This window comes from Helicoverpa zea, chromosome 11 (assembly GCF_022581195.2).
Source record: "Helicoverpa zea isolate HzStark_Cry1AcR chromosome 11, ilHelZeax1.1, whole genome shotgun sequence".
In the NCBI taxonomy this organism is placed as follows: Eukaryota; Metazoa; Arthropoda; class Insecta; order Lepidoptera; family Noctuidae; genus Helicoverpa; species Helicoverpa zea.
Genome location: NC_061462.1, coordinates 6,956,953 through 7,029,041, shown reverse-complemented (window position 1 = coordinate 7,029,041; position 72,089 = coordinate 6,956,953). Strand labels below are relative to the sequence as shown.

Below are 72,089 nucleotides of genomic sequence, written 5' to 3'. Positions count from 1 at the left end.
ATTTAAGTATGATTTCGGGTTAATGGATCAGTTACAATAGGAACCAATCAATAACATTTTATGCGTTGCATCGATAACCAGTTAGTGCACAATGGACACTCAACAAGGGTCGAGTGGTCGCGAGGGGGAAATTTAATTTACTGTCAGGAATCGGGATTCCCATCCACGGAGTTTGTGCTGCTTTCAACTAAATTATTTCGCATATAGATGCAAAAATAATTAAGTTGAAAGCGGCAGATAATGTAAACCAAATCAAATACAATTAAATATCATTTTCAAGCCTTTCAGCAAGACATTTTACCTGTAACATCTAAAAAAACACAGTCACTTCCCTCATAATTTTTTAAAGGTTGCTTTTAAAGTGATTTCTATGAAATTAACTGTTTGTATTACCTCCTACGATTCTTAAGTGAATTACCGGGAATCGCTAATATGAAAACGACTGGGGGTGGCTTACTAAGTTGTCACTAAATTGGTAAAGGGGTTAAAGGTTAACCGTCGTTAAACCAATTTTCGGTCGTAGGTTAAGCTAAGAGTGCGAGCATTAATAATATTTAAGCAATGTATAGCTTAACTTACATGTGTTTGCCACATACAAATGATTATTAAATAGTGCGTAAATCAGAAAGATATAACGAGTTAAGATTTTTGTTATACCTATAGGGGAAGATCAACATACACAATTCAAGATGGTGGAAAGTAGGCAACTTCCCAAGGGACAACCCTAATTTCTACAGGATAAAAATTAAGGCTCCCTTGAGATAAGCCAAAATCAAATTTAGCGTGAACGAATCCGCAGCCGTAAACTAATTATGGTGTAAATTTTAATAAGTTGTTATCTGCTTTATAATGATGATTAGTTGCATTTTCAAAAAAGTTTATGAATCGTTTGGGAAGGATTATCAAGACTGGTCTAATGACCCTTGGATTCGCACTGGTATAGAAACTCTTTATTGGTCGGATCTGTGATAGATTTTCTTTAAATCGTGGTCTTTTGATTAGAGTGTAACAGAAAGATCATTATGTGTCAACAAATAATGGAGCTGTATAGGACCCACAGCTTTTTGTTTGCATTACCGATTCTACAGGTTTTTCACTATCGAAGAAAAATGAAAACTCGCATAAATCGTCCATACAGCATAGCTGAAGTTTTACATCGTTATACCTAGGTACTTATAGTACATATCCTAGCTATCGAGATAGATAAAATATATGCATCTGGCAAGCTGCGGGCGAGAAAAGCGAGCGCTCAAATTGTGTTCCTACATTTCTAAAAGCCCCATTGCGAATACGGTACAACAAAGTTTGTAGATATTTATCAAATCGTCTTTTCTGTTTTAAACCGAAACAGGTACAAACATATCTTACTTTTTGATTCTATTTCGATACGGGTGGCTAACAAATGCTACAAAATGTGGATTGAATATTTTATTTATTTTGTGTTTTTGCTGGTGATGTGTGTTTAAGTTATACCTATTTGCGATATGGGTCCGTTTTTTTATTTCGTTTTGCATGACGGCTTTAAATAAAATGTTTTTCTATTTCATAGTTTGTTTGTGCTCATAAATCAGTATGAAGGTAGGTACACACATTATAATGATCAGGTAATTAGCAGGTATCAGGCCGACTGAAATCTTTAATTGGATTTACTTAAAAAAATAATAATTACTTCTATCAGGTCAACTGTCGGCTTACTGTTTTGCGGGTACTGTGGTCTTTTCTCTAGTTTCTCAAGATTTGTGAAATAAAGATTTTTCAAGTATACATAATTATGTTAATGGCTGAACTAATGAGTTAGTTTAATGGACATGCATACATACTAAGAATCTTTCTTTTTAGGTCTGTGATAAACTGCACTAACAGTTTTGTGGTGTTATCACGGTGTATATTCATAGCTATAAAACTAACTTTAAGTTTTATTCCTCTTTGTTTTGGAATTTTGTTTCCAAAGTTTCCTGGAATCCTGCTTGTATACTTTTGTTCTAAGTTATATTTTGAAAGAAAGTTTTGATTTTTACGAGGTTGTAGACAAACCAAACAGTACCTATATTAATTCAATAGTTTTTTAAATTATTTTGATATCCACATTTAAATTTTTGATTAAGTTAGCGTAAAAAGTGGAACTGCAAATAGTTCTAGCAAATGCGGCGATATATGCCTATACTATATTATACAAGCTGTTGATTTGCATCTGTGCCATATTCAAGGACGTAATTATGCTAATGATTCTCGACCCAAATCAACAAAAAAATTGGTATGTAATTTTTTTTTGTATTTTTTTTTTCGGAATTCCTTCAATGCTATCTAGCCGTATTTAAACATGGCGAGTGTGTTACTGGCCCTAAAACCGTGCTGCGCCCTCACACAAACGCAAAAACAAAGCATACGCAACGATCATTCATAAATTTCATTCAAAAATTGGATTACTATTGAAATACTACGACATTACAATGATAAAAAAAGCAGTGCATATTAGCTATTTCCCGTCTACTGTAATTCCAAACGATTATTTACGTATTTTATGTCCTCCTCCTGAAATATGGCACAAATGCAAATCAACACCTTGAATACGGATAATATAATATTTATTTTATGTAAATATTACCATCATATAGCCTGTTTAGGTACGATGTTTGTTTGATTTGAAAGCATATAACGGATATATTTGTTCCACGTAAACGACACGCGAAAGCACTTATCTGTGCGGAGGTGTTGTGTTTTTATTCTTACACATTTTATTTTCACTATACTCACATATTTAGGCTTTAGAAAATATTGGCGATGGCATATTGGGAAGATGGTAATAGTCTTTTCAAGTTTCACTATAGTACATACATTACGGAATAAAAGGTACTTCTCTCCAGCTGTTAAAATCATATCTAAATGGTCGGCAACTTAATGTTCAAGTAAACGGCGTAAATTCACGAGGTTCAGTGATGGCAATGGGCGTACCACAAGGATCTATATTAGGTCCGTTAATCTTTTTAGTTTACATAAATGATTTGCCCTACTTATTTGATAATCAACCTAAAATGGTGTTGTTTGCCGATGACACTTCTCTTATTTTTAATATTGATCGACGTAGACGTACCTTAGACGACGTAAACAATTCCATTCTCCAGGTTCAAAATTAGTTCAACGCAAATAACTTGGCTCTTAATGAAAAAAAAAAAACAAAATGCATTCGATTTTCATTGCCAAATGTAAAAAGTAGTGAATGTGACATTATACTTAATAGTGAAAAACTAGAATTTATAAATCAAACAGTTTTCCTGGGAATCACTCTTGACAAAAAACTACAGTGCGGACCCCACATTACATCTCTTGCGGGTCGTCTTAGCTCGGCCTATGCTATTAGAAAGATGAGGCAGCTAGCGGACGTAGAAACAGCTAGACTGGTATATTTTAGTTGCTTCCACAGCATCATGTCGTACGGCATTCTGCTGTGGGGACGAGCTGCTGACATTGAATGCATATTTATCTTGCAAAAGCGAGCTGTCAGAGCTATGTACAACTTACGTGGTCGTGAATCTCTTAGGGAACTGTTTAAAAAAAATAATATCATGACCGTACCTTGCCAATTTATTTATGAAAATATCAAACAGTTAGGAAAAACCTACATTTGTTTGATAAAATATATGATAGACATAATTATAACACTAGAAATAAAAATAAGATAGCTATCGCGCAGTTTAGATTATCTAAAGTACATATATCTTTCATGGGATATTGTGTCAAATGTTATAATAAAATATCAGACAACGTTCTGGAACTGAATGACATGCGATTTAAAACTCATATAAAAGCCACACTTTGTAAGCAAGCATATTATAAATTAGAAGATTACATTCAAGATAAAAATGCTTGGAAACATGCTGGTCCTGCTCCATAGGACATACTGACAAAATCTAATTAATTAACAAATTAAAATTACACCAGCAAGTAAAATTGTATTCATCTTTTGATTATTTGTTTGTAACTTTGTACCAAAATATAAACCAATTTGTAAATGTGAACATCATGTAGCATTTTAATTGTCATTTTATCCTCATTTGCGATTCTACATGATCTTCGCATGCCGTTACTGTATGTATCAATACATACAAACTGTAATACCATATTATTTTTAAAAAGAGTAACCATGGAGTTTCTTGCCCGTTCTTCTCCATAGGAAGCTACTTTTGGAATGGGCAACTAGAATCAAACTTAGTTATAATTTTGACGTTCATAAGTGCTTGTAAAGGCCTAAATGAAATAAATGATTTGACTTTGACTTTGAAAGTACCTTGAAATTGGCTTATAGACGCTCTGCTTGATAGGCCAACATTGTGTGAATTTTGCCTATATGTATTGTGTAGGTAAACAATAAAAATACAGATTCTTTGATTAGTTCGCTAGATTATCGTGTTCAAACAAATAGTCTTCAGCTTTATAATATTAGTATAGAAGTCGAGCTATTGGCAATCTTAGCAGGGAGTTAAGGAAGAATAGGTCACACACCTTCGACATTATATCATATTATAGCATGTTGCCTTGACTTTTTTGTTTTAGGAGCTATAAATTACTTTTATATATTTGAATCAGGTTGTTTCGTGTTTTAAAAGCATTTCATTGTTCGAAGCGTGCAACGTAGTTACGTCGAGAAAATGGAATGGTGCATTTCGCTTCCTGTGCCTTGGGCTGCAAATGAAATGGTTACGGAAGAATTTTTATGTTCACATTGTTTTCTAGAACTAAATATGTTTGTTGTCTTGTAACTTAAAACATATTTTTATTCAAACAAAATATGTTTATAAATCTTAAGGATTTTTCTTGCGGTAAATTTGCCGATGTATTGAAGACCTTACATATCGTTTACCCTTCGGGTAACGGAAAGGAATACGCAATTTGGCTATACAAAAAAGATTTGATGTATCCTTGTTCTGGCTGTTACATCAATCACGCGCCACATTCTCGTCGTCGTCACTTGTGAAGCATAAATAAAGCATTGGAGGCTTCCGACATCCCCCGTATTGATGTATTCACAACACAAACTGGTTTCTACTTATTGTCAGAAACACCGTTTCTATAATGTAAAGGGATACATCAGATTCATCGTTTCCCCGTAACATTCGTATGGAATTATTACAGAAGACTTTTTATATGAGGGAATTCTTCACTTATTATTTTATTTATGTGCGGTTTTTCGTCTCATTTTTATTTATAAGTCACTTTTTCGACTTATACTTGTAATCTGTTTCGTATTTTCTTTTACGTGAGGTTTAATAGAGCCTAACATACAATATTTGTACAGAAATTGGATATTGTAGACACTTATGTTTTCGTTTTAGTCTATTTACTTCGATCCAGGAGAAGTGTTCCGATATACTTGGGAATTATTATTTGAGTAGGTTATCGTGTAACAATATTCTAGGCAATATGCGAGTACACAAGAAATGGTGCGGAACAGAATATTCGTTCTTATTGTGGGCGAAGCGATATGTGTACGGTTACAATTAGCAATATCTACGAAGTCTATACCTGCATCGGCTGCAGACTGCTGGTGAAGAGTTTTCAACTTAAAGTCGATAGCTATAAAGTTAACATTGGCTTAAAATGTCTTTGAGGTGTTATTGGACGAATATTCAAATACCGAGAATTTTAGTTCAATTACTTTGTGCCTCGGTAACTCAAATGCACCTCAACAACGAATTCGGGTACACTCAAGTTATCGGATTAATCGTGGTCCAATTTAGTTGGAAAAGGATCATATTGCTGGCTGTCAGAAAGTGTTCAGGGAGAATTTACATGAATGCCTAATATTATAATGAACTTGTTTCAATTACATGTTGTGGTCTGAATATTATATCTAAGCTGAAACATAATAATTACAAAAGATCATTGTTCATCGTATCTGTTACGTCTGGCTTCAGTATGTATGAGCTAAGTACTTTAACCATACGATAATGATTCTTGTTTGAATTCAACAGCATTTTAATTATTTAAGTTTAACGAGAAGTTTATCGCTGCATGTAAGTTATTTATAAGTATATAGCGCTTTATTTATTTAGCATATATGTGTTATTTTCCTTCCTTTGTTTATAATTATTTAACTTTTAACTGAGAGGTTGATGTTTTCAGGAGCAACATAAAGTCCAGCTGAAATGATTCTAGTAAACATGGCACTGCTGAAGGAACAATGAGTAAAATGAAACGAGAAAAATCCTGGAAAAACTTAATTTAAAGCAGCTACTTTTACCGCTTAAAGAATAGACTTTCGTTAGAACGTTTCTCAGAAAAAACTAAGTGTTCACGGAAAGTACCAGAAATATCTCGTTGTGATAATTAAGTAGACCAAATTATAGTAGAAAGTTAAAAATTATAACTCGAAAGTTTTGTTAATTCAAATTCAAAAATACCTCTAAAAATAACCCCTGTAACGACAAGAAAAAACAACTGCAAATCAGATTAATATTAACTTAAAAAAATATGTATAAAACAGCACCACACAATTTCCACTGAAGCACGAAATTAAAAATAAAGAACATTTGTAAGCGAACAAGATTTTAACTAGTTAAATAAAATCGATGAAAAGTTAATGAACGTCGCGGCATGAATATGTATGTCCTTTGGTAATGTCATAAAATGTGCGGTTATATTATTGGAGTTGCATGAGTAAAGCTTTGGCTCATCTCACGAGTAAATACGAACTTTAGGGGGGGTGCACAACAATGAAAATGTCACTTTATGAAATGGGCCCGCTGTTGATTAATGGACTTAGAGTGGGGTGTTCGGACCTTCTTACTTGTTTATTCATTCATTCTGGAACACCGTGCGGTGGCGTCGTAAATATAAATATCAACTGTAATGCTGTATGACTGTCTAATGTAAAGTAACGATTTGTTTTAGAAAAATGCAGGCTTTTTTTTTCGGACGTGGAATAGTTTGTACAATAAATAGTGTTTGATGTAATACGCTATTGATGATTCAATTTAGAGGTTTTCGTTATTCATGTATCCGCGTTTATTTTGTTTTGGTTAAAAAGTTTATGATTTAGCTTAGTCTATTCATATTTAGTAAATAAATATCTGTTGTTGGAATGAGTACTTAGAAGACATATAATTCACATGAAACTTCGATACAACTAGCTCACATCAATTACTTAGAGCAAATAGAACATAGAGATAAGATACACAAATCAAACGTCTCGAAAATATAGCTATCTATCAAGTTCCAGTCCGAAACTTGGTTGTTAGGGAATTAGCCAAATCTGTAACTACCCCAGTTTGTACAGATAGCAAAATACAACGGTTCCACTTCGTAGTTGACATCCTTATCTATAGTATAAATACTATATTGCGAGTAAAGTTTTGTTGACTGAAGGAACATGGGTATTTCCAACAGATTTGAATATATTATGAATAAGAAATCCCTGTTCTCTTTACTCATTGATTATTTAATCAAAGCGGGTTGGGACAGAACAGTAACTATAAATGTCGTATGACGTGATAACAATGCGATAGACGGTTTATGAAACAGCTACGGACTTGATAAATGACCCGAGCTGGTTCGAGGCGGACGCACCAATTTATGCATAGCCGTCATCGGCAGGATTACAATGCTTCATGGTAAAATGACGCCGTGACGCGCGCACTACATCGCCCTTTGTTTACAAAGACTTTACCCCTTCTAAAAAAACAGAGAATGATATATGCATATTGGCTGTTGTTACGTTTGTAAAAATAGTAGCGCGTAGTTTTCTAAACTCGCAGCAATTCCTCTCAATTTTTATATTTTTGGTTATGAAGTCGCGAAAGGGGAGAACCTTTTGTGTAAGGGGACCTCGGAGGTTCATAACTCTCAGTGAAAGCGTCGAATTAAAAAAAAAGATCTCAATGGGGCGGGAAAATGTTGTGTTTTGCCATAAGCGGGGATTTGTGGTAGTTACGTCAAAGGACCTTTGTACGTGCAGATATATGTACTTAGTGAAAGATACTGTGTAGGTATTATCCGAGCACGTCCCTGCTATGACCCATTCAAGTTAGGTATAGTAAAAAACTTTTTACAAAAAAATAAAACCGACTCCCAAAAACACTGAAAAGCAAAAAAAAAACTATTCTTAGGTGCATCGGCCTAGAAGTCGGTGTCTAATGGATGTAACTAAGTTTATAACGCCACCGACTTCTAGGCCGATGCACCTAAGAATAGTTTTTTTTTTGCTTTTCAGTGTTTTTGGGAGTCGGTTTTATTTTTTTGTAAAAAGTTTTTTATTTTTAGCTTTTCAGTGACAAGCATAGTTGTCACTATCCGCATGTCATATCCGCAGTGGAAAGTTCTCATCAATACGAACAATATAAGCCCAAGCACGAGGTAGTTTACATATTCAATTGTCGAGTTCCCTGGACCTTCGCTGGTCTCCATCATCAGGTCAGCTTCAAACCTTCACTGTTGCAAAGGTCTCGTCAATACGAACAAAATAAGCCCAAACACGAGGTAGTTTTTTACACATTCATTGTTCAAGTTCCCTCGACCTTCTCTGGTCTTCATCATCAGGTCAGCTCCAAGCCTTCACCATTGCATAGTGTTATCAGACATGCGCCTTAGTGTCAAGTTTTTACCCTACGTATGCCTACGATTTTCGAAAGTTGCCCTCGATTTCTCAGGGTTTCCATCATCAGATCCTGACCTGGTGACTATGGGACCACCTGGGAGGTAAACCCTATCAAACAAAAAAAAAATTTTGCAAATCGGTCGAAGCGTCTCTGAGTAATCGGTGAACATACATAAAAAATAAAAAAAAAAAAAAAAGATCCCGACGAATTGAGAACCTCCTCCTTTTTGGGAAGTCGGTTAAAAAATATAGACATGATTAAATAGCTATGACGATAAACAGGGTTAAAAATAGTGATTCTAATTAATCCGTTTTTAGATAATTAATTTTGTAATTTCCTTAAAATACAAAAATAAAATAGCAAGTGATTATGTATGAGAGTGTGGGTGTTTGTGACGTCTGGGTTAAGTATTTGACCCCAAAATTGAAACCAGTTGTATCTTCGTTGTTATTGGTCTGTGGGAAAACGGTAAAAATGCGTGTCCAATATTTTTGTCTAATTAAATTTATAATTATTTCTTTTTTGTAACATATTTACTTACCTCGATATACTGAGCAATATGAATCTATTTATAGGTAACCTATAGCATAAAAAAGAGCGAAAATATCCAAAGGTGTTCGCTTCAGAATTAAAAAGGTTCAGTAAATATTATGACGGGTTGCTTTGAAAGATATTGTATTTCGGTATGACGCTGCAGAGCATTGAAAGTGATGTTTAAATAGGCTGCTAATCCCACCAATATTGAAATATCTGTGACAATATTCAGCCTGAGAGCTGTGATCCGCTTTTATTAAAACACCGTTTTATATGAGCAACGGTAGGAAAAAATATTGTCTCCAGTTTTTATGACACTGTTAACAATATATCCGGCCTAGGTAGCGATTTCGAGAAAGTGTGATATTATTTTCTTTCACACAGAATTATAGAAAAATATGTCATATTATTATCTTTTTTGCACATTTTGCGTTATTAAATTGTACTAGCAGTATTAACCTTTAAGTACCGACGTCCTATTTTAGTTACACAAGTACCGACGTGGGGTCTGGCAGACCACCATCGCTTTAATTACAATTTTTTTTTGTTTCTTTGTATTCTGCTTAAAAAAATTGCTTATTCAATTAGTTATTGCATAAGTAAAACAAAACATAGATTTTTTTACATTTATTACTAATTATAGACTTTTACATAGCAGTTCTAATTTTTTTGAGAGAAAAATCTAACTTTTATTTGAATAATCATTATGTGTTAACTTTACAATATATTTTTTTTTTGACTACCCTTTTTTAAAAGATTAATAAGTAAGTAACAATAAAAATAAAAGTTTAACACATAATCAAACATATTTTTCAACATCTCCAGGCACCAAACTATCGTAGTTTACAAACACTCTTTGCATACAGGTTTGCTGCATTGTAGGCACACGTGTTTCATACAAATGTCACATTTGTGGGTAGTCTTGCACTTCATATTTGAAGGACAGAGTATCCTGGTTTGATTACCTTCTGTTTCATTTTCTTTCCTAACATTATCAGGTATATTTGGACCCAAAACACTTTTTATTCACAGGTTCAATTATCGTGGTAGACGCTTATTCAAATATCGGCGTTGACACCGTTTTTTTTGCATCTGCGGCTGCCCGTTTCATACCCGACGTTCCTGGTATATCCATTTTTAGAACTGACTAAAAATAAACTAGAAAAACGATATAATTTAGAAAAAGTCGGATCCAAAAAAAGTTACACAAGTACAGACGAGTGGTCTGACAGACCACTCGCGATTTAAAAAAAATCATAACTTACCGTAATTGCATGCGCCGACGCAGCTACTCACCAGGAATGCTTCCAAACGCCTGCCCGAAGGGTAGAGAGAAGCCAGAGGGGTTACGACTTCGCTAACATGTGTTACTAGACATTTCGAACTCGCAAAGTGTCTGTCAGACCACGGGTCGGTACTTAAAGGTTAAAATAAGTAACGATATATGTAGATATATTATTTCACTTCATTTCGTAGAATCTAGAATAAATAGCTCTCCGTCGATATGTGTAATATAACGTCAATGTAACTCAGCGTTTATTGAACATTGAAACGAATATAGAGGTAATATATGTATATGCATGTTTGCGTCTGTATGCAGGCCCGCCGTAAGCGGGCGTGCAGCGCGTGCACAGCACGCGGGCGGCACGTCCTAGGGGGCGGCAAATCTAGCGAGTTATCACGTAATATTTAAAAAATACAATATCTTTTTACTAATGATTTGATTTCAATATTTCCGAACACAGCAATAGCGCTAAGAATATTACTTACACTGCCGGTTTCAGTTAGGTACATCTGTTGAAAGGACATTTTCAAAATTAAAGATTCTTAAAAACGATTTAAGATCAACCAGTGGCGTAGCGTGGGGCAAATGCTATTTAGGGGGCGGCAAAATTAAACCAATAAAATTTCAGAAAAAGCCGCCCTAGCTTTGGTCGTCTCCTATCAATTTTGACTGTTTCACCCTTTGCATCTCCAAAAAAATTCGCGCTCGCTGCGCTCGCGGCTCCATGTCAGATGTCGCATTTTGTCTTTGTTTAATTGTTGAGGCATTCAATTCCGAAAAAACATTTTTCGCGCACGTCCGTTTTTTATGATAATATGTTTACTTCATGAAAACTCTAAGGAAAAAATCGCGCTCGCTTCGCTCGCGGCTTTTGCACTTCACTTCTGTGCATATCTTACTTTTTGACTTTGCTTTGTTAATTTACAGTGATTTTTATTTGTTTTGTGTCCTTAGACTAAAAAATTTTCGCGCTCGCTCCGCTCGCGCTTCCTTACATATATGGGCATCATCGGGTCCGGACCCCCTGGATCCGCTCCCCCCCCCCCTTATATATTTTTTGTCAAAACGTATGTAGTCGTAGGGCGGCATAATCAGTTTTGCACGCGGGCGAACAAACAGCTAGCGGCGGGCCTGTCTGTATGTAGGTATAATAATTCGTCAAAGCATGTATAATTAGTCTGATAGATTTGCAAATACAAACGCTATGATAAAATGTAATATTACTTATGTATTATTAAACTTGATTAATCTTTGAATTGGAAAAGTCTCTTTGTGCATACTTTAATTGATGTTTTTTTCTCAATGCATGATCGTGATATTGATCATTAACGTAAAAATATTTTGTTTGATTGATCAGTTACCTACCTATATAAAATGTAATTTTTCGTGATAGGTGTACGTACGTGTTTCTGAATTTTCTTTTTGATAAAAGCTATTGTTGTGAATCTTCCAGTATTCATTTCTGCTTTTTCTTTTAAAATATTTAACAAGTTCCATTATCATTTCTGCGAAATAGTTTTACTCAATTTAATTCTCGACTCAAAGATATAATTTAAAAAGAAACAAAGACCCATAAACAAAATATTTTTTTTTACGTAGGTTTTTACGTACATTTGTGGTTCACAGTCGTAAACTACCAGGTTTCTTTGTACAACGTATGACCGGTAACAAATTTAAACTTACCTAAGTCTGCATGGTCCCTTGAGGCATTATTCATTTGTGCAAAACTGGTAACTTATAGCAACTGTGCAAAGCTTATGGTGTGTGAAACAATGTGAAACGTTATCTGGCTCTATTGTGATAAGTCCTCTCCAAAATGTTATTGTAAGTTAAGGCAATGTTTTGGAAGTGTTATCTAGTGTATGAGAGCTTTATATCAGAACGATGGTAGATTATAGTTGTACCTACGTGGTGTATGTATTAGCAGTTATTGTATTTTTTTTTTAACAAAACATTTTTTCTCTATAATTAAGTGCAGTATTAGTAATTGTATCAAATCTTTATATGTAAGATTATCTAACAACGTGATAATTTATATATTGAGAACATGATGGTGATTTTCGCTATTTCATTAAGAATGTCAATTTCTTTCTTATAGAAGTTGATCGAGTAAGTAGTTTTAAATTTAAAATGCCGTAAACATTTAATGCATTTCTTAAAGCCGTAACCTTCTTAAGCGAACCGAGTTAAAAAAAAAAGGACAATCGGGGCTTTAAGCACATATTCCAAGGAATTTATACTAAGAATAATTTATCGCATTACATTTTTCTTCCATTCCTACGCAACAGCGTGAACACCGATATCTAATGCTAATTTATTGGAGGTAACCTAAGCCTTTTAGTGGGTCTCTGTAATTGCTGCAATCTGCGCCGTCCTACAATATTAGGCGAATGCATAATTTTTCCGTAAAGGCGAAATGATTCCTTTTATGTTCCTCTTAACAAGTATTAATGGTCTCCGCCGCACTACCTTCGTAAGATTCTGTCATTTGCGAGCAATTACCGTGGCCCTCATTTACTAAATTGTGTTAGATATGATTAATAACGTTTTTGTTAAGAATCCACTTAGTTTTTTTTTTTGTTATTGTAGTACTCAAGGTGTGGATGCCTTCTCGTTCTGACTGAAACGTTTACAAGTTTGGCTAACTGTGTTGCGATACTTCGTAATGCCAAATTAGGAGGGATTTGTTTAGTGTGGTAACTGCGCTAGTTATCTCTGCCCTCATTCAATGACCGTGACTTTTCAAACAATACATATTGACACTTTCACATTGGGTTCATCTCTATATTTTTTGCTTCAATTATTCCTATCACTTTAATAAATATAAGTCACCACCAATAAGACAAAGAACATCGCTATAATCCTACAGAAAGTGGCTTACACAGTAACAATAATAAACCCTCATAATATGTTCAAGACATCAGAAATAGTGGCCTTATTATGCCTTTCTAAATATAGAACATTCGTACTGACTCTAACAATATATTCCTCGGTCACCGAGCCTACATGACCTTTGATTATTACGTGTTTATATACGTATTTAATTATGTAGTAATGTTTATACGAATAAATAAAGACTCTTCTTTACTTAAATGCTGGTTTGCCTAGCGTGACGCACATTCATATCTATTGACCAAAGTATAATATCGCTTCGAAGTTCAGTAATAAATAAATTAGACCGGACTTTATTTAGTAAGTTTACATAGTGTTTAAAAAAGTCTGTAGTTGGTTAGAATTCTTCGTAAAAGTCTTTAGAGTAGCTAATAATATTTCCTCTCATTAAATTAGGAACATCCCTTCATTAAGATTCTTAAAATCTCTATAACTCAAAATTATGAAATTCTGATTCCTAATCTTGTGCATCACTATAAAATCAATTCGGGGCTTTTGTCAGTAAAGTGGGACTATAAAAGTTAACAAAAATACAACTATTGCCCGCGGCGTTCGGTCGTCGGTGTTGTGTGCAGAAAACAATAACTTTAACGTTCACCTGACCCTTAAAAAAACTAGACCAACCTATATTTGACTGTTGTCACATAAAAAAAGAAAAAAAAACTATTGCGTTCGGGATAGTGTAGTAATACAATAAAAACTCTCAGTGCTTGATTCTGTGTACTGTCAATTCGTTGTGTGGTTTCCCCATATTGAATTTCTCCGTAACATCTTAGTGTCTTGAATGGTTAGGCTTTTTCCACTTCCACTGAATTTCAAGATTAATGGAGAAAAGGAGGTCCCATGACTTCCACGTGTTCTATTCGGAGCAGGGAAACTAGTCCCATTTTGGGAACTTGTTTACTATTTCCATAATTAATATTCCATCTTTACAATTCTAGCAAAGTAAATATATATAATAACAACTAATTAAATGGGATGGATCATGTGCCTACATTCGTACTTCATACAGAATGACAGCTATCTGAGTACTCCGACCCAATTAGTGTCATAATTCCAGTAGGTACCTATCCCTGGCACGATATTAATCAAAACAGTTACCTACACCCAATATAACTTGAGTATCTACTACACAGTGTAAACAATCTGATTACATGGAACAATACTTATGCAAATCATAGTGAATTTAGAGGAATTTACAGTGAAAAGAAAAAGTGCTTCATAATTTTTTATTAATAAAATATCTGACTTCATAAAATGAAATATTACCTACACGATTCATTTTGTATAAATAGCACTGCAATTTACGTAATAAAATTAGATTTTGAATTCATGCTTATTTTTATTTTTGCTACCAACTACTATAACATAACTATGTAGGTAGCGATATAAAACAATTTTTTCACATTTTGCAGTTTTTATAGATCCAATATTACTTTTTTCAAGGAGAATAGAACAAAGAGTTTTTCGCTTATGTATGCAAAGTTCATGGCGAAAATGAATAAAACGTAATAAAAGAAGACCAATTAAAGTCAGCTTACCGTCGGCAAAAAAATCTTACATGAAAATTCAAACCGTCGTCCTTTTCTCAGAAGTCGGTAATTATTTAGTAATGAACCCAAATACAAGAATTCGTACAGGTAGGCATTCCGAGTTACTTAGTGGGGTCATTTATTGTAGTCTTACCGTTTAGTTGTAGCTTTATGTAACTACGAGTTATTAGGTGGAAAAGATGGGTCATAATAGTTATATAGTTATAGTGTCGTGTGAGTACTTACAGTAGGCCGACGATATACTTGCGTGCAGGGAGGCGGCAGTGTGGGAAACTCCAGGGTTGCCCGCCGCAATCTTAGATACTTTGCGGTTCCTTATGTGAAGGGTGTTATGCGTAAACTCATACACGAGTAAGTCAGTGCTATCAGAGTCAAACAAGATAATTAGATTAGGTTTTCTTAGATTACATATTATGTTCAGTCTACTATTGTGTATTGTATTACAGCCCGATAGGTATTTATTTCTTCTTCTTATGATCAATTTATTTCTAAGTTTGTGAGGTTTGTTATTTTCCTCATCTCCTTATTCTAAATACTCAGTATAAACTTGTGCATTTATTGACATAAGTTAAACTACTGAGAAGCCAAAATGGCAATATAAAATATACCTCGTCTTGGGTAATGACTATGGTACCGGTACTAATATCAAAGTAACTATTTGTATTGAGCGCTACACATCTTAGTACATGATACATTGTAGGTCAAGTGACCTATTTTCTTCACATATTTAATAGGGTAGGTACTTACCTACCTATATACATTACATCCACACTGATCGATTAGTGAGCCCGTCAGTTTCTGGATGACTGAACAAACTTTTACATCGAGGCCTATTTTTAAGGGTGTGTTTCAGCGTCGGTTGCTAAAGGTATTTCGCCAGCGTGTATAATATTCCTTCCGCGTTGTTAGAAGTCAACAAGTCAATTGCTGTAACCTAAGAATTCCCGTACAAGACAGTAGTTGGATTGTAGAGGTCGGCTAGTCGCTTCATGTGAAATATTGATATCCAGCCGCATCTCGTTACATTGAAAGCGGACTCCTAGCTAGCTGGGGAAAGGCTAGGTGGATGTCATTATTCACCTGAAGTATCTATCACATATCTTAGTCATACAGATCCTATTACATCTAGATATACATGTCAAGCTTGTTAGGTATGCTATTAATACAATTAGATGCATTCCTATTTTAATTAGTTACTAAATGTAAAGGAACGCCACGTGTGCACGTTGCGATCATTGACATATATTCTAGCGATAGACAAGAACATCCATACAAATAATTTACCCGCTTATGTCGTCTGTTCGTGTGTTGATATCTTGTTGACGTATTGTGACATGTAGTCATCCTCATTGATGTTAATTGCAGAAGTGACATAATGTTTTCGCTCGTATTTTGCCTACATCCTTCATTACTCAAAAAGTGTATATCTAAGTGAATTCAAAATCATGTAATGTATCAAAAAGTTTATTTACATCTAAGTGAATGCAAAATCATGTAATATATTAAAACCAGGAACTTATTTTTAGGATTTTTTAATATTAATTAGGGCTATCACAAATTTTCGCGAATTTAAACGTGCTGATATATCTTGTAGTGTTTTTACAGTAGCGCAATACATACGAGGTCATATTATTTTTTCTTGAAAGTATGAACATACCATGACAAAGTGAAGTCTGTTTTCATTGATATTTTACCTACTGCCAGTTTTATGGCACATCTGTTTCTGCACGATTTTCTTAATCCATAATTTTAAGATGGCGGGAAACAAATTAATGCATATTTGTAAAATTGAATTATAAATGAAAAGTATGATATACAAGCGTTGTAATAGCATGAACAGCGTGTAATTTTACTTACTTGACTCTCGAATAGTTTATATGTGTAAGTTTATACCTTGATATGTATTTTCTATTTTATAATTGTCGTTTCATAGACATCCATCCTACGCGGGTGTTAAAATCGCTTTGATTTGCAGTGCAAATGCAGTGCATTTCAGTGTGGCAAGCTTTTTGTTCGGAACGTTCTATCTAGTACGTAGTACATATATATCAATGGTTGCGATCTAGAATGTATCTAACTTGAAAATAGTTTTCGTAATATTTGCATACTCGACTAGTGGAATCGATTTTCGGAGTCAACTTTAAGTAGGTATAGAGGTGCAACGTAAAAGTCTTCGAAATACGAATTTTCTTCGCTGGGGGGTTTCGCCATACCGAACCTTGCGGTGAATGAAAAATAAAACTAGAGCTCACGCCATCTTCGCGAGCCAGCCGCGACCGCCGGCGAGTCTCCCCGAAAGCCGAGCTCACTCTCAACCAACATCTTATTAACGATAATGTTGACTTGCTCGCTTTGTGCAACTCGGTTTACGCAAACTTGGGCTCATGTTTCAGTGGTTTATCTTCATGATGTGATGTAACGTCGTTCAATTTTCCAACTGATTAATTGTTGTTTAAGTTTGCGTTGAACTTGGTTTACTCAATGCGACTTTATAAGGTAGGTCCATAAAAGTTTTGTGTGGCTTAGTAATGACTTGTTTGAAGAAATTCTTCTCGCAAACTGTTTATTTTTATATGTGTACCTACTTAATACTTTAAGTGTCCGGCATCTTGCTTTACTTGTGTTGCATTTAATGACATCTACTGGTATATTTATATACCTATATTTCCATATCCTTTCAACTGAATCGTGTTAAAATGTAAAAATAAATGAAATGCCGTGTTTATAATATTTATGTTTGGGTCGCTACAGAAATGCACAACAGAGAGGAAGTTATTATTTTAATGGTGGACTGGGAAGCTTTAAAAATGTTGTAGTTGCTTTCATCATTAATGTGATGGGCACGAAAACTATTTTTTTCTGATAGAAACCGAGGAAAATGTAATGCGTTGCTTCGTAAATTATATCGGATAAAAGAAGACATTTTTACCGCGTATTTTGTATTACACAATTGAAAAACTTGAGAAACGTTATTTAACCATTCATTTTTAATGAGGGAACCGACGCTGCAGAAATATAAATGCCTTTCGTTTACTACTGCTACTTACATAACAGACAACATATAATACCTACCTTAGCAGAAGTTTCACAATAATACGAGTATTGGGAATTATAATAAGACATCCCCCTGTGTACACACAACAGTGGGATAAAGGGGTATTAATATTGTTTGATGTTAAAAGTTAATTATTAGTTGATAAATGGCAATACAGGCTGAAGTCAGTCAAAGACCTTATTAATTTAGCATAGTATATACAGTCGCAAATAATTGGATTAATCAAAATGTCAGCGCTCATCATGTTGTCATCTGAGAAACTTGAGTTGTGAAATGGGAGCTTCAAATTGTGTAATGTTGGTGTGACTTGTAACGCTGGAATTACAAAGATATACCATTACAAACATTGCTAGAAAGGTTTTCTATGAAAGTGTTCGCCTGACCCTGATCCTACAAAACAGGACATTGTCGGGCCAGACGGGTCGATCATGCGGGGAAAATTGGCCGAATCGTTTGGCGACGCATAGAGACAGCAATAATACGAAACAAGGACCTATTTGGATATTTGTGAGTAATATATATATATTGAGACATAATCCAGGTATTTCTTAATAGTTAAGTTTTGGTTAGACTAGAAAACTATATTTTTTATTCTGTAACTATGGTAATATAACGTCTAACATAGAGGTAAAAAAAAATACACAAATTCAAGATTAATATTTTATTATTTCAGCACACTTTACCCGCGAGCACTCAACGAGCGTCCATATCTCGTTTCCTTCAGTTGACTTTTACAATTCCTCATCCGCGATAAGAAACTGTTACACAGTTCGTGCTTTTTCCTTCCAAGATCATCACGGAAATAAACATTTTTATTGGCATTACACGGCGTAACAGATATCAGAGCGGCGTCAAATATCGTCGACCGAGATACAATAAACGTACAGTCAACTTCAGGTCAGTGGTAACAGTTTTATAGGAAAATCGTACTTATTACTATTGAGTTAAGGTGCATGACAGTTACCACTGATGTGCGGTCTACTGTACCAATATTGCTCTGCGACAGAATCGAGCAGATAAATCCTTGTAAACAAAATTGTGACTGTCATCGATATCGTACTTTATGATTGGAACGCTGAAGGCAACATGAAATTCAAATCGTACAAAATTGACCGCATACCCTTTTCAAACATCGTATACTATCCTAATATGTAATGTATAATAATCCTAAAACACACCCTAAATCCTTTCAAGCCGTTGGACAATGACTTTGACGGCGTGCTATTATTATATTTTATTTTCCCTCACGACTCCTTATTATTTTTATACTTTTCTTTATTTCAGGATATCGGCAATAAAATCGAAATGTTTGTTGCTTGATTGAACCGCCGTGTGACGTGTTTTTTATTTCATGTCTAGTAGGTTGGAGACAGGTACCATGATTGCTACCTATATCAAACGAGAAAATCAAGCTGATCTTTCTGAAATTACTCAGTATTTCTATCCTGAAATAGTAAACTATGGTTTCTTTATAATTTTGCTTAGCTTCGGTTAGTTAAAATAAACTCGAGGTTTAATTGAGTGTCAAATTAAAGTTAATTCCATTAAGTTGGGTATCATTTGGCGGCGACAGTGCGATCGATCATTTCGACTAAGTATACCTAGTAGTGCATGTGACCGCTCAGTACTAGCATGTCGCCGCGGGCATATTAAGTCATCGATCCCGCTTAATGTTCCGAAGTGCCATTTACTGTTATCAAAATCCAATTAAGCGTTAAATGGCAACATTATCTCGTCATATAAAACTGTATCGTTTTAGGATTAAACTGTTAATACAATTATGGAGAAATGCCAACCTAGTTACAGAGTGTCGTACTGATTTACGATGGTTTATTTTGAACTACTTAAGTATTTTTGGAATGCATGCACAAGTAAGTACTTTTAGTTAATGAATAACATTTTGTGACACAAAAGGTACACGATATTACACACTGAGTAATGATACAATAATAGAGATAATTAAATCAAGCCTTCGTAAGATCAATGCACCTTGGCCTTTTGGTCCCGGTATCGAACTGCTGAATTTACTTTTTTGCCGTGAAATGAGTGAAAATTCCTTTTAGGTGGAACCAAAAGGAGAAAAGGAATGAAGTAAAAAATAATATTATGTAGATAGGTCGGCCGGTATCCGCAGTTTCACAACACCAATTTAACAACGATGGTCCGATAAGTAGGTACGATAAATTGATGGCTTATTTTATAATAATAAAGCGAGCAGTGTTGGCAAAATAAGCGCGGTTTATGGCTAATATAGCACGGAGTGTTCGTAGCGAGGAACTTTGTTGCATTTTGCATAAAATCGATATACCATCATAGGGTGGTCGTAACCATACGGCTCGGAATTGTACCTACGAGTGCTTACCGCTCACTGAAATAAGCTACTTACTATCTTGTATTGAAAACATTACGTACGTTCTTAACGCAGTACCTTTATATAGAGGCAGATAGAAAAGTTACTTCTCCAAAAACTCATATCTATACAATTCTACATATACTATAATAATTTTCTGTCAGTCAAGAGTCTGTCATCTGACTGAAATACAGTTCGTCGGCTGTACATAAACGGCAGTGAAAAGACGTGTAAAAACCGCGACGTGTGTTCACGCAAACGAAGCCAGTCCATCCGTACGTCAGCCGACCGAGTTTTGAATAGACTGTGCTACCACGAATTTTAAAACCGGTAAAGCTATATTCACGCTCGTCAGTTACCGCGACTCTTGGCAGTAAGTGCATTAAAGTGTCTGTGCCCAGCCACGGGGTGCCTAGTTGCCCAGGTACCGCTTCTGCGTCCATTATTTTATGCAAAATAAGCCCGAGTGCGAGAACTGTAATAATTCTGTAAACAATAGAGCTTTGTTGCTCGTCTACTTTATACCTTAACGTTCTGCAGTGTCGAGGTAATAACGTTCCACTGTACCGTGTATGCAGCGCAGATTTTAACTTCCAACTTTTAAGTACTTAGCAATCAATGAATTTATTACTTTGATGGATGTAGATAAGAAATATTCAAGAGTATTTTGATTTAACCCTTCGAAAATTATCATTCAGCAAGTTTAGATTAATACATTACAAATAGGGAGCTCCCTTGTTAGGTTTCTATGGCAATTCAAAAGTTTCAGTGATAAATTATACTCAAAGGATTTATGAAATTTCATTTATTTTATAACTTTACATAAACAGCTAACTGCAACGGTCACTATACAAAGTTTTCAACGTAGAAATAATCAATTTCCAAGATATGTTGGATCTTATATTTATACATAACTAGTTAGTATAATTTAATCCGAATCTACGTGTATAAATAAAATGGAATTCCATCTATATTTCGCTATAAAATTCCTGGAAATGGTACAAACAATAACCATGTTCTATAGAAAGATGTATCTAATATGAAACGCAAGCTTTGGAGTACGTTGAAATATTACATAGCTATTTTATTTATATTACAAAGCACGCCATATTGTCTTTATTGCAGAAGTGATGAGTTTATTTACAAAAAGAATTCGTACGGAATCGTACGTGGATTACATTGGTAAGAAACAAGAAACATAATTACAGTTTATATTCATTTCATATAGTATAACATAACTTATATTTACATTAAATATATTATAAAGCTTTTCAAGGAACAAATCATGTAGGTATTTATAGAAGCAACTTGTTTTAAGTTATCATTTTCTTTGATCATTGAAAATGCACTACAGAGACAGTGAACTTTAGAAACTCAATTGGCTTGTTCGAGCTAAACACAGATCGATGAACGCTACATTTTCGGAGCAGTTTATGGGGCTTCAAGGCAATCAAATGCAATCAATGTTATTGCAATATAATAATTGAAACCTAAGTTTTATTTCCCAACAAACATTCGGTTTAAAAGTGTATGAAGTTTAAGGGCAAGCACGCGAAACCCGATCGATACAAGTGTTATTGTTCTTTCACATTGAAATATTTTTGTGAGCATTAACACGATGCATAGATCTGATGATGGTAAGAATAGGCTTAGTATGTAAACGTGGCGAGATAATAAGACCTTTCTTATGAAAGTCCTACATTTACTTAAAAGTAGGATCTTTCAGAACCTTCTCCCAATACATGAGTGTATGTTATGCAATACAATATTGTATTATATTTAAATGGAAAATATACCGAGCCATTTCTATTGTCTTTTATTAGCCTCTGAATACGATAGCCTTTCAGACATGTTACTACCATAGAAATTTACCGCTAGGGTTTTCCATACATTTTTTTTACAATGTAAAGATTCATTTGTTTTTATATAAAATGAATTTACTCGGAATTTAATGTAGGTACGTATCTATACATTGCAAGACGATAAAAATGGAACTGTACAAAAACCGAACAGTTTCTCGATTTTGTATCTTAAACTTTGTAAGACAAATTGAGAGAAAAAGAAACACAAAGCAAAGAATTGATTCTCTCTGACTGAACATTGTAGGAAGACGAACAAACACTAGAATAAACTTGAAACAAGTTTAATTATTACACTTTTTGCAAAAAAACGTAGTCATAACATAATTCCGAGTTAACCGATGCTCGTGTAACCGGCGAGTGAGTAATTGTAACGAGTGTTAATGGCACGATACTATCTTAATGCGCACAAGTACGTAGAATGGAACGTAACGTGTACCGTACATACAATGTGAAAACTTATAAAGTATTTTTAGATCATTCGAAAATTACTCGTTGTACAGGGTTTGTGTGGGTAGTGACTTGTCTCATTTATGTGAAGACATTTTTTATTGGATAGCTATATGGCAATTTTAGTACAAATTAATCGAATTCATTGTAAATTAAAATTATTAAGTAATAGGTATTTTAACGAGATCTTTTAAAGCTAAAACAATATTTGGGATAAGATATGGCACATTTACCGTACAATTCTATCAGTCTTTCAATTATATCGAAAAATATTTACAATTTATATTAGATAGATACTACATCTCCATAAAAATATCCTTACAGTGAAAATAAATGCATTTAATGTAAAATTAATTGATACTTTCGATGTGAATAACAGGTGTTAAATAATGTATTTAGTTGCAATGTTTCTATTTGATAACTTTACGAATGACACAGCACCTATCCTATTATAATTGTTTATCACCGCTATTTATATAGTTTCTTTAGCACAAATATTTATTGGCACTACGACGTGACGTGGATGTTGATGGTAGCCGTATGTCAGCTGGCTATCAGTAAGCCTCCCATGATGACGAATAGGACGCTGCGGCTGATGGCAGACCGCGAGGACTGGGTCGACTCGTAATCTAAACGACGGATCAAACGAAACACAATTAAATCCAATAATTTGTACCAACTATAACAAAAAATCAAATAAGTAAGCACTCAAGTTTTTAATAGCATATGAAAGTTATTTTCAGTGAGAATACTAAACGAGTGCTCGATAGAGAAATATTTTACCAATTTGCATCTTTCTATAGAGGCAATTATCTCTCGTAGGCAACTTTATCGAGATGGAGCGGTACTGCAGGAACACTAAAAGGCTTTTAAACTACTAAATAATGTAAGTAGGTATTACACTTACCGACATCTTTCCACTCTTCTACCTCGTAGTCTCCTATGACTCGGTTCTCTGCGGAACTGTCCCGCCAACGGTTTTTATGTTTACCTGACACAAACAAGGTACATGTTATACAAACGTAAAAATGATTGCGTCGTAAAATTTTCTTACATGCTGCTAAGGGGCTATGAAAGTAGGCTTTCAAGTGTGAACGAAACATATGACGCCATAAAGAGTATAAAAGAAAAACCCAAATCTATAACAATAAGAAGGTATATTGGAAGTCAAAGCGCAAACAAAATCGCTTTTCCTACAATAATATTACTAACGACCCAATTGTACGGAAGCATTGGGCTGTGGGGTAAAACCGATAAATACAAAATTCGCCATCGACTTTTCCGTATGGCACCGTGAGTCTGCGATGAATGTATAACCCGGCGGGTCGTGGCTTGCACTCTACTTTTTGCTATTGGCGATCCTTACATTCTTTGGTGCCAAAACTGATATTTTAAAATTGTCTTATAAGACCAAAGACTGCCAACGAGCTGAAAAATAGACAAAAGAAAAACGAACTGGCTTAAGAGTTCCTCTTAAGAAGTAACGAAAAATTACCTTTTTTCCTTTGTGGAAATGTGGGAACGTTGTTGTCCGTAGTGCTAGTAGTTGAAGGTGCGGGGATTTCTGCAAAATTTTCTTGATTAGTTTGAAAAGAAACCACTGACATAAAAATGTTGTGGAAAAATATATTTTCAGATATCGAATGGTTATATAAATCGGTTCAGTAGTTTGACTACGAATAATCTGGTCTACCTACCGTCAAGTCGGATGAGTCCATCTGTCTCGCCGAGGGAGTTCTTGGCGACGCAGCGGTAAGATGAAAAATCTCTTGACGACACTCTTCGTATAGTCAATTTCATTTTCCGACTGTAACTGTCGTCGCTCAGTGAAGTGATGTATTTATTTCCTGCAGACGGATAAACGGAGTCATTAGTAATCCGATTAATTCGCTCATTCCGGAGAGCCGTCGGGCTAACTTATTAATTACACAGCGAATCAATTACTTCTTAGTCAGTCGATTCATATTTTAATCTCATTTCCATGTTAGTGTATTTTTGTCTGATTAATGTGAGCTGTAGGTTATTATTGGGACCTTCCAGAATAATTCAATATTGTTATTATTTGTCCAATATTGGCGTTTCATGAGAAATGGTCCCTAAAAATCGTTAAGTATCGGAAAACTGACAATAATATTGAATATCGACACATTTGTATTTGAATAAGCTTTTAATCCAAATACCATGATAGTGCCAGATTAATGTACTACATAAGTAATGAAGTATTTTAAGTTTTCAAGGACCCTAGACACTTAATTGACTGGTACATAGTCTGGCTTAGAACTAGAAATACATGAACTTGTAGTACTTTTTCAATGCCAAACAGCATTTGGAACATACGTCGTAGTATTAGAATGAAAAGGTTTTATTTTAAAACCTACATATTTAGACTCATTATTCGTATAAGTATATGTCGCAGGGATATGAATGCAGATATAGAAAACATTTTCGTATTACAGAAACGAGCTGTTCGTGCAATATATAAGTTAGGTAGCAAGCATTCCTTAAGGGAACTTTTTAAAGAAATAGGTATCCTTACTGTGGCATCGCAATTCATCCTTGCTAACATATTATACATTAGGCAGAATATTCATCACTACACCAAGAAAAGTGATGTCCACAGTATCAACACTAGGAACAAGCATAAACTGTGCGTACCCATTCACAGGCTTCACAAGGTACATGGAACATTTATGGGGCTTGGTATTCGATTTTATAATAAACTTCCTCAGTCGTTTTTAGAATTGCCTTTTGATAAATTTAAAGTGCAGATCAAATCTATCCTGTCGAAGAAAGCTTATTATACAGTTAATGACTACATAAACGATAAAAATAGTTGGTCCTCATGTTAAACACTGGACAGCTTCAAAGTTATCATTATGAGTTGATGTGATTTATATTATTTTATACGTGACATTTTTTTATTTTTGTATACTGACTAATTACCATCATCGTTCTGTTTTTACGATGAGTTGTTCCTTAATTTTGTAAATGGTCTACTAGCGACTGCGAATCTATTAGTATTAACTGTTTTCTTGTAGTGTAGCTGCAAGTCGTCATGCTCCCTTTGACGGTATTGCTTGCGGTAGCGTCGGTGGTCGGGTTGCCTCCCTCCCTCAAAAATGTGCGAGGGGGGCGATGGCTGATCCTCGCGTTATGCTCGTGAACGGGTGCTGCTTGTGGTACCAGGTCGTCTTGCTGACTACATATTTGTACACCCGTAATATACCTAATGTATATGATTTTGGTTTGAACGGTAGTCCTAGTTCACCGTTTTCATTGTTTATGTTGTTATTTTAATTTTTCATAAAAACTCTTTGACATGTCGGTGGGTGCACCCTAAACTATATCTATCTTCACTGAATGGAGGCTTTATATTTTTTTATATTTTTCACTCTTTTTTTAATAGATTTATTTCGTAACTGCTTGAGTAATAGGTATGGGTAAGGTGTGTACTAGCCAACATGATTAACTATTTGAATTGATTTTATATACAAATTTATGTACACAATGTTGTATAGTGATATTTAAATATTTGTATACGGTTCTTCAAACCATACAGACAGAATTGTGTTGCTGGGGAGTTTGTTCCACCACTTCTTCTTCCCAGCAAAAACACATAGGAAGTGGTGAAGGGCGGGCGTTTTGGGGGCTGTCTTTTGTATTGACGTTCGAAAAGTGCTGATTTTCAGCCTACTTTGAATAAATGACTTTTGATTTTTTTGATTTTTGATTTTTTATGATAAAAACGGGGATTTGATCAATTCTCTAAGGGATTTGATCAAATCACGGAGGATGTTAAAATAACAACACGATTTTATCTTTTCCCTAAACAAATCTAGTGAATAGAACAAATCCCTAAATTGGTTTAGTGAAATGACAAAAATAATTTTGCTTTGATATTTTAAAGGTTTATTTGGTAAGATAGACATAATTATGATAATCAGGTGTGTGTAATACAAAGAAATATTGATATAAAAAATCGCCATTACTCAGAACAATATTTTTTTTGAAAGAATGAACAAAAATTTCTTTAAAAAATTAAAAATATTTTAGTTGCGTATGATATGCCTATTTGTAATAATCACTTATTAAAACATGTAGCTGATTTGTGGCATCGTGAATTACATAAAGGAATTTCTTACAGGCGCAAGACAAGAACTGACATGTTTTTTGTCATTTCACTGAACCAGTTTAGGGATTTGTTCAATTCACTAGATTTGTTTAGGGAAAAGATAAAATCGTGTTGTTATTTTAACATCCTCCGTGATTTGATCAAATCCCTTAGAGAATTGATCAAATCCCCTTTTTTATCATATCCCTGCGACATATATATTATTTTACCTGATATGATCATGTCCCCACGGTCCGTGGTCCAGTAGTTGATGGAGGAGGGATACGCCTCAGTGTGACACTCCAGCGTCACGTCTTGCCCAATGTATGCAGCTTCCAACTGATTTGGGATCGACAGCATCGGTGGAACTATGATCAGGAGTAAAATTATTCAAAGCAGCGTTATTTTAGAAATAGAAAATTGACAGAATAAAATTATGAAGCTCATTTGAACCGTTATGATAGGTCACGAACCCACATTTTTAATTGAACTAATAAATTCTATTTCACCCTCGATCCCTTCAGCTTTTGGCATTTATAGAACGAGAAAACATAAAATTTTCTAATACCAATTCGCAGGAAAACATCCCTTTTCAATACCATTTAGGCGGAAACCTACTTAATAATACAAATGCGATTGAAAATGGAAGGACTCAATGAATTTTGGAGCAATTTTTGGGATATTAGTAAGACGCGTTCCTTGAGAAAGATTTGGTGTATAAATTATTAGTAAATGACAAAAGGGATCGGTGCTGTAGAGGCCGACATGGAGCGCTCCGCCGCGGGTCCTTGCTAATATTTAATTTGCATCTTGAAGTTATGTTGAAAATGTTTACGACATTTTTATGACAAAAATGTAAAGAAATTGAGAACATAGCGAGACTTTCTACCCCCTAGCTAGAATATACCTTCGTAGCTTATAAATTATGGTATAACCAACTCTAAAATAAACAGAGTAAATTATAGATATATAACGGTGCTACCAATTGTTGCCATCAAATAATTTATTGATTGAGATTAACTTGTACTTAATTCTAAAAGTTATTCACATATGCATGAGAACATTATGTACATTGTACAGTTTTCAATCAATAGTTCATCGTACCATTTATGGCTATAACTGTCTAATGTGTCTATCGTGAGGTTGTAGGTTCGAGCGCCACCCGTTGCACAGTTGGCATGGAGCCATTCATGCCACTGCACTGTATTTACTATGAATATATAGACAGGATAACAGTAATACATGTAAAATGCAATTGGTGTTGTTTAGGTAATTTTTGTTGAATTGTTCTGATGCAAAGAAATAAATGGACCAGTTAAGTCCAATTTTATGAAAGGCAATCCTAAAATGTTTTGTTAGTACAAAAGTAGAGAGAAGATAAAATATATAGATATTTATAGTTCTATGGAGCAATTTTGTTGGCCAGGTACAACATTTCTGCCCCGTTTTAGAGTTAATATGGCTAGAGTGATTCCTAGAATTCGAACGTGAGCTTTATAGGTGCAAATACAGAAATAATTCGACAGCATTACAGAATTTGGGCACTTTATTGGTAAATTCTAACAATAGCGGAAAACTACGTACCACGCACGCACAGGTACGTAGTTAACGCACGCACAGCTAAGAATGAAAAATGTTCCTATTCACAAAAACTTTGTCTTCATCCTTGTTACATAAATAAAATATCGCTTCACGTCATACATACAATATACCGTATGTAAGATATTCTTACTGCTGCCTTGCCGAATAAATGGTGCCCTACACACGTCATATCGTATACATAGTTACGTCCTTGGTGCAAGTATTATATTATCTGCGAAGACTTATGAATGAATAAAAGCAGGCAGCGGCGCGCATAAAGAATAACATTGTCATAAAGATTTGTCTCGGGTACTACCTAAATGTAACGAAAACTGACAGTGAATTCATAAGGAAGTCTCTTTGGTTAATCGAGTGAAAGTTACGTGAGCATTTCACGTCTCGCCTAAGAAATGGAGAGGACTGTGAACGCGCTGAGATACGGAATGTGAATTAGGGGAAAGAGAATCGTTTCATTGGGTCCGGCGGCGAGGCGAGGAGGCGGCGAGGGCAACGCGGCAGAACAGATAGTATCACCATTATCGCGTCCGTACCGTATTCACGTCAGCATAATGCTCTAATTGGGCGCAATTACGGCCGATCCGGCGGAAGGCGCCGCCGTCAGGTGGAGACGCTCGTGTCCTCGTAAATACTCGTTAACGACACCCACCCCCGAGAAAAATAATATTTCTCGACACTGACTTCCTACTAAAGTAAACGACTGCGTCGAAATGCTCACGTACTTACGAAAGGAAGAATTTGAGGCTAAGTTAACGACCTGGGACAAATGTGCGGGCATATAATTGTTCCATCTAGATGAATGTTATCCTACCTACATATTTTTCGAAGCTTGCCGCTTTTCGCCGTCTCGAATTTATGTCCGTTCGTTTTCAGAAAACGGGAAAGGTTACTGAAAATATTTTCTGTGGTGTATTTATGCATAAACGGTATGATGTAGCTATTTTGTAAATATTTGAGCAATTTTGTAAATAGCCAGCAATTGAAACCAAATATGTAGACCATGAAAGGATAGAAGGATAGGAGGAATGCAAAATTGAAAGTCGCTTTAAAAATCAAAAGTGGTCGTGCCACTGATCATAGTAAAAACAATTGAAAAACACCTCGTATTCAGATTGTTATTCCAAACTGCTATGAGCGCTGCACATCATCCAATGTCTGATTTGTGTAGCTGCTGCAAAATGACCAAACCCATCTCGAATATATTCGCATTCTCTCCAGCCTCTCACTAACCAGATTGCACCGACGTCAGTTAATTTTAAACAAATATGTACCGACGAAAATCAAATGCAATGAGCCTGCAACCAATGAATGAGTGAACATACGAACATACGAATGCATTGATTTGGGAATACGATGACAACGCGTAATTGTCACATTGAGTACGCTACGGGTGTATTGTAACATCAATGGGTTGTACCGCACTGGCGAAAACTAATCAGCTGTGTAGTGTGTACATACAGAATGTTTATTAGAAATTGTGAAATATAGTTTGTGTACATAATAAAATGCTTGAAAGGATAAAATTATTGCTTCAAAATCTTATTTTGTTTAAAATTTGTTCTGAATAAAAGACGATTTCTGTTAGGGTCAGGTTGATCAATGTTCACCAAGCAGTTTATTTGCTCCTATTGTCCTAGCTATACTTTACCACACCATGTTTTTAATAACACAAGAACACAGATACCTATTTAAAGATGAGGTTAAAAGTTGTCAGCGTAGAGAGAAGCGTAGAGTTAACGGTATGTGACTTGGTATACATATGAATGCTTATGCTCAGTGGTGTTTCTTGAACTAAAACATTCAAAGTCGTTGACTAAACTAGTTCGTAGAATCTCGAGCAAATACGTACATAAGCAGCTTATAATATTCTAAGTGTTGTTTATAGTTCTTCATGGATCGTGAACTGAAGAGAGTAAAGTTTGCTGAAGTTAAAGCATTGAAGACAGCCCCACACTGTGCAGTTGTCCGGGCAGACACCGGACTGGCTTGAATTAATGTATTTCTTACTGGACAAATCTCACTTGGAATTATTTAAATTAAATAAGCAGCTGCTAAAGTTATTAATTTTGTTAGTCCACAAAGTTCATATTTTTCTTAAATTTAAATCTCTAGATACTTTAAATCGCTTTGAAGTAGCATAATTTAAAACTAATTAGCTAGCTAACTACCTAATTACATTTTTGAGTAAAAAAGTTAGTCCAATTGAATTAGGTAATTAAATATTAAAGTTTTAATTTCGTGGAATTTCGCCTAAAACGGCGCATATATTGCGCACAAACATTGCATAAAGCTTCTGAGGTCTAAATAAGAGTTTCTTGTGTATTTTATTGCTATATTCAAACGAACATAATAAAAGTTTTGTGTACTGAGAGGAAACTGCGAGGGAAAGGCAAGGAGAGAAAATTCTCTGTACATAAATTTTAAGTACAGGTGGGTTGTGCATATTTCCATGTTGATGTGTTAATGAAAGCCGCTGTACGTTTTACTCAAGGTTTCACAGTCAACCGAGGAACACAGAGAAGTCGCCTTCTGTAGGTACTTTGTTCATAAGGCACCTTATACTGCAATTAGCTTGCAAACTAGGTTACTACAATTGTATTTGGTTCGTCAATGTATACTAATAAATAAAGGAGTTTTTTTTGTTTGTTTGTATCCTAAATATAAAACTGATTTGAAAAATTATTTTACTGATGGAAAGTAAAATAGGCTATACTGTATCCCGGTACGATCAGTAGTTACAACGGGACGCTAGTGAAACCGCGGGAAAACGGATAGTGATTCATATGAGTCTGTTTATGCAGGTAAAATTTTTGCCATATGTCTCTAAATTCGTAAAATAAAAAACATTTCTTCATATTACAGAAATATTTGGTTGTTTCTTGTTACGTTAATGCACTGTAAGTACTGCCGAAATAAATAACATTTCCTTTACTATGAAAAAGTACCATACAAAGTTTTCTGCTTCGACATTCATAATATCGTAGCAATTAAAATTTTTGTGACTCACTTGGATTTATTTCTCTCGGGATTATTTCTGTAACTTTACGTTTCAACATGTGAAGTTACTTATTTGATGCAACTTTGGAAGCATGCTGAGGCCGATTTTCACCGTAGGCGCATAAACATCCGTTTTTCTTAAAGGAGCTGTTTACTCTTAAAATTAAAGAAAATTGAAAATGAAAATTCATAGTGAACAGTGGTTTTGAGAAAAACGAAGGTTTATGTAGTCGGTGAACTTTAGCTTAAGTAATGATGTAACTTACATTGTACCATTAGCACGACCCGCTTGCTGATCGATGGCGGCACGCCGTTGGATGCGATGCACAAGTAAGCCCCCATATGAAGCCGGGACACTTTGGAGATTGTTAAGTTTTCCCCGTCTACCACGTTCACTGCAAACAAACATATGTAATGAAGTGTCGAGAAGAAACTTCACAAGTGGAAGTACTATGACGAGTTGCTTCTTAAAGATGTTTATGATTGAGAAGGATACGCAGTTACATGTGGTTGTACCTTATGAATGATTTTGCAAAAAGGCTTTTACCTATATGAATATTTACTATCTTCAAATATTTAGCTAATTCTACTTCAACAGTACGAATCCTTAATCATAGAATACATAAATTCAGACGCAGTGACCAAATAGAAAACCATTAAGCTCCATCTTTCAGAATTGAACAGTTTTGTTGAGGTAAATACAGTTTTATTTTTGTTTGTGGGATTTAAGTCCAGACATTTAAGGACACTGACTGCTTAGTGGTTAATTGATTAGTATTTAATTGCTTCAATGTTTCTTTTGTTTCACAAACTTCAAACGTTGTCTCATAATAAAATAATCATTAATTTTGTTGTGAAAATAACGCATTCAAGGCACAATGCTATTTAAATTGTATCTGCGATTAAGTTAGGTAAAAAAGATGTAAAAATTTAAAGGCATAAAATATGGCATTGTTGGATATAAGTGAATTATGGCGGGCTTTCGTAATTATTCGCGTTCGATAGTCCATTGTTAATTCAATTGCGAAAATATTTCTGTTATGCGCTGGTTGCGGGTACAATTTAATGGTATTGTGTGGAACAATCTATGTCGTTTCTGAACCCTTTGCTGTACTCCGCTCCGAATCTTGTGGTGAATGCTTTTTGAATTTTCAATTAGACTTTTGTAAGAAACAAGTTGCGTCACAATGAAGCGTTTTAAAGGAACGTGTATACCTGTTCTTTGTGAGGGTGACGTGAAGGTTCACTTTAAATAATAAATACAATCAATAGGCTTTCTCCCTATTTACATATCCGATTTCAATTCAATGTTTACTCGTATGTTCCATAAAATTTTGTTCCACGTAATTTAGTTTATACGAACCTTTAATTAAAATGCGCTCAATTACTTCAATATTGATAAGTAGGATAATGAGCGGAAATTATAATATGATTTTAAACAATTTGTTATTGTTGTATTTGTAGTGGCTTCGTGTTCAGCTGTAATGTTTGTTTGGGCGAATTCTCGAGTGGTATCGCTGTGGGACCATTCCAGTCCATTTCTCGCTTCAGAGATTTCTTTCTTTCATGTGCTTTGTTTCGTTCAGAGAGCGTCAACATAATGAGCGTCCGGAACTAATGTTTTGACCGGATATTTATAAGTGTACCAAAATCTTTTGTTAACAGTGTCGGTTGTTCTTTCTGTTTCTACTAAACATAATATAATGGAGTTTTCACTTGCTAAAAGAAACAAAGTGAGGTGATTTTTGAAAACAGATTATCAAAATGGACAAGATAACACAGGGTTTTATATGAAAGTGCACATACATATTTAAGTTAATATACCTACTAGTTATTAGGAATAAGCAGGCTTCTTTCTTACTGTAGTCCGTCTCCATATAAATTCAACACCCAAAGCGCATATATCATAATAAATGTTTCACAACAAAATATTTCAAGATAAGTTCTTACCAGACTCCCCATTACAATTGAACTCCTGTCCATCTTCTCGCCTCCACATGACGTATGGTTCAGGATAGCCGGTGGCTCGGCAGACCATGGTCACGTTGGTACCTTCCCGTACCACCATGTCCGTTGATGTCATGTTGTCTATTATCACGGGCGGCACTAGGGACAACAATAATACAATTAACAAACTTAGTATATATCTGATTCTAAATAAGACCAGCAGTCGTTTCTAGCAGGGTGAGGCTAAAATTGTCTATGCAGTTCAAAGTCAAATGGTTCTTCTTTATAGCCCATTTTCACCAGTCAGAAGTAATGGAGTCTTTGAAACACACTGTTCAAACGACTACTACTACCTGGATAGATTCATCGATTTTAAATTATTATCTACCAGTTTTATTGCGAAGAAAATAATACCAAAATAAAATTCTCTATAGGCAATTTTACTCACAATGGAAATCATAATAATCCAAAATTTTTCTTTTATAATATTGATTTGGTAAACAGATTTTTCAAGCAAAGAGTAAGGTCGGAGTTCTGCTACCTGCTCGCTGGCCGGGTCCGAACCGCAACCACAGCAATGCTATATAAATTTGTAACCTTATTACACCTGAACTAGGGACGGTTTACGAAGGTATTTAGTTCGGGTATTTTAATATCAAAATATCAACTTACTCCTCGCTTAGGTTTGATATTATGAAGAGCTTTTAAGTGAATAAAAATTCCATTTCAGAATGCCGCGTTTATTTCGCTATGCGGTCAATAAACTGGACAGGTTAACCTACAAAGTGGATGTGCAATTAGGTAAGTGATTCAGTTAACATTTCAGGACCCTGTTTGGTGTACAGAGTAGTACTTTAAAATACTGTGTAGTTTAATATTTGAACAAAACTACGTTGCTTGTCGTTTTGTCACCTGTTTCCATTTATCTTGTTGCTTGTTTCTTCGTGTGCAGGTTAGACCATGTGCTTACGTCTCTAAAGTTTTTGAGTATACTCACCCACAACCTGTAGGTATCCCTTCCTGGAGCGCATGGGGTCGGTGTTGACCTGGCACATGTACCAGCCGCGGTCCACCTCCTGCACGTTCTTAATGTGTAAGTACCACGAACGGTGGTCATTGTACGATAAACTGTTGGAGTATACTCACCCACAATCTGTAGGTATCCCTTTCTGGAGCGCATGGGGTCGGTGTTGACCTGGCACATGTACCAGCCGCGGTCCACCTCCTGCACGTTCTTGATGTGTAAGTACCACGAGCGGTGGTCGTTGTACGATAAACTGTTGGAGTATACTCACCCACAACCTGTAGGTATCCCTTCCTGGAGCGCATGGGGTCGGTGTTGACCTGGCACATGTACCAGCCGCGGTCCACCTCCTGCACGTTCTTGATGTGTAAGTACCACGAGCGGTGGTCGTTGTACGATAAACTGTTGGAGTATACTCACCCACAACCTGTAGGTATCCCTTCCTGGAGCGCATAGGGTCGGTGTTGACCTGGCACATGTACCAGCCGCGGTCCACCTCCTGCACGTTCTTGATGTGTAAGTACCACGAGCGGTGGTCGTTGTACGACAGGCTGATGCGCGCGTTCTGAGTTATTATGTTGTGGTGGATGCTTAGGATGGTTTGCGTGTCCACGCGGACCCACGCTACCTGCACAAATAACCACAAAGTAAGAGGTTGTGTTCAGAAACATCAGTTTGCAGGAACATTCATAAACAAATCGCAGTAAGTTTCCGCTGACTTAAAATCTCCAATTTGTAATTTGCTTGCTTGGAAAATTGATCAACGAATAGAACGAATTCGGAGAAACAGCTACCTACTTACGATCGACGACGAAATTTGGTATTACGGTACCACATGTCGTGTATAAATGAATTTCTTGGTAGTAAAAGCATGTGGATGCACTGGAAGGACGTACACGGATGAACGAGCATCAAAGGTAAAAGTGCAGAAAACCTGTAGAAAGTAACCATTTTCTTTGACGCATTTCCAACAATTTATTGACGTGATAAACTTTAATCTTAAACTTTAATGTAGAAACTTCTATTTTAGGGGAGTGACAAACACATTTTGGGTTTCATGAGATAGTGATCATACAATATTACAAGTCTTAAGCAGCTGAGTCACATCGACACGCACACTTTGTTTTGTTTTTAAAAGCTTTGTAAATACATATTACACTAGAATAACAGAGTAGCTCGTAATCGTTATGAAATCTAAAAGTAATTTTAAGGTTTAGTTATTTTTAGAGCTTTACGATTTAACTTGGATTGGCCTGTCTGTTGAAGTCAGTTATTTATACGATGCAGAAAAGGGACTAATATATTGTTTGAAAACCCGCCTTATTTATGTGACTAAATTTTAGAACAACTGGTACTACTTTGCATAAATTTTTTTTCTTAATTTTTTAACCATTTTTGTCACATAAATTACTCAAATAGCTACTAATTGTGTCGCACCTACAGCATATATCTGTACTACACAGCACTCCAATTTCGCTAACTAGCCGTCGTGCATGATTAATAACTGGCGAATCGTGCATTCTGGGCAAAGTGATATTAAGTTGGCTTGTTAAAACTTTACCCCGTGCACCGCACGAATGGAGTTGTATGAAGTTCTGGCGCAACGTATCCGTTCATAGAATTACACGGCGCTCGTTCATCATGGCATCTGACGTCACCGGTGAAGGTTCTTGCTTACCATTGTTTGCTTTCTTAATTGCTTGCCAATAAACTTACGGTATGATAATGTAGTACAATGTAACGCTATAATATAGTTATACAATTAGGGTATTAATATCTACGGTGCGCGGTTCTTTTCATCGAAACATGTCGTTGCTAAAAACCTAGTGCCGGTTTTATAATGTCACATTAATTATTAAATTCTTGACCGTTATTTGAAGCTTACTAGTTTGAGATAGGCACCTACGTGTTTTCCGCTTTTATCTCTGTCCTTTTCTACCCCATATCTTGCATCTCTCTCGCACACCGACCAGTTTCACTCCCCACCAGGCAGGAGGCGACGAGTGTTCTCGGCGGCCACAGTTCGTCATTGGCGTCTTGTTTTCCGCCCGAGAAGGTTGGTCTAACCAACCGCTGTAGTATTTCGTCGAAAAATAAACTCAGTGCTCTCGCAGAACACAGGTGAGTTTATAATATTTTATACAATTTGTTAACGGTTTTACCGTTCGATATTCGATTTTACGAAATCAAGTGTTAATATTTTGTACATCTACCCCTTTTTTGTCACGAGTTTCTTCCGTGTACTTTTTTTTTTCAGTAATTTGTTTTCAGAATGAGTGACTTATAAAGCAAATACGGATGCGGTAAATAATAAAGCTACCACAGCCCGTGCACGTGACTATGGAAAAGAAAGCAAGCCCGAAGTTCCTAAGGCACCTGTGGCCCTAGTTCAATCCTGCAAGGCGTTCAACTTTTTGACAAAAAAGAATGGTGTGAGGTGCGGTCCAACCAGCATCTCCTTAGTTCGGACTGGTCACTACCGCACTTGAAGAGGGCTGGTGGTGTCAAGAAAGCTTTTCGGCCTTGAAAGACTTGGTACGCTCCCCTCGGACTGCCAGTAAGTCTGTTAGCCACCCCCCATGGGGGTCGGCTCATTATCACGGCGTGTGATGGTTTTCGGCCTTGAAAGACTTGGTACGCTCCCCTCGGACTGCCAGTAAGTCTGTTAGCCACCCCCCATGGGGGTCGGCTCATTATCACGGCGTGTGATGGTTTTCGGCCTTGAAAGACTTGGTACGCTCCCCTCGGACTGCCAGTAAGTCTGTTAGCCACCCCCCGTAGGGGTCGGCTCATTATCATGGCGTGTGATGGTTTTCGGCCTTGAAAGACTTGGTACGCTCCGCCTAGGACTGCCAGTAAGTATACTAGCCACCCCCCGCAGGGGTCGGTTCATTATCACGGACCCGCGCAGGGTACCAATCTTGCATTTTGCGAGTCGCAGCATCATTACAAAGCAGGGACCAGTAAGTATACTAGCCACCCCCCGCAGGGGTCGGTTCATTATCACGGACCCGCGCAGGGTACCAATCTTGCATGTTGCGAGTAGCAGCATCATTACAAAGCAGGGACCAGTAAGTATACTAGCCATCCCCCGCAGGGGTCGGCTCATTATCACGGACCCTCGCAGGGTACCAATCATGCATGTTGCGGGTCGTACCATCATTGCAATCTACCCTCGCAGGGTGGCTTTTTGGATCGACCTTCGAAGAGTCGCCATTATAACCTTCCCTCGAAGGGAAATGGTAATCACACTCACGCTGAATGGCGTGTGACGCAAAACTCTAAAAGCTCCCTTGGGATATCACGAGTAAATTACAATAGGAACCATGTCCAACAGAGGAAACAGAAAGCGTCCAGGACCGCAGGCGGACTTTGATGCGTCCAACAAGGCACGTAAGTTATGACTTTCCAGGCGGGTTGCCTAACATTATATCAAGACCAATGGAAAGAAATGGGAGCTCCGCCTTTCTTGTTAAAAATAATAACTGGGTATCGCATACCATTGGCCAAAAGCCACCTTTGATAGATAATGCCAGATTTGACCAGAGAGTCCAAAGAGATGGATGTCGTCATATCCCAAATGATAAAACAAAAAGTTCTATTGATAGCTGCAAATTCTGCCAGCTTTCTTTCCAATATGTTTCTTGTGCCCAAAAGGCGACGGAAAGAACCGTCCAATACTCAATCTCAAGGTTCTCAACAAGTTCATAATTACGGAACCCTTCAGTTTAATAAATGTTTTTCGGGTGCCAGAGTTTCTTCAGAAAGACGAATGGCTGTGCAAGTGGATCTCGCCCAGGCTAACTTCTACCTTCCGGTAGCCGAAGGTCACAGATATGTTCTTCGACTAGTATACAGAAGAAGACTGCTTCAGATTACGTGCCTACCATTTGGCTTAAGCACGGCACCCAAGACCTTCGCCACAGTGACCAATTTGGGTGGCTCAAACTTTGAAAACTCAAGGGTTACTTATAATTGTGTATCTCGATTTTCTGGTGGCTCACCAAGATATATTTGCCTACTTTGGGATCATTTGCACCATGTTTTGGATGGCAAGTGAATAAATCGCAAGCATTATCAACAAGATAATGACAAAACGCACTACGTGACAAACAGCACGACAAACTTAGAAGACCTGCATAGATTGATAGGACTTTTAAACTTCGCAAGTTTTCGTTGTTCCATACGGCAGACTGCATTACCGGGCTCTCCTCACTATCCTCAATGCAGTGTTGAACAGCAATCTATACCTACCCTATTCATGGAACCGTGAGCCAAACGGTGAACAAACCATAAAAAGGGTTCTTATAAGTCACGATTGAAGTAATGATCATATTTTATAAAAATAACTACGAAAGTAATATACTGACAACATTAGAAATGATATTTTAGAACGATGTCTGTGGAACTTATGCAATCTTTTCAAACTTAATTGAAATCAAATATGTATAATAAATGCCGTAAGTTATTTTCTTAATTTTAATGAAATATGTAGTAAATCGTTTACATGTAAAATGAACCTAGAAGTCTTGACTGTCATACATAGAACCCTACTTAATTGTAGACCACAGATACTAAGAACATTTTACATAAAAATGTGACGTTTTTGTCATCGGTCGGGTTATACCCACCATTTTGAAAAAGTGTCATTCTTTGGTTACATTGTGGGCTCACGGCTCGGTGAATGGAGTATAGCAATGTTGAACCTACCAGCAGATACCTTAGCAGATCTAAAGTGGTGGCTGGTCAGCTGCCACCAAACCTTGGATATTCATTCGCCACTTCCCTGTCACCTTATAACCACGGACGCCTCCGATGTAGGATGGGGGCACAACTGAACGGAACTCCCGTAATGGGTTCATGGAACGAGAGAGAAAAAGGCTTTCACTGCGATCTGAAAGAGATGCTTGCAGTATTAACTGGAAAATCACGGCATGTTGCTAAAGAGATCAACAGCCATTTTTCAATGCAGAAATGGGACTGTGGTGTCATATCTAAGAAATCAAGGTGGCACCCGATCAAGGAACCTACCGAACTTGACGTACAGAGTATTCAGTTATCTTGAGCTGTATCAAATCTATCACGTCGTGAATCATATACCAGCCCTATTCAACAGTCAGGCAGACCATCTCTCCCGACACAAACCTCCACCGGAGTGGCATCTTGTATCAGCAGTGGACCTATTTGCCTCGAAGCGAGCCCAGGGACACATAGTTGTGTACTACGTGCCCCTAGATCTGAAGGACCCGAAAGCGGGGTTCCACGATGCATTTTTCTCAAGTTTTGACTTACCCGCTAGCATGGGTATTACCGCCACCTTACCTTATACCGTAGGTCCTCAGTCATCTCAATTCAGGAACGGGAGTTAATCTCATAGTAGTTCCTTCGGTGGCACCAGGTATTTTGGCGAGCAGATTTGAAGTCCCGATCATTAGCAGTACCCTACACACTGATGAACCTCGAGCAGAAACCGATAGACACAGCAACGGGGATACCCCCTGCCAAGGTCAAGGAAATGGGGGGGGGGAGGGACAAGGAGTCTCTCCGACTGAAGTCTTCTTCAATCCACACGCAACACTTATCAATCAGCTTGGAGTCGACGGTTAAATTGGGGCGAAAAGTATGAAATTGGATCCTATGAATCCTTGAATCCCTATTTGGACCTATACTTACCCAATTTTTAGCGGACTTACACATAGTAAATAAACTAGCATACAATACTATTTTATTACACAAGTCAGTTATAGCTACACTATGCAATGCAGAAACCACTCTAGAGCTAGGTTCACACGTTCTAGTCGGACACATTTTAAAATCAATAGCGCTGAGCAAACCTGTTCCCCGGGAAGCCGTCCATCTGGAATATTGACCAATTGGTAACCTACTTAAGTGCAGTAAACGTAGACGAGAATAATCCATTTGCAACTTCCAGGCACACTGCTGCTCTTTCTTTTGCTAGCTTGTTTCGGAAAGGCGAGTCCATGATCTTTCCTTGCTTGCAATAGACCCAGAACATTTCAAAAACAACAAAGATAATTTAATCTTATGGCCAGTCTTTGGCTCTAAGACCGACAGTTCTAGTCATAGGCAGTCGGGTTGTTGTTTGATGGATAATCAGGAAAATATAAATCTAAGTCCAGTGTATTGGGTCAGAAAGACTAAAGCCTTGTTAGAAGATAGACGGACATCAGCTAATTCCTTAAATTTATTTATATCCGTTAGAGGCCAACCAAAGGCAGGCACCCGAACGATGATGCGGGTGGATTAAGACATTGTTAAAAGAGGCAGGAATAACTACAACCCCAGGAAGCTTCCACTCGGCGGTAGCGTCAAAATCTGTGTTGACAATATACCTTTGGACGATATATTAGCAAAGGGTAATTGGCGATCAGGCAATACATTTGCCCATTTTTACAGAAGGGAAAGATACCCACTAAATAGAAGTAGCAAGTTATCTCGATTATTTAATTAATCCAGCTGATTAATGTCTATATTTTTGTTACTATTGTTATTAAGAAGTATCGCAATGTTTTTGTTAATTACTATTAGAAAATGAAATCAATTTTTGCTTTTGTTCTTGCATCTCTCTTTTAATTTTTATTACTCATCCTTCGAGCCCCTTTCCCAACTATGTTGGGGTCGGCTTCCAGTCTAACAGGATGTAGCTGAGTACCAGTACCAGTTAACTTTGATTACATTAGTATTCCAGGACGCAATACACATACTTACATGTGATTACTCGTGTACCTAAGTACCTATTTACATACACAATTTCATTGTGCTTTTGCTCACATTGGCGTCCACTTCCACCAGGCGATAACAAACACGTCTCAAACTAGTAAGCTTCAAATAACGGTCAAGAATTTAATAGCAGCGTTTTACCTGAAATAAAACGCATATTAAATACTTACCTTATTTGAAGCTTACATTTTAATTTCTGCCTGGTGTTTTCGACTCAATGACGAACTGTGGCCGCCGAGAACACTCGTCGCCTCCTGCCTGGTGGGGAGTGAAACTGGTCGGTGTGCGAGAGAGATGCAAGATATGGGGTAGAAAAGGACAGAGATAAAAGCGGAAAACACGTAGGTGCCTATCTCAAACTAGTAAGCTTCAAATAAGGTAAGTATTTAATATGCGTTTTATTTCAGGTAAAACGCTGCTATTGTCAATATTGATTTAGGTTTATAAATTAAATAAATTTAAATTAAATATAAAATAAAGCTCCAAACTACATATAAGCATTTCATTTATCATTGATGAAAATCTATGACGTCATAAGTCCCGAACTGAATGTGTGTTTCATTCCTTGAGTAGCCCGTAATTGAGGATATAACCAGAATCACCGCAACACATCACATGGATTAGTGCTTGCGGTACGACGACATATTAATTTAATATGAATTCTGTATATGTATTTGATTTCAGTCAGACAATATTTGCTTTAGAGATTGACTAGTAAATCTAAGACAGTATTTCCAAAACCTCACTAGAATAAACTAAATAATTGAAATAGGTCAGCTATGACAGAGTGAAAAGAAAGGGGAATGTTTGGATGTCCGATAATCTAAATTAGCCATTCAAGTTCGAGAAACATCCTGTACTTCTAAGCGCAAACTTACAGACATGTGTATTCTAACCACGGACTTCAAAGTTGGTTCCTGACCGAGTTTCAGAAGTCTGAACTCAAGAGTCAACGGGCGTTGAAGCGTATTATGTTCAGCGACCGAATACGATACACCACAATACAATGCAATTTGGTTCAATAGAACAGAGAACGTCATATATTGGATGCTTTCTGGAATACACCACGCAGAACAGACGCAGGGAGATATCAAAACGGAAAATCTCTTAAGCAGGTAGCGTCGCCAAAATGCGGGTGTGTGGGACAAGGAATAATACTGGCCAAACGCCCATTATTTTGAAAACCAAATCCCCAATATATGAAGACCAATCTTTAACAGATATTTCAAGAAACCAGAACGCCTCATTAGTTCACTAGTAACGTATCGTTTTGGTGACGCCTACCGTACGCATTAGAGCTAATAGAAGGAGCCAAACCTATCTGCCGTATGGTATTTCCGCTCATCTGTCCTTCTTCCGTAGAATACACGGACATTATCTCAAATCAGTGGTCGCTTAGGGGCCAGCGATAGACGGTAGCCCGCAAACTGTCGTTGTCAAGGAAACGCATGGTGACTTTCAACAATGCAAAAAAAAAACAATGCCAAAAAAAGGTAATGGTGTTGTGTAAACTTCCCCCTCTTTTTGTCCAACGGTTCGTTTACATGTATAAATTAACTCGAAAATACATTTTCTGCTTCCTCCATAATTTTTAAGACTTCTTTACCTCTATTTAAAGTTAACACCATGCCAGAATTTCCAGAAGATTGTAGGTAGTGATGTACCAGTGTGGATTATTGAACAGTAAGAAATCTTATCCAGATTTCATGAGTAAAATAAGACGGAACAGAAATTGACATTGATATTTATTAAATTCCAAAAAAAGATATTTAAAGATGAAGTTGTTACAGTTTGCAAAGGCAATGATTTAACGATAGAACGTCTAGTTACCTTATAACCTCGTAGGTCTTCGACGACGCAAGCTAGGAGCGCGTCGCGACCCACGGTCACCGTCACGTTCGTGACGGGTTCCACGAAACGAGGAAATAATGATTCTGAAACAAAACACAACAGATAAACGGAGCTGTTTGCAATGTTTTAGTAGTTTCAATCTATTGTTATTAATGGCTGTACAAATTAGAGGTTAATTGTTTGAGTTTTCCAAAATTGGAAATTGGCAATGTTATTGTTAATACGATCAGTTTTTGTATTCAGAGACCAGTGGCTTTCGCGTTTGGTATAGAGCAACCTTAGATGATTAAAAAGGTCTTGAAGTTTTAAAAGTTTTTTTTTGTGAAGTTATAGTAGGTATAAAAGACTATAAAAGAAAGATGAAAAATAATTGAATATTCAAAAAGTACGCAATTTAATAAAATTAGAAGTTTAATTATTGTATGTGTTAATATTCCTATGTATTTACTCCATACGAGAGTAAGTCATTGTGCCTAAATAGTTACTAAGTATACATTGACAAATGGCGAATCTGACTGCACGGTTACCTTCTCAGGTAGTCACATTCAATCCTGTAGACTGAAATTAATCAATCACGGCATAGAATAATGTAGGCCCGTTCTTGAATACACACAATGGGCTTAGGTTAGGGTACATGTAAGTACGAGAGCAATCCATCAAAGTACACACTTTCCCTAAACTAAGTTAGATTGAGTAATATTGGATAAAATCCTATTGACTCGTCATTATTTACCAAAGTAAGGCCCGTAATAAAACTCCTTTCCTTGTAAGGAGACTTTTATTGGTTAATATAAACTAGGTGATTTTGTAACTTTTAGGCCAAAACGGTTTACTTTAGAAATACACAGGAACTTCATAAACATCTTAATTCAGAAATAGACTGATATGGTTATGATATGGCTACAAGCACTGTAGAATAGACCATAGGAGTTAAGCCTGAAGGCAAAAGCTAGGAAGTCACTTGGAAACGACGCAACATGAGTTATGATAATAGGAATCTCAGACTAAATTGTCTTTCACAGCATGTATGTTTTGGTTCTAGAGAGCCAATAGTAGTTCCTAGAACTTAGTAGCCTTATTTACATGCTATGTATAACGCATTAGATGTGTGCACGCCGGCTTGTAAACCACAAGTAGCCCATTTGGTTATTTGCGAAGTGTATACCAAACTGCGGTCGAAGCTGGTCGCGTTATGGCCTGTGGTTACACCCTTATAATAAGACCATCTATTGCTTTTGAATTACGCGGATCCGTGATTATATTATCCAGGATACTAATTTATTGTCAACACAAACTTTAATTTCCAACCTCAAACTTATAATTGGGTTAAACTTCACAGAAAGGTACTTGCGTGTTATTATTATCTTTGGCCGCAAATTGACTTTATGCATACTTTGGTATCCGATAAACCAATTCATATCATAAGGGTTAGCTTTTTACATTTTTCGCAAAACATGAATAAAACATGTCGATAAAATTGAATAATAGCCGCCACTCTGGAAGTGAGAAGATTTACGTATGTAGACGTCAATACTACGCGATCGATATGAACGATGCTTCAATGCTGCAACAATCTATTTAGGCTAAACAACCTGAGACACGGAAAAATATCCGCGAATGATTGATGAGTGAGAACGCGAATAGAACAAATCCATCCAGCGCCCATCAATCTTAGCGTACAGCGTGCGGGCCTCTGTGCAAGCGACGTCGTCGTCTCTAATGAAAGAAGAGCTTACCGAGCACGTATAAACAATCGGAAAATGTTGTTTCTAATATCCCGCAAGATAGATGGCCCGTGAAATGTGCTCTTAGCTGGGATCAAGCCTTTTTTAATAGAAAAATGATTGTGCTACGTCTTTTGTTCAACTCGGGAACGGCTACATAATAGTGTACAATGTGAGGCGGTCAATTCTCTAACGTCACATTGTCGAAAACTGTGCTACAAAGCGAGGAGAGCGACAAAACGCTTGCTTGCTTCGTTGTATTCTACAATATGTGACCTTAGAGAGCGCTACTGGAGAATTCCTTTTACGCTGAACATTGAATTGATGATACGAATAAACGGTTTGACATATGGTGATTTCACTTCTTTATTCACACAAAGGTGCCACCTAAACGCACAAAGAACAAACGTAAATAATGCAACGTAACGTATGATTGTTTCTCTATTTTGATAAAAGCGTGTTCTTGTAATTAGTTGTGGATCTCCTATGGGTGATGTAATAATGCGTGCAAAAAGTCGGTGGCAAAAATACAATGTTCGTAAAGGATTTCATAACATCCACAGAACAACAAAGAGAAGAGGGGGACGATAAATTGACCTTTTGATTGAAATAGGCTACGGACAACGTTGGTTGGAGTCGGGCTGCCTTCTTATTTTCCTCTACGTAATTTGAGTCATTTGTATTACTCATGATATAGGAGCTCATGTATTAAATATATTTATTTATTTTGTAAATATAATAACGGTATTATGCCATCACTTTAATTTCAGATTATATCGAAAACTGATAACAAACTTAGTAAGCAATCTCCATAACTTACGAGCCTTCAAAGAAGGTTAAGTTCTACTATGAAGGGTTTAATTACTATAATAGGTGCTAATACAGTGTAACGTGTTAATAATGTAGTCGGTGTTGATGAGACAACGAGATTACCCGGCCACTTGAAATATGATTACGGGCGGGCCGCTCATCAGGCCGTAAGTGTTTACGGATGCACGTGACGGGTCGCGCCTCCCACTCGGTAGCCGGGCCGCCTCGTCCACTGCGCGTATTTACCTAATTGGCACAGTACGCTGTGACAAAAGTCCGTGTTGGGCTCCCCGGCAAATTAGATTCCGTGCCCACCCGCCGCCCGCCGATGCTCGGGACGCTCGCCATCGCTGCCGCTCGCTTTACTTACCTCTTTCACCCTAAATTGACTTTCCCCTAATTGAAATACGCGTCAAAGACTTATTCCACGATTAATCTTTTTGTTTGTTTTTATTAGTTACTGCACTGTTAGCTGAGAAGCTTTTAATCTGCACGATTACATTTAAAGGGTTAATGATTCTAATGAAAGTTTCTTGAAATAAGACGGGTTACTTGAAGCACTATAATTACATTAGCGTCAACTTTTAAGCAGATTACAGAAACTACGTAGGTAAACGTCCCTCACTTCCCTTTATGTAACTAAAGATTTCTTTAAAAATACATGTTCATGTAAGCTATGTTGATTTTAAAATATTAAAGCCAGATTGGATGAAAATTACCCTTTCCGTTGGAATACGTTACGTAGAGGAAAATATGATGTGATTTAAAAATTGAATTATCCATTTTCGACACGGGAATTGGTGCCCATCTAAAAATAAAACCGATTGTAGCAAATTCGAGTTGCCGAGTCTCACGGCGGCTTCGCTGTGGCTGTGGGTATTCATGAGTATCGATTTTATGCAAAATGCAACAAGATTCACTTGAACATGTCGGCTATACGATACGCATTATGTGAGGAACCGATCTATTCTACAATTACATTTACGTAGATACGGGCGCTTGTAAATGGGTGCGTATGTTGTCGCGCTGGTCGAATGAGGGCCTGTCGGGATATTGAGAGCGTCGAAGTCGTGTACGTATAAACATGTAACACAATTAGCGGTCAGGTGTTGGAGGCGCGCCTGTGACAGTCCCCAGCAATAAGAGCTTGATAAAGCCAATTTAACCGGAGATTCGATTTCTCTGCCTGTTTATTATTATCAGCGGCGCCTAATTTCAGTTCGCCGGGTCCTTTTGTGTAAACTGAATGAACAAACAACTAATGCAAATTTCGGTTAGTTAACTAATTTGAAGTTTCCCGATAGATCACGACACGATCTAGAATAAGACGCTGTGGTATTTGAGTTCATTGGATCGTAGGAGTGGATCATTTATTGCGTGAGTCGGATTTAATTTTGGCCACATCATTAATCTTTCTAAGATATTGAGCCTGACAAATAATAAGACAGGTAGGTATTGGGAACGCCTACATTTTTCTTTGTTCTCGAAATCAGGTAGTATAATTTTGGGATGTAATTTGGTCGGGTGTTGTTTCGTTAAAGTTTAATTGTTAACGTTAACACGTGTGATGCCAATTAGTACGGATGCTTAAGTGTAATCGCTTCTCGGCCTGAGTTTGTAGCACTTCGTTACATCGTTGTTAAGTGCACCTAATGCGACTTGTACGATACTTGCTGCGGTACTTATATATGTATACGAGTTATAATTAACGCTGCTAGTGAGTAGTATGGAACGATTTATTTCGTAAATTATGTATTAGCTACATGTCGGTAGGTAGTGGCCTAGATAAATAAAGTATTCTTTATAAATATTGAATTTTATTGAAATTTTGTAAGCTTTGCTAGAAATAGTTCACTTGTTTTAGCACACGTATCGATGACCGGTTGTCAGTAGAAATATTCCACTTTTCAAAGATCCAAAGGCATTTCTATTAAAATAAAATATCTATTTTTGCAATAACTCTGCAAGGCTAGATAATGTATGATTTGATTTCACTATATAAAAGGAAAGTTTCAGTAAGGAAGTGTCGTCATTTTTATCTGATCATAAAAACTATATCCAAATAATATTTTCATAAGTGATTCCATACAATAATATAAACGAGCACTTTATAAAGGGAGAAGGGTCAATAAACCTACGCAAAAATACCTACATACTTAAGAAAATTATTTTTATTTTTAGACTTGAATCACGAGCTAAAATTAATCGTAATACGATTTAGAAGAACTTTAATCTCCTAAGAGGATGGGCGTGATTAAAATTTCGTCTGGGACAATGTACCAAGTAACTTCCAAACTGATAGTGGAAACAGCATTAACATCTACCTAATATAATTCGAGATTAGCTGGAAGTAGAGACAAATGCGGTCGAGAACTTAGTTCTTCGAGTTTGTGTAGCGTCGTACTAAAACCTTAAGTACTATTACAAAATACCTCAGGGTGTTCGTTCAACACATGCCGTGGATACTTGAGTCACATTGTTTATCTAACGGGGTCACTTCATGAAACAATTTTATGATTTAGGAATATTTTCCTGAAGTGACCCTTAGATAAAGTGGGATAAATCTGTACAAATTATAATATTTTGCTTAGTTAATGCTGTTGGGAAAAAGGTGATTTCATAAAGATGAATAATAGTTATGGGTCATATTTGCTACACCTGGTCTGACTAGCCCCAATGTGTGTACTTCCCCATATGTTTACTTTTTTCGATGGTTTAACAAAAGTATCAAACAAGAGACCACAATGAAAATTAATTTAATCTGTGCGATACTGTGCGTTCCGAGTTAAGTGAGAAATGTTATGGGCTTTGACAACAATTTTCACGAATGTAAAATCAATCCAATTCACCGTATTGTTTTGTTCAATCAAATCAGCATAAAATACTAACAACAACAGCAAAAAAAACAGTACAATATCGTCCATTGTTTTACATCACTAGGCCGAAATCAAAGCGTAAATGTCGCGAAAGAATACGAAGTTAGTATGAAGGTTATAAAAATATCTGGAGGACAGGTTGGCGTTATATTGCCGTTATAAATCAGCGGCTGCGACAGGCGCGCGTGGCGGCGGCGACGCGGCGGCGTGACGACGACGCCCGGCGTGCCACCTCGTACCGACGTCCTATGTATGCATAAATATTGCGCCTACAAATGCACGTTGTTTTAGTGCTTTTTATGTTTCTTTGGATATTTTAAATTATAATTTCTCTTATACTGAAAGTTAATTACCAGTACTAAAACATTTTTTTAAAGAGAGGCCAGATGGTTCAATTTTCAAGCAATAGCATTTAGAGTACAAGCACATTGCAGACTTTTAGTCAGTCGATAGTTTATTTACGAAGCTGAATTGTAGTAAGCACATAACAACGAACAAACTTTGAATTTTGTTTGACCATGTATTTATTTATAACATTATGTCCTGAGTGAAAATCAGCTGCAAGTGCTTGTTTTACAGTTAGTTTTACAAACCTGAAGATTTCCTCGAGATGTTTGCCTTAGCCGGTAGAAGCCGGCAATAAACTTATATTGAGTTCATATGTTCGAAAGACATGTTGGTCGTTACGATGCAAGTGTATTTACATATGATATTACATTTATACATATACCAGCTATACAAAAAATTTAATTAAATTTTGTTAAAGTACTTTAAAGTTATATTTTTGGATGCGTGATTTTGCAAGTAGGTAAAATAAAAAATTGCAGGCTCCTTTGTCAAGCTCTAACAAGCCTAGTTTATTAACCTTTGCAGTACCAGCTATTTAAGTGTTATGTATGACCACCATTATAACAGTAATTGTACAGAGGGTTCTATTTTTAACGACTTATTATACGACTTCATAAGGTCAAAAGTTAAATCCTTGCTATTTATGAACTGGCGCAGCATAATCTTTTCAGTAGTTTTACAAATAATTCGACTGCAGCGTAAAATTAAATGCTCGCGGAATCATATTAAGAGCTATAGTACATTCGTACTCAAATATCATTAATTGAGTGATTGCCAGTAAATAAACGAGATACAAATAAAATGGATAGCGGATACTTCTTTGGTCCATTTCATAACGGGTGCGGAAATACGATGATTTATGCGGTCATACATAAATGAATCGGATTCTCTGTGACGGCAATTTTTATTTATGAAACAATTAAAATTAATAGCCTCGTTACGGCTTCCAGATAGTTGAACATCGCTTGTTACTTACACTGTTAATTTTTGCATATTGAGCTTGCGAAAAGTGTGATAAATAAATAACAATATTTTATATTTTATTGCTAGTAAATTGAGAGATTTTTGATTTAATTGTACACGGAACGATGCAGTTCAGCGTTATACAGAGAATTTAGTCAAACAATACCAAAAAGAAAAGTCGAAAATGTTTGTTAAAATCGGGGCTAGTAGTGAACGAAACAAATTAAAAACATTTAGGACGTTCCATTAAACTGTTTAATTAAATTGTTTCTCTGGCCTAGAAACCAGAACTGGCTATTTCAAATGCATAGCTTTTTGTTATGATTCGAAGAATATTTATTCAGTAAAAACTAGAAATTGTTAAAGAATATCTACGAATTGGTTAACAGCAAAAACGGCAACGTAACAGCAAGTAAAATTTTAAAGCGTGTGTAGTGCAGTTCGAGTGAACGGCAATGGTTTCCGGCTCATATCACTAGATTGGAAACGCAAGCGCCTGACCAGGGTGAATTACGCGAAACGGCGTGAGCGGTGACGGTGCGAGAGCGAGATTCACTTACTTACATTCGCTTCGTGACTGAACTCCATAGAGCGGTGCAGTTGAGCCGTAAATAAAATGGTATTGTCGCGCGGAAACCGCACATCGAAAAACCGGGGGACGTCGCGTGAAATGCTACCGGTGCCGCCATCGGCGTAGACGTCGAGAAATATGGCCAAACGTACCGCACATACGAAATATGGGACTATAGGCAGCCGTGTCGGGTCGTGCCGGCTCGCCGAAACATGTCGTGTGCTGTGCTATGTGGAGTTATTATACAATTATAACAAACGCTTATCAACTAATATGCATTTAGGCCTATTAGTCCAGTACAACTATATTAATTTGGTTATTTTTTTACAGTTACGATAGTGCTATCATTCATTCAATTAAAACCGTGGTAGGTAGGTACTTTATAAACAAAACTCGTAAGTAGCATTTGTTATTTTATAAATGAATATTTGCTTATCCTACGCTACGAGTATGAACTAAATTATTATGATTATTTATGCAAAATAACAAATGGCTGCTTATAAAAGTATAATGATGCCTTTTGTAATCATTAGGGCATTGTTTTAGAGAAATTGCTTCATCTTATGCGTATTAAGTATAATGTGTCTACGAAAGTCTATGATTTATAGTGAAAGTAAATGCTTGGATTTTTAATCTCGATATCTAGGGATTTACCCTAAAACAAAAGGCAAAATGTATGTAAGTAATTAAAAACAATAGTAAAAACAGAAAATACACTAAGTGTTATTAAATAGATACTTGAAAACTTAGTTACTGTATACCAGATATGATTCTGATGTACAGGTATACGCTATATTAACAAAATAATCCTGTAGTTTTAGACCAAAAGAGCTACAACTACTACCCACAAACATCCATGCTCTTACAAAGGACAATGGGCACTTTGTATGGGATTTGGTACCCGCTCCAACAGCAACGTATTATATATCATTAGAAAGGTATTTACGTGAACAATAATAAAAACTATGGAGCTTGCCTCAATTAGCTGTCCGATCCAAGAACGATAAAAATTGAATCGACATAGAAACAAACATGTCATCCATATATGCAAATTCATTAAGAGGCATATGTCGTCAGTGTAATAATTTTAAACTCAGTTAACAGACATCTTACATTGATTGATACACTCTATTATAATCTAAAGGTTGTAATAGTCTATGGAGTCATACTACGGAAACACAATCGTCATCTGATTTGACAAAAGTTCAAAACATTTCTATTCATCTTTTTTTAAGAAGAAATTCACCATTATCTCAGCACCTCTTGAGGAGCAAGATTGAGTCGTAATATGGACTATGTAAACATCGTCTCCTGACTTTTTAACCTCAATTGATTGTAAATACTGAAAGACTTTCATCAAATACATAAGCTGGTTCTGCGTGAACTGCAAAGGTTTGCACAGTCTTTTTTTAAATCAATCGGCAGGCAAACATTCTAAAAAGGCCATATTCCTGTTTTTTTCTTACTTTACCAGTTTTTATTCAAAACAGTTGGATTTAAGAACTTCATCTACGTTGATGATTTATGAACATTACACATTCTATTAGTCGATGTCACGGGAAATGGACAAGGATTTCGGACTAGTCGTCATAGTAAACATTTTTTGCCTTGCCAAGACCTACGCAATGGTACTAGATTCAACACTGTTGGACAGGGTACCAAAACGCCCATCGTCCTTTTTGCATTTAATATTTCTAGGCTTTTTTATACACTTATTCCTTCGATTTATCAGCATTCATCAGCGCGAAGTAGACCTGACAGCTGCATCACACTCCAACCATTCCCACAGTACAACGCGTGATTATTCATTTATTATGAAACCAAAACTCCCTCCTACCATACTTTCTGACGGACATTATATTTAAATGTCCCGTCTATTGCATCGTACACACGCAAATTATAATATCACTGTAGCCCAGAGGTTAATTAATGACATTGTAAAGGTGAAAAAAATAAGTGAATTAATATTCGTCACCGAAAATATGTGGTGACAAAAGTGGGTCATTCGTCATCTCGACACACTTAACTTACCACGAATGTGTCTACTTGGTGAAACTCAAAATTTTTACATTTATCATGTCGTCAACTCGACACGTTAAGATTTTGATACGTGTCCAGTTAGTGAAACTTAAATTATATTTTTTTATTTTTTCACCAAGTCGACACGTTTTAGAATTTAACCCGATTTCAAGCAAAAAGTACAGTCAGCAAATGAATGTATTCATTTTCTGTGTCACGAACATCATCGGCCACTGAGCTTAGTAAACGCTTGAAACGCGACTCCCAAACTACTTAGTACAAGTACTAGGAAATCATAAGTGCATTAAAGCCAGATGCATTACCAGTATAAACAGGACAGTGCATAAGGGAGCATATGGGGTAAGTACATCATCATCCTCCTAGCCTTTTCCCAACTATGTTGGGGTCGGCTTCCACTCTAACCGGCTTCAGCTGAGTACCAGTGCTTTACAAGAAGCGACTGCCTATCTGACCTCCTCAACTCAGTTACCCGGGCAACCCGATACCCCTTGGTTAGACTGGTGTCAGACTTACTGGCTTCTGACTACCCGTAATGACTGCCAAGGGTGTTCAATGACAACCGGGACCTACAATTTAACGTGCCATCCGAAACACAGTCATTGGTGTCTAAGATATACTTAGAAAGTACATACAAACTTAGAAAGGTTGCATTGGTACTTGCCTGACCTGGAATCGAACCCGCGCCCTCATAATCGAAACGTTGGTTCTTTGCCCACTAGGCCACCACGACTTTGGGTCTTTGGTTATGGGGTAAGTACATAAGGGAGTATATGGGGTAAGTACATAAGGGAGTATATGGGAGAGTACATAAGGGAGTATATGGGAGAGTACATAAGGGAGTATATGGAGTAAGTACATAAGGGAGTATATGGGAGAGTACATAAGGGAGTATATGGGAGAGTAGATAAGGGATTATATGGGAGAGTACATAAGGGAGTATATGAGGACAGTAAATAAGGAAGTATATGGGTAAGTACATAAGGGAGTATATGGGTGAGTACATAAGGGAGTATATGCGGTAAGTACATAATGGAGTATATAGGACAGTAAATAAGGGAGTATATGGGACAGTACATAAGGGAGTATATGGGAGAGTACATAAAGGAGTATGTGGGGATAGTACATAAGGGAGTATATGGGGTAAGTACATAAGGGAGTATATGGGAGAGTACATAAGGGAGTATATGGGGTAAGTACATAAGGGAGTATATGAGGACAGTAAATAAGGAAGTGTATGGGAGAGTACATAAGGGAGTATATAGGACAGTATATAAGGTAGTATGTAGGACAGTACATAAGGGAGTATATGGGAGAGTACATAAAGGAGTATATGGGGAAAGTACATAAGGAAGTATATGGGGTAAGTACATAAGGGAGTATATGGGAGAGTACATAAGGGAGTATATGAGGACAGTAAATAAGGAAATGTATGGGAGAGTATATAGGGGAGTATATAGGACTGTACATAAGGGAGTATATGGGAGAGTACATAAGGGAGTATATGGGAGAGTACATAAGGGAGTATATGGGAGAGTACATAAGGGAGTATATGGGGTAAGTATATAATGGAGTATATAGGACAGTAAATAAGGGAGTATATAGGACAGTACATAAGGGAGTATATGTGAGAGTACATAAGGGAGTATATGGGTAAGTACATAAGGGAGTATATGGGTAGTACATAAGGGAGTATATGGGGTAAGTATATAATGGAGTATATAGGACAGTAAATAAGGGAGTATATGGGACAGTACATAAGGGAGTATATGGGAGAGTACATAAGGGAGTATATAGGACAGTATATAAGGGAGTATATGGGAGAGTACATAATGGAGTATATGGGAGAGTACATAAGGGAGTATATGGGGTAAGTATATAATGGAGTATATAGGACAGTAAATAAGGGAGTATATAGGACAGTACATAAGGGAGTATATGGGAGAGTACATAAGGGAGTATATGAGGACAGTAAATAAGGAAGTGTATGGGCGAGTATATAAGGGAGTATATAGGACAGTACATAAGGGAGTATATGGGAGAGTACATAAGGGAGTATATGGGAGAGTACATAAGGGAGTATATGGGTAAGTACATAAGGGAGTATATGGGGTAAGTACATAAGGGAGTATATGGGAGAGTACATAAGGGAGTATATGGGGATAGTACATAAGGGAGTATATGGGGTAAGTACATAAAAGAGTATATGGGAGAGTACATAAGGGAGTATATGGGGATAGTACATAAGGGAGTATATGGGTAAGTACATAAGGGAGTATATGGGAGAGTACATAAGGGAGTATATGGGAGAGTACATACAATACCCTAGTACTTGTGACAAACAATGATTCGATTTCAATACCATTATTTTATTGAAGAACATTATTAAAAGTTGCTAATGCATCTGGCTTCAATGCACTTATGATTTCCTAGTACTTGTACTAAGTAGTTTGGGAGTCCATGTTCGTGTTTGAAGCGTTTGTTAAGCTGACGTTCAGTGGCCGATGATATTTGTGACACAGAAAATGAATACATTCATTTGTTGACTGTACTTTTTGCTTGAAATCAGGTTAAATTCTAAAACGTGTCGAGTTCGTGAAAACATAAAAGTGTATTAGTTAAGTTTCACTTACTGGACACGCATCAAAATCTTAACGTGTCGAGTTGACGACATGATAAATGTTAAAATTTTGAGTTTCACCAAGTGGACACATTCGTGGTGAGTTAAGTGTGTCGAGATGACGAATGACCCACAAAAGTATAGATGAAGTTCGAGGTGATTAGATAAGAGGCTTCTTTATGAACGCGTTGGCCGCTTCGTCGATATTGAATGCCATTAAAATCTTTCTTTGTATACAAGAAAGTCATTCGAACTGGAGAGCCCGAGATTCTAATATTTGTCGTTACGAAGCTGGGTTGTGTCACTGCAGTTAGGTACACGGATGGGTAATTTTCAATGGCCGCTGAATAAGAGTATTCTGCATTTCGTTCGTATTCTCGTAATGCCGACTACGGAGCATCGGAGGCAAGGAGCATAAACTTTAAGTAAGAGAAAATTTGCTTCGAAATATTCCCCGTACCGAAAAGACAGCAACTAGGGCTTTATATACGCTAAGATTTCTTTTAAAAATAACACATTCGACGAAGTTCGTTCAGAAGTTAATAAAAATTAGTTGGAAACTTAGTGGAGCGCCGTCTATCGAGACAGACGTGTTTGCTAGCGCCCAGGCTCCAAGCTCTCCGCTTTCCGCCTTTTGAATACCTTCATGTTTTACTTACGTTGCTACTTCATTTACTTTACATAATTTCACTGCTTCATTTTTCATATAGGGGAGCGGGGGGCTAGTTGTAACAATTTTTCGTTTCTTGGCTGTGAAAGCTTACTGTTTTGATGTTTATGAAATCTAACAGTACTATTCCAATTAACAACTATCCAACTATCGATTTCAAATAAATTTTTGATCAAACCTGTAATGATTTTTTGTAGAAACGGCTTTGAAAAAAAACTGACGAGTGTTACAACTTACCCCGTGATTGGGGCTAGTTGTAACAGGCTAGGGGCAAATTGTAACATTAGGAATTGAAAACCAGTTTTATATTTTACAAAGATTTATTTGGCATATTTAGCCTAAGAAATTTAACAAACGCTAAAACAAGTTTAGACTTTAAAGTTTTATTTTTAATCTAACAGAAAAATAATCAAAAATAAACAAATAACAATTGTACTTTCTTTACTTAAACTTTGCTATGAAAGAATTTTAAGCTTACAGCCATTTATATTCTTAACTACTTCAGTAATCAGACTTTGATTAATTTAGCGTGTTTACCATTATAAACCTTAGGCATACCAAACTTAGAGTTTTATTCTAAATCCTATAGAAACATAATAAAAAAATAACAAAAATATGTTCTTTCTTAAACTATAAAGAACCTTTAGGTTTACAGCCATTTATAAAAACCATATCTAAATTTCTTAAGTAATCAGCCTTTTGATTGACATTTATATTCTAACTATTTCAGTAATCAGACTTTTGATTAATTTAGCGTGTTTACCATTATAAACCTTAGGCATACCAAACTTAGAGTTTTATTCTAAATCCTATAGAAACATAATAAAAAAATAACAAAAATATGTTCTTTCTTAAACTATAAAGAACCTTTAGGTTTACAGCCATTTATAAAAACCATATCTAAATTTCTTAAGTAATCAGCCTTTTGATTGACATTTATATTCTTAACTACTTCAGTAATCAGACTTTTGATTAATTTAGCGTGTTTACCATTATAAACCCTAGTTATACCAAACTTAGAGTTTTATTCTTCATCCTATAGAAACATACTAAAAAATTAACAAAAATATTTTCTTTCTTAAATTATAAAGAACCTTACCTTAGGTTTACAGCCATTTATAAAAACAATATCTAAATTTCTTAAGTAATCAGCCTTTTGATTGACGTAAGTAAAATATGAAATCAGTCTTCATCGGAATCACAATTGAGACACACAAATGAGATCTTATTTCCTGTTGCACATTTTACATGTGCCCACATCTTGCACATGATGCATTGTATCCACTCCTCGTTTGAATTTTCATAAGTTTCCCCACAAGCTAAACAAAACCATTCCTCGGTTTCAGATTCCGAATCAGAATTTAGAACTTTCTTTTTTACTTTTTCTATCTCTTGTCTTTTAACTATCTTTATCTTATCTTTTTCCCTTCGATCTTTTGTCATCGTTCTTTTGCCCTTTCCCTTGCCTTTCTTTGTCTCTTCTGATTTTTTTGTCTTATTTAACTTTTCTTCGTGTTCTTTTTCTAACTCATCTTTCTCCGGCGTGTCTGTGAGGACACAGCATTTTCTTTTACGTTGAGGGCGGTTAGTCAGTTTTCGTGGTGGAGCTTTCGGGTAAGGTCTTATTTTAGATGGAGAGAAGTCATTTTGCTTTTGAAGACCAGAAGGTCCAGGAGTCGGCTCAAATTCCGGTTGACCTTCAGGTAAAGCTGTTGTAAATAAAGTATTATCAATTCTAGTTAAATTTGAAGTTACTGGGTCACAATTTTCCATGGAACTTATGATTTCACTGACACTTATATCTAAGGAACAATTATCGAATGAATCTATATTAGGGAGATTTGTTGTCAAGCTAGAGACAGTAATGTTCATATCTGTTTCTGATTCATTGCTTGCAGGATTTGGCCGGTCCGTTACATAAGATGGGGCAAAATCTGAATCTTTAAAAATATCTGCATTTAGAGGCCATATTCCAGTGGCTTTAAATCCACTCATTATATTAGAAGGATTCATGGCTAATGGCAAAGAATCCTTTACGATTCCAGGAATGTCATATATGGTCATAGTTTTCCCTGGGTTGTTATGCATCCACGCTGTCTGTGTTCGGCTTAAGTAATTCTTGAACGGACCATAAACTCCAACATCCAACGGCTGCAGATTGTGTGAACAGTGGGGGGGAAATGATAGCATGATAATGTGATTTTCTTTTGCTTTTTTCACCACTGAGATGTTTACGTGTGAATGATGATTGTCGAGTAATAGGAGGACAGGTTCATTCTCCGACGGCTTGACAAACTTAATGAAATGATCCAGAAATAAAATAAATTCTTTTTCCGTCATCCACCCCGAAGAATTTCCAGCTCCAATACAATCTGGTGGTCCACATCTTACAAAAATATCAGTGTATCTGAGCCTTGGAAACACAAACATTGGCGGGACAGAATTTCCTGAGGCATTAATGGCACATACAAGAGTTACAAGGGTACCCCTTTCAGCAGAAGTAATAGCTCCTACTTGTTTTTGTCCTTTTGGAGCCACAATTTTCTTTGGTTTCTGGACTGTAGTCACTCCAGTTTCATCGATATTATATATTCGCGATGGTGTAAATTTATACCTATCCATAACTTCTGTAAGTTTTCTAAAAAAATCTTGAACATTGGTTTTATTAAAGGATGTGGCGCGGCTTAGAGATGTAGCTTCAGGGGTCCTAAGAGACAGTCTTGGATTTCTTGCCATAAAATTTTTGAACCAATCTGGCCCAGCTGATTCATTTTCACTCCATGACGGAGGAACGTTTTTTGCTTCAATCATAACAGCACACTGGTATGCTAACTTTCTGACTTCCAAAGGAAGCAACCCAAAGTAAATGTTGGAACAAGTAAGCAAGTACTCACAAATTTTAGCTTCTTCTTCCTCTTTAAAAACCAATCTAGGTTTGACATAGCCTACTGATAAAGATTTGTCACTCTTCTTCTTTTTCACGTATCTATATAGCGATACATGACACAAATTAAAATGTTGTGCAGCTTTTCGTACACTCGTTTTATTTTCCAAGACTTCAGCAGACGCTAATTCGTAAACGTCTTGGCTTTGAGAAGCACGTTCAGTTTTTCTTTTATAGTTTCTCATTCTGAAATAGATAAAATCAATGAAGTTCAACAAAAATGTAATCAAAACATAAAAAAGAAGGAATTTAAATACGTCCCGCGTGATTCCATAAAACTTATGAATTAATAAGGGGCAAGTTGTAACAAGTTACAACTTGCCCCGTAAAAATGTTACAACATACCCCACTGCGACATTTTTTGAAAAAACTTCTAATAAAAAAAAGTCGCTTACATGGTGTGAAATTCCAGTTAATATAATCAAACTAAATAATTGCTTAATGTATTTGTATAAATCAACAACTTCTAAACAATTTGAAATCTACGATATTCAATTTTTTATAAACAATAAAAAGTCCATTACCTGGCTTTATCGGAGAGCCTGCACAACACCGCTTCCAGCGCCGTCCGGCGGGGTACTGATCGCGCGTATACGATAGAATGGGTAATACGTAGTAGGTTAGGTTGAAAATCAAACGAATATTCTTCTTTTTTGTAGGAAAAAAATGCTTGTTACTACTTGCCCCTGTTACAACTAGCCCCCCGCTCCCCTAAAGTACAGCTTCATTGCTTGCCAGCTAATTTTGAATACCCAAAGTATATAGAAAGAAAGAAAGAAAATAAGTTTTATTGCGCAAAATATAAGACGCATAAATGCCCTTAACAAAATGAGCATAACATGGATAAAAAGATAAAAAGAACATAAAACAAATATAATATAATTAAATCATGCTTTGTGCACAATACTGTTATTGATACTACACCAAATATTAAATTCGAACAATACCCACATACTCGTACTTAAATTATAATACCAATTATGTTATTATTATACCATTATATAAATTTCGATATATCGGAATTGTTACGAAACGGATATTAATTTCACGAGCGACAGCGCAGGTTCCGGAAAGTGAATAGCTATTGCAAAATTTCCTTTACTTTCGCTGTTTGGGTGGACATTTGTTGGTTATTAAATCAATGGTGTTGGAATTTGAAATCAAAAGTAATCCGGTTGTGCGGAAGCATGGAAGGAGATGGATGACAGGGAAAATACGCGAGAAAATTCAAAAGGAAAGCACGGTGGAACGCGCGGAAAATTGGCTTCATTAGATAGAGGGACCGAGGGGCGTCATGCAGGACACACGGCTGGCCCCGACGGCTAGCGTGATGCAATTTAATGCTCCTTACTCCCTGCATGAAGCTGCGCACTTTCTCCAATGCTAACCATTGTCAATATTCTGTTTGTAGTGGTGGTCTTATGGAGTGATTTTGTTAAGCTTACAATTAAGTAATTTGAGTGAAATCAGTTTCTATAGTGGATTCATAATTCCGTATTTTTCGACTATCAATTTGTGAACTCGAAAAATTCACCGTGATAATCGTAGTTGGATTTATAATTTTTACCGTTAAAAATAACATCGCATGAAAACTATTTTTACATTCAAGAAAATTATTTAAATAGACTTTATCACATAGACTTTCATAACAAAACATTCATTTTAAATGTAGTAGTTATTTTTCAAATATTTTTCATGTAATGTATTATGCAAGTTGGCAAAGTTGTGATTCTGAGAATCTCTCGCTCCATACCTTCACTCGAACAGCCAGCCATTCAAATTTCATATATCAAACACTGATTCACACATTCTCTTGAAATTTTTCATGTTTTCACCTGAAGACAAATTTTCTTGAACATTGTCGAGCAACATGCAATATACGAGACTGGTATGACATGTATTACGAAATTTTATGAAAAAGTCCTAAGATTTATGGTTGTTTCATAGCAAGCAAAAAACGCTTTTTTAGGTACACGGAGGGGCGTTGACTCGAGAAAATCGTGAATTATGTTGTTACACATAAACAATGAACTAGCATCTCATCTAATCTTATTTGAGGTTATTATGTTCCTTTGCCGAGTGGAGGTCTCCCTAAGGTCTGGCCTCGCCTCCCGGTAAAAATATTAGCTTTAATATTTTTATTGTACTCATATTACATCACGCTTGTGCCTCGTAATACGACTTCAGAAATAATATGTCAGATGACGTACACCCACGGCTTCCTTACGACGAAATGCGTAGGCGCAATGTTTAATTATTTCTACAGGTTTCGGAATGGATATTGAAATATTCTATGATGGCCTATTCTTCTAACACTTCTTTTCAAATAAACTAGCTAATCTGGAAAAGTTATGGTGTTCAGTTTAGGCGCCCACCAATCTTGCTTGAAGATAATATTGTAGGTGATCTAATTGTTGGACGGACGGTTATAATTTATGATTCCAAATTAAATAATAATATCCGATTACCTTCTATCCGTTTTGGTTCAGTTTTTATTATACCACTATTATTCTGTTATTAGACTGGAAGCCGACCTCAACATAGTTGGAAAAAAGGCTCGGAGGATGATGATATTATATTCATCCACTATTTTTATTTTACATAAAAAATATGTAATTTATAAATACTCTGCGATTGATAATTGTTTAATGTTAATTAACCCTACATATACGAATGTCGTAGCTTATAATTATTATTTTATGAACAGCAAAGTTTTGTTGAGCTTGTTAACTCGGCAAAGATGAGTGTTTAAGTTTGCCCGAAATAGATGTTTTATGATATGTAGTGAGAACAGTAAACAACGAAGTTTTGGTATCGCAACCGCATAGCTCGGGTTGGGCGAGGCTTGTTTATGTGGCAATTGGCGTAGCAATGAACCGGCATTCTAGCTGGGAGCAAGTTCTCAGCAAAGGCGTTCCCGAGTTGAGTAACAAATTGAAGTATGGCGCCGCCAACTCGCAAATAATCATACACAAGGTGGGAGTCGGCGCTCTAGCTGAAAGTTCATCCAACTTGAGACTGATAGTAATTCACTCTAGAATTGCGGCCAGTAGAAGGGAAAATAACCTGAATTTCCATTTTGCCGATACAGAAATATCGAGTCCACTCCATTTGATTGTGTATCTTCAAAATTGTATCCTTTTATTTATTTAAGGAGAAGTCTACGTTCATAATGTTTGTTTGGGAATTGTATGAAGTATTTTTTTACTTTTAAAAGGTCTAAATATTTGCATATGGTTTGAATAAATAAACATTGATCATTCTTTTATTTTAACGAAGTTTCTGGGTATATTTCTGGAAAACCTTTTAAATGTTTCATTCTGTAAAAAATATTGTAAAGACTGACACGACGTTTAATTTTATAGTATTTATGTAGTGCGGACGTGAATATATGACGTGAAGGTTTATTGCCATACACATTTTCTTAATAACCTCCTGAGCTAGTAAATTGGGAGCTATGAAAGCCGCGTCATTACATACACGTTACTTAGAAACGTAGTCGTTAGTTTCATTGCAAAATCATATATGAAAAGATACTCTAATTAAAATGGTAATACATTTTTATAGTCAAGTAGAGTTTGAAGACTGACAAAGGAGGAACATAAGGTGGTGTAATATAGTATACAAAATATACTGTTTTGCAAAAATTACAATATCTTTTAATTGCTCATACATTTCATGCCCCGAAATCCTTGTCCACATATAAAAATATTTTGAGGATAAGTATTGTATTTTTTTATGTTACGTATTTTTATTGTTTTGTGTTTAAAGTAAACGATAACGTGCCAAAAAATGCAAACAAATGCCATTATCTGAACAGCAGTTTGATGAAGATTGAACGCACAGACGATTGCGTAAATAACTAACACTTCGTTAAGAACCTTATTCCGCGCGCTCGAGCGCTCACCCGATTTATTCCGCCAATGACACAGTATGATACGTAATATTTCAGTCCCGCGAATTCCTTGCTGAGGTAAATGGGTAATTGTGGTGCTCAAGCTGGTGATAGATCGGCGTTCTGGCGCCTACCAGAACCGCAATCATTTGTTTCACCCAATTGACTGCTACAACTTGCCGCCTATTCACATTCCCCATTTGTTACTTTTAAGCTACCACTACTCCACATGGGTCCAGATACAACGACATATTGTTCTGAAGATCTAAGGAACTTCTCACAATGAACGAGCAAAAGGTTTTAGTAATCTCTGCAGATTTTTATTACCTATTTTCCATACTCATAACTCACATCTTAGATGCGGCCGTTTCAAAGTAGGTCAGTTTGCAGCCATCATATTCTACGATTGAACGTAGATAGGTGATTTCTATACTAATAGTAGTAATCAAATACGGCCCGAGGTTCTATCGATAATTGCAAGCTTGATAACTGTTAGAGGCCAGTGATTGAAACAGTCTTGTTGCCAAGAACAGTAAAACTGAATGATACATTATCTTGTTTGTTTCCCTCCCGCTCGCTGTTTTGATTCGATGAACAAACGGTATTGAATGACTTATTTTGTTATTGTAATTTATTTCGAAATTAAATCGATCAACTCATTGTATTGTGTGAAGTTTACAAACAGACGAATAACAATGGAAGATTAGGCCGATTTTAGTTGAACGGCCATATAGATTCACAAAATCAAATAATTCCCTTTTGAATATTCTACGACTCATCCAGTGAAAAGCTAATCCGCTGAATAATGGGGGTTATAGATATCAACGTGGAGCAGGCATGGCGGAAAAATATGTCAATTGTTTGCCTCTGTATGAGTTTATGGTATTAATAACTTTAAATAATAAATCTCGCCTTTTGTTGATGTTTTAATTGCTTTCAGTAGTATTTACGTGAGCAGTTTTACTGAAAATAGTATTCAATTTAATCCTTTAAGAGATTGTGTAAATATTGTTGTTTTAAGTTTTTATATTGAGTACCATTTCATTAAAAGCCTTTTAATCAATTATATTCGAGCTGATTTTTTCATTTCATTTGTGATATCCATTGTAATTTCGATTTAATATTAAAGTATTTCTTTGTTATCCTTCCTCATGCAACCAGTTAGTTGCATAAAAACCCATAAAACAAAAAAGGATCAAAGTTTATACTTATTCATGTTAAAAGTGGCGAAGTTTGTAAAGCTCATTGACGTTATGACGTTGTGTACCTGCGATAGACTATAAACAATGTCTCTTTCACATCAAGGACGGCGACATCGCACACAAGTACTTTACTTTCCTATTCATCACAGATACGGTGTGTTTAACATTCTATTTTAGAACACAGAATGGAAATTTACCCTGAAAAGCCAACACCGCTTACAGTTTTGGCGACAGGAAATCATTGCCAGGTTACCTTTGGATTTATAACATACTAAACTTATATAGCCACCGTACCTTACTTATGGCGAAATGGCAATCCTTAGAAATATACAATAAAGAACTTTGAGCCATGAGAAAATTGGATTGGCGTCAAAAAGTATTTGTGAGGATTGTTTTTTCTTCTGCAAGTGTTTTGGCCGCTACCCTTATTGGTCCATTCCAAGACATCCAATTTTTTTTTGTTTATATGAACAGAAAAATTATTTTTTATTTTATTGCTGCAAAATCATTGACGTACGGCATTGAGTTTTGAGAAAAAGTGTATTGCTTCATTTATTTATTTCAACCAATACTAAATTAATGATGTAATAGATCTTGAAAATAGTGTAGGTAAATAAGGGCCATAAAATATACAATGTATAGGTTTATGATATTCTTTAGAGTAGATACTCAATAACATCCTTATTCACATAGAGCTAAGGTAGAAACATTCAAATATTTTTAAAGTCACAACGCGGGTCTCGAACCAGCACACGTACTTTGACGTTATCAAACCTTTAGATAAAGCCAACTTTTATAACCGCATTAACTCTAAAAAATAAGTTGTTAAAATACAATAAAAATGAAATAAAGTAAAATCCTAGTTTTCTCAATTTTTCAAACCGAGTCTGACAACCAAAGTTGATCTCGGTAAAGTAATATAAAATGGTGAAAATACATAAAAGAAAACACGAGTATCACCAGCGTTAACAAAAACAGAGCCACCTGTTTTATAGTCTATCTGTGAGTCGGTAAAACTTGAAAACAAAACAAATTACATTAGTACAATGTTGGTGAAAAGTTCTTTCATGGAAAACATAGAAAAGTTTCTGAGTTTCTCCAGAAACACAAAAACAAAACATTAACAACAAGCAGAAGAGACACCTGAAACTTTAATTGCCTAATAACCTCGGAATTACGCTTATCTTACACAGCACAAAGTTTTTCAGTGATACAGACACTATTTTCCCTTATAATTATTTTAAATTAAACAAGCAGTTACCAAAATGTTGCGAAACTAACTTATTAGTTATGTTGTTAATTACTTAACGAGTAACTTCCTACTCACCATCCGACGAGATAACTGAACCGCTAATTATTAGCAGCAGCAGCACAGCTGTCACTGCCGAACACGAGGCCAATCTTCGTCCACTCATCATGTGATTAGTTTACCCCAGCGACATGTTAATAGTAACAACTTTTTGAACAATTACAAATATGTCAACAAAAGTGTTGTGATGAATGTCAGTGGGGTAACGAGGTTCCCTCATTCATTCGGCATCGGAATCGGGTCCATTAAATATTCATCGGCAGGTGAGTCGAGCGGGCTCGTGTGTCGGGTGCCGGCGAGCGACGTACGGCGGCGCGCTGCGGTCTCGCGGCGCTCTGGCTGCGTACTGCCCGCGCTACGCTACCCGCGCCGCTTTGTCTACGAGTGTTCTACGCTCCCGGCGCTTGCGTAGCCCCGCCTCGCTCTCGGATGAAAGGACGGAACATTACCAGTATTTGTAACAGTTTGCGTCAAATTGATATAAATGGAGACGGTTTTAATAAAGTGTAATTGACTTTTGCCGACTTTGCGTCGCATTAATTTCGACCACGCTAAGACGCCTCGGGCAGGTGCGGCGTTAAATACCACCACGGCAACTTCGCTTTCTGCCATGAATAATTTCAAATTTAAATGAATGTTAATTATGATGAGTTTTTAAGTTCACTTTGATATTTCAGAGATTGGTGTTAAGGTATAAAAATGATTCCCACTTTATTAATATTTTAATTTTGTTTCCACGAAAGGTAACTTCAAAATCATGTATTCCCGCGTTAAATCTTTTAAACTCCATAATTTAATATTTGATGAAATAAAATTCATCAAAGACGTTCGAATAAATGGGAAAACTCCTGAAAACATGTGCGTAATTTATACGATTACACGATCATTTGCGTACGTAACATCAATGAGGTTACATGCCGTCTTAATAATTAATGAGTGCGATCTAGCAGCGACGATTACAAACGAAATGCGTTCCTGAAGAGTTTCCAAGAGTCTCCGTAATAATGAACATTATCTTCTAGCTAATTAATAGACGAGTATGAAACGTAGACAAACATGGAGCATCTTTAATTAACAGTCGCAGTCGAGATTAACAACGTTCACGTTAATATTATCAGAATGTTTCAGGCCGGGTGAATCCAATAAGCATGAATAATTAATTGTAGTGGGTATGTTAATATGTCAATATGGTCTCGATCTAATAGGATCTGTAATAACTGCAATCGAATGGGATATAAAACAGTGTTTATGGATGAGTATTATCATCTATACTAATATTATAAAGCTGAAGAGTTTGTTTGTTTGTTTGTTTGAACGCGCTAATCTCAGGAACTACTGGTCCGATTTGAAAATTTCTTTCAGTGTTAGATAGCCCATTTATCGAGGAAGGCTATAGGCTACTTTTTATCCCGGTACGGGAAGTAGTTCCCACGGGATGCGGGTGAAACCGCTGGCAGAAGCTAGTTTGTTTTATAAAATGTTTAAGCAAGATGTCTTTAGTGTTACTTTTCTTGAATGTAGCGATGTTAGCTGAACCTCTTAAAAGTCCCTGCAACGGTTTATATAATTTAAAGTCATAGATGATTTCCTAAAAAGCTGAGTGGTATAATTTTAACTCAATGGTTATAATTTGTAAATGTAGTACTTATTGGAAAAAAAATGTTTAAGAAATTCTTCATAATCTGTAAAATCCACGTTGAGTCGTTGTAATTTTTTTATTAAAGCTTTATTAAAATTATAACGACATTTTGATTTTTTATTCTTTTTAATTTAGACTCTTTGATCATTTATTTCTCGATACACGATGCTCTAAGGTCACACCGTTTTATGAGATCAAAAAGCTTTCAATTGTCATCAGACGATGGATATTAATAGTTCATTGCTTAGAACGTTTATTTTATTTAACTTTAAAGCTGAATACAATGAAATATTCTGTTCTATTGTTTCAGTCATTAGTACAATTGAAATACGAAATTTTTGGAATTATAGTTGGTACAATAGCAGTTGCAAAGGGTCTCATCTTCACACTGGTACGTGTATATTTTAAAAGGTTTAACTTGTTTCAACTTTGTACCTATTTAATTATGATTACAGGGCCAGGAGAGATAAATTAAAACTGTGGGTGCTACCGCAGCGAGCATGACCAGCTACCTCACTTATAATAAAATAAATTACTTTACTACTCTCCTGGATGAAAATACCGTAGTTTTAAACAGGTGTTATAAAAATATAAATTTTTGCAACAAAAAAATTAAGCTGTTAAGCGCGCAGTTTAGCCTATGTAGTTCTAAAAATCAGGTTTTATTGATTCTGGTTTAAAACGGTAACATTCGGGGTTCTTCCTAATGGGCCGTTGCTTTCGAAATGTGAAAAAAGAAGGATAGAGATTCAATAGGACTTTAGGAGCAGAATTACAAAAAAAAAAAACTATGAATCCTATGTTGTAAAATATGATCCTTGGTTACTAATTACGATCATGAATTGATTGGCAAATTAGTTCAACAATACCTTTCAGAAAAATACGCCTCAACATTGAAAATATTTTATCTACCAACGAATCGCTATTGACATACTACGTTAATAACCTGTCGATATGGATATTTCGAGCATTACTACTTATTCCGGGGAAAATAAATAAAGGCAAGCGTGACAGGCGTGGGCAGAAGGTCGGCTGTATGGGGGATCCGTGGCGTCTAAGCTCACAAACCCTTTTTTCCGTCTTTGCAAATCGTCGGGGATTAACCCAGAAGAGCTCACACCTTTTCACAAATATTTTTTGTGGTTTAACCGCCGGTAAAACGGCCAGATACAAAGTGTTGCCTACCGATCAATAACTGTTTTGAGAGATAACGATTCGTCTCAATTCTTATCGATACTTTGATGAGGAATGAGCCCAAAGAAAAAGGATTTGGGTGTAAATGAGATTTTCCTGTACCTACCCAAAAATGAAAGAATCATTAATGGGGTTAGCCTTTTATATTCGCTTAAGTAAGATGTTTTATTTCACTTTTAAGTAATTTTAAAGGAGTTTCATAAGTATAACAATACAAAAGTCATAATAATATGACTTACTTATATTAAGTTGGTAGTCTATATCAATAGTAATATTAGAGAGCTAAAGAGTTTGTTTGTCTGAACACGTTAGTCTCATCCGATTGGAAAAAATCTTTATATGTGTTAGATAGCTAGAAGAAAGGAAAGGAGGAAGGAAGGGTATTTTTAGATTCAGGTGCTTGGAGTAGTTCCTAGAAACGTGTAAAACCGTTGGCGGATGCTAGTGTAATACATTTTTGTTGAACGTGTGTCGGAAATAAGGATATTCATAAAGTAGGCCCGCGTGGGCCTAAGTTCATACATAATCGAAAATGTGAGCATCTATTGTACTGAAAATAATAATCAACGGTGTTTATCTATTTGTTCGCGCGATTTCGCTATTAAACGGTCCTGTTCTTTGATGTCGAATAAAAATTATTGCATTGTAAACATTTTGAGAAAATCTTTTTACACGCGGCGGGGAGAACGTAAAAGTTTGTTCGTTTCAAATTCAATATATTATGGCGAGCGTGCTCTCGCTCAGCCGACACCGAAACTCACTCGAGCGTAGCTCATACAAAATTTATTGTTTTTCTAAGAAAATTTTCTTCGCACGACCCTACATCCTTGTTGAGCCCCAAGGGAAGAGTTACAAAAACTTAATGACCTCTTGCCGCGGTTAGATTGTTTAACCTATTGTTTTAGTTTAAACTTGTTAGTTAAGTAGATTGAGCCGGTGAGGGTTGTGACTTCGTGCGCTGCTTTCAACTGTCAACGAGTTAATTTCATTGTAAGGTTGCCTCATTACAGTTCTGAGTTCCTATATAGTTGGTATTATAATAGAAATATAATTTATAGGTATATGTATCTATGAATATTATTGTTATCTGGAAACGAGAAATACTTAAAATAATTTTAACTTTATATACTTACCAAGACAATTATAGCAATATTCTATTTTAGCCTAATACGTGTAACGACAAACATGTAGAGCTGGCTTTATTTAGTACCGACTAATTAGCCTGTAAACAAGCTACGTGTAAGAATAAACTCTGTAAGTACTTTTATTGGCACGATGATCACAGGACCAATATTTGAGCATTATTTACATAAACCCGAGTACGTGAACGGGCCGAGCAGGTACGCATGGTGCGTTAAATAAACCCACCCAAAACAAAAATGTGAAAGACTGCCAAGTTCGATAATATGGGAATGCTTCGCCTATAAAAGAAGTGAGATCTGAATAAGTACCAAGTTCCATACACATACCTCAGTTAAAAATAGTTACTTTTTAATGATGTCACTTGGCAAGTTTTCACACTCCTTGTTATAAACCTACTAAACGCAATGAATCAAGTATTTAATTTTCTATTAAAACTTGCCAAGTAACATCATTAAAAAGTAACTATTTTTAACTGAGGTATGTGTATGGAACTTGGTACTTATTCAGATCTCACTTCTTTTATAGGCGAAGCATTCCCATATTATCGAACTTGGCAGTCTTTCACATTTTTGTTTTGGGTGGGATTTCATTTATTTTTGTAAGGTTGTTTATTTTATTTTTTTCTTATGATGAAGTTAGTTAAAGAAATGTCTCATTTATACTATCTTTCAGATTTTTTTATATGCACTATGTTTCTTACAAAGAAATGAACTAGATTAACTAAATGGACTAGATTTACCAACTGACTGACATGACATGTTATCATATATTATGTTCGTGGATCAAAGTTACACATTTGTTATTTTCGAAAGTGATTCACACTTGGCCGTTTTCAGATTTTTACTTTACTTTGACTAAATACAATCCTTTGTAACGAATTTCAGATCGGTACGACCATTCGAAGATATATTATATAAATATAGATAAATTTAGTTCGTTTTAGTTCCTTAGGGGTATACATTTACACCGGGTATAAAACACCTTCATTATTTTGAAACCGACTCACACTTGGCCATTTTCAGATTTTTCCCTTTAACTTGACATAAGGACCTACCTCCATGCCAAATTTCAAGTCAATACGACCATTGGAAGTGGTCTAGGTTTTTGATGAGTGAGTCAGTCAGTCAGTGAGTGTATAGTAAAAATAGCGATTTTCTGACGGCAATATCTCAAGACCTACAATAGGTATATTAATGAAATTTTGTATTTTAGATAAGTGAGGGGGTCTCAACAGATACTAGAAATTTGATATGCGTAAATAAAATAGATTTTGAGTTACAGGGGGGTCGAATTTGGCCCGAAATGGTTCGTGTAATATAACCCACGGCCGGTGTGTCGCTTTTTTTGCTCGAACTTGGCGGACACACTGCCGTGTGTCTAGATATGATATGCAAACAAAAAAGGGACGATGCCAAAGGCAGTTTCTAGATAAAGTCTTTTATCGTACACATAATAACGTTCTGAAAAATCGTTAGCCCGTGCTCACGTCGTTGGGACACGTGCGAGCAGGGCACTCTCGAGACTGATCCCTCCTTCTGCTTAGATTAAATTTGTTCCTATAAAAATGTGTCCTCTAGTCGATAACGTCGAAAATGTGCAGATGTCGCCGGCCAGTATGAAGCCTACGATAGGGTTCGGCGACGTGCCGCGCTTACTGACGGCACTCGCCCGGAGCCGGCCAGCCCCAGCGCTCCCCACTCGCTTCGATGGGGAAACAAAACGCTTGATTGCTTTGATTTGCTGCTTTTAATCTCTAGTGGTGCGTTCGAATTCTTTCGTAAAAACTACTCCAACTTTACCTTTTTATTTGATTCAGTATCCAAATAATCATTCAAACTCGAATAGTTATCTCTCTCTTGTTATGAGGGGTTAAAACTAAATCGCTTTAGTGCCATAAAATATAGATGGAACATAAAAGTTTAAACGTTCATAATACAGACCTTCTAGTTAGATGCGAGCACAATGATAAAGTGCAGAATTAATCGTACAAGAATAGAGATTTATCGCGCAAAGAATCAACGAGAGTGGTCTGAAAACTTTTTATTTTGTGATCACGAACTGAAACTTGTACATTTAGGTTTGAAAAAATGTGAATCATTCCAAGTTAGATAATCAATATTTGAAGAAAGGAAAGTTGAAAAGAAATTCGATCTTTTTTGACAACAAAGTTTATATCATGTTTTTTTTTTATCGAACTCATACTTTGCCCATTGGAAATACTTACCCAGCAACGCCATTAAAATAATATTATTAAACATTTTAACGGTACGGCTGTTGTTAAATTTAATTACTTTGTTTTCTATCAGATACATACAATACATACCTACATCAATTATCGCAGCAGTGGATACAAAAGGAAATTATAACGAGAGGGTAAAGTATACAGCGGTAGGTTGTTATCCTATTTGAAGGGAAACGTTAGTTGTCAATATTTACCCCCTCGCTGAGATCTTTAGTTTCTCACAGTACTGCCGTGTCTTAAGTGGCACTTTACCTTGTTTATAGTGCACCGGGAGATACACATATATATTACGTACTTTTACTACACTAATATGCTATTTTTAAAAGGATTTGTTACAACAAATGACTTTCAGAAATCCTCACGATAGTATTCAAAGATAAGTTCTACGTATTAATCATGTAGATCCAACAAAACTTTTAAAGTAAACTAAGCAATTAAACTACGCTTGATCTATTGTAACAGTGTACTATGCAATATTAAGTATGTTTGAATTGTACAAGCGGTTAGTTTATCTAAAGTTGGGCAAGATGGCTGCGAAATATGAGTTGAGCGAACAACACAGCTATGATATAATACAGTCTGTATACTTTAACAGATTCAGTAATTAGATTAGTATTGATATGACGGCCGGTGTAGAACTGAGGCTATTGTTTGCTTAGGTAAATAGCCGTGTTAGACTGGAGCGGAGAGAGCGGAGTGAGCGAAGTGAGCGGCCGAAAGCCGCGGCTGCGATATAATGCCGCCTCCCGATAATGCTTGCAACCCTGAACAATCAATCTTTGGGCTATTACGATGTTTTAGCGCCTTGATGTATTGTTTCAGCCTCAATAAAGTTTTGATGAATTTTCGTGTTCTCTCCCTCGGCCTTTGTTGAAAATGAGGCGTCGGATATTGATAAATAATTTGACGGGTAAGTAACGATGCGCTAATTATTTAAAGGGTAATATCGGATTTTGTTATTTCTGATTTGAAAGCAGGTGTTGATACTTTCTAGTTAATTAGAATATTTTTAGCTTTAGTGATTTGTTCCTTTTTTGGATAGTATAAAAAGAGACACACAGTG

The 72,089-nt window shown here is 36.2% G+C and overlaps 2 protein-coding genes across 2 annotated transcripts; both read right to left on the bottom strand.

Annotated features, from left to right (window-relative positions):
* Positions 1–21,122: 21,122 nt before the first annotated feature.
* On the bottom strand, positions 21,123–64,989 carry LOC124634556 (lachesin-like). Its single transcript, XM_047170175.1, has 10 exons — positions 64,827–64,989; positions 42,819–42,922; positions 34,668–34,875; positions 33,227–33,382; positions 31,543–31,671; positions 26,911–27,048; positions 24,267–24,416; positions 24,065–24,133; positions 23,477–23,560; positions 21,123–23,198 (listed from the first exon to the last, which is right to left on the bottom strand). The coding sequence occupies exons 1-10, from the start codon at positions 64,915–64,917 to the stop codon at positions 23,113–23,115; spliced, it is 1,215 nt and encodes a 404-aa protein (XP_047026131.1). The 5' UTR covers positions 64,918–64,989; the 3' UTR covers positions 21,123–23,112.
* On the bottom strand, positions 55,760–59,097 carry LOC124634555. The gene is made up of 2 exons (XM_047170174.1): positions 58,927–59,097; positions 55,760–58,588 (listed from the first exon to the last, which is right to left on the bottom strand). The coding sequence occupies exon 2, from the start codon at positions 58,585–58,587 to the stop codon at positions 56,641–56,643; it is 1,947 nt and encodes a 648-aa protein (XP_047026130.1). The 5' UTR covers position 58,588; positions 58,927–59,097; the 3' UTR covers positions 55,760–56,640.
* Positions 64,990–72,089: the final 7,100 nt, after the last annotated feature.

Excerpts from the sequence above, each read along its gene's own strand:
- LOC124634556 (XM_047170175.1), bottom strand. The coding sequence starts at position 64,917 with ATGATGAGTGGACGAAGATTGGCCTCGTGTTCGGCAGTGACAGCTGTG. Across the intron at positions 24,417-26,910 it reads TGGGGACATGATCATATCAG|GAAATAAATACATCACTTCA; the intron begins GTAAAATAATAT and ends ATCCGTCTGCAG. Across the intron at positions 24,134-24,266 it reads TGGACTCATCCGACTTGACG|AAATCCCCGCACCTTCAACT; the intron begins GTAGGTAGACCA and ends AAAATTTTGCAG.
- LOC124634555 (XM_047170174.1), bottom strand. The coding sequence starts at position 58,587 with ATGAGAAACTATAAAAGAAAAACTGAACGTGCTTCTCAAAGCCAAGAC.